This window comes from Lucilia cuprina, chromosome 3 (genome assembly GCF_022045245.1).
Source record: "Lucilia cuprina isolate Lc7/37 chromosome 3, ASM2204524v1, whole genome shotgun sequence".
Lineage (NCBI taxonomy): Eukaryota > Metazoa > Arthropoda > Insecta > Diptera > Calliphoridae > Lucilia > Lucilia cuprina.
In genome coordinates, this window is record NC_060951.1 from 50244006 (window position 1) to 50304438 (window position 60433).

Here is a 60433-nt window from a genome sequence, read left to right on the forward strand (position 1 = left end):
ATAGATAGATAGATAGATAGATAGATAGATAGATAGATAGATAGATAGATAGATAGATAGATAGATAGATAGATAGATAGATAGATAGATAGATAGATAGATACTTACCTGGTATTGTGTAAACAAATTTTTGCATTTAAACCGCTTACTTTTTAATGTAAGTTTTATTAAATTCGATAAAGTTCCAGGATTTAAAAATATTGGTATTCAAAATATATCCTTAATAAACATATAGTTACAAAATCCACTTAAAACCTTTCACCCACTGGTTTAATCATCATTTCATGAATCTGAACATGAGGTGGCGTGGAAATGGCATATAAAACACCGGAAGCAATATCCTCTGATTTCAAAATTGTACCTTGTAAAAACGATTTGAAATTATCATCTATAATCTCAGTATCCACAGCACCAGGACTAATGCTCTATACAAGAAATATAATGTTAATAAATTGAAACTTATTTTAACTTCTATTCCAACTTACAGTAATTTTAATCTTTGTACCCAATCCTCTAAACTCCTGTCTATAGATTTCCGTAATGGCGGTTATGGCAAATTTACTTGGTGGATAGATATTAAATTGTGGTGCTTGACCATCAATACTGCTAACAACATTATGACCAGCTATACTATTGATGAGCACTACATGACCATTAAAATTGCGTTCTTTCATCGATTTGAAAGCACGCTGAGTACAATAGACAACACCCATGACATTTGTTTGCAAAACTTGTTCCACATCAGCGACATTCATGGTTGATAATTGTCCCAGTTTCATGCAACCAGCATTATTTACTAGTATATCTACGCCACCAAAGTGAGAGACAATTTTATCGAATGCCTCATTTACCGATTTCAAACTGGAAACATCACATTTTAGCGCTGTCAGTCTGGTTTGTAAATTTTTGGGCAATTTTTTTTAATATCTTCAACACGTTCGACACGTCTAGCTAAACCCACTACTTGCAAGCCATTTTTAAGAAGATCCTTAACAATGGCTACACCAATACCCGAACTGGCACCTGTTACCACAGCGATTTTATTTTGCCAACGTTCCATTTTCTTTTCTTTTTTAATATTTATTAAATATTATGAATTTTTTAACTTTTCTGTTTAAAGGTTCTCGCAATACTATTAGAAAAACTTTGGCTGTGAAATTATTATAAAGTTTTCAGTTAGTTTTTGAAATTATAGTTAGATAATAATTTAAAATTAATAATTTAATTATAGGTTTGTTATATATATTTGCGTATGTATAACTGTGCTTTTAATGAAATTATTACTTACAAGTTGTTTAAACAATTTAGTTTTGTAAATACATACATATGTATGTATGTAGTGATAATTACTGCTACTAGTTTTGTTTTATTATTTTCATACTTATTAGATATTAGATTTAAAATCTAATTTTGCAAGTCATTATATTAACTTTTGATGATAGGTAATACAGAGTGTTCAATTTGTTTGTAAATTATATGATGAAATATGATTAGTAGGTAAACACATTATGAATTTTCAAAATTGGAAGATAAGGATGACTATTTTGTCCATTAAATTAGCAAACAATAGAATACTATTCGGACATGTCCATAGTAATTTTAATGGGCTAATAAGTATAAAGTTTTAACAAACGTTGTTAGCTCATTCTTAATAACGGATCTGTGTATATCGTTTAATAGAACATCCTCAAAAAAATGTCTAAGAATCTGATTATAAATCCCCAGAGAACAAACTCTTCTGTCAGTAGAAAAAGTCAGAAAGTAGTATTTCTTGAACCAATTCTTTTTTTTTTGAAATTACAAAACTCCTTGAAATACATTTAATAAGTTAAAGTTAAAAGGAAAACAAAACAAATACCAAACCTCCCAATACATGTTAATGGCAAAAACAAATCTCAAATTTAATTACATTCACTTACAACTTTTAGCAATCATTTACACTCATTCGCAATATAAACCTTTACACAAAAGTACATAAAATGATGGAACAATTGAAATTCTCATCATTTGAAAATCTGTTTAAAATTAGTTTTATTTCAAAGATTATTTAAAAACTAAATATGTAATTTTTCGTAGTAAAAGTTGAAGGTTTTGTTTTCTCACGTTTCTATAATATAGTAGTTGGTTAGTTGCTTCGGTCCGTATGTATGTATAAGTAGGTATCTTTGTTTAACAAATACTGCACTTTACTTCCTGTGAAAACAACTGAATATACAGAAACATTTTTTTTTAATTCTAACGATTATACCAACACTTTGACTATTATTTACACAAGTGTTGTCGTTTTTTCATCTTTACGAGATTTTCTTTTTTTTTCAATTTTTTTATTCACTTTTTTCGTTATTTTATGTTTGAAACTTTACAATGATTTCCGTTTTTTGTGTGAACACCTTAAAGTACAATCGTTTTTATGCAATGTTGAATATTTTGAATTTCTTTTGCATTATTTTTCTTACAAACACACACACCCAATCATAGCACTGATCTTGGAGAGGATAAGGAGAAAAATGTGCTTTACGAACTGCATGTCCTTGCCACTTTAAATACAGGATATTTATAATGTAAATGTTATTTTAATAATAATTTTTCTAAAAATCTAAACTTTATTTAGAAATTTTAAAAAAATCTAAATAAAAATTTAATAATATTTTTTTTTTCAAAATTGTCCATAAAATAAAATTTAATATAAATTTTGATTAAAAAAAAGTTCTATAAAAAGAAAACTTGTGTAAAATTTAAAAAATTTATTAAATATTTTATATAAAAAGAAAATTTATTAGAAGGTTATTCAAAAAGAAAATTTACCAAAAGCTTCAAAAAGAAAATTTTTTTCGAAAATTTTTAATAAAAGGAAAATAATGTAAAAATTAAAAGAAAATTATGTAAAATTTTTTACAAATAGAAAATTTTCTTTTTAAAAAGAAATTTTATAAACATTTTGCTATTAAAAGAAAATTTACCGAACATTTTTTCAAAAAGAAAATTTTCTTAAATTTATGGAAAATTATCTGTAAAAATAAAATTTTCTTAAATTTATGGAAAATTATCTGTAAAAAGAAAATTTTCTTATATTTATGGAAAATTATCTGTAAAAAGAAAATTTTCTTAAATTTATGGAAAATTATCTGTAAAAAGAAAATTTGTAGGAAATTCTCTTAAAAATAAAATTTGTGAACAATTTTCTATATTAAAAAAATTGGTGGAAAATTTGCGAAAAAAAAATAAAAAAAGAATAAAGAAAATTATCGATTAATTTTCTATAAAAATAAAAATTGATCTAAACTTACCGAACATTTTCTTCAAAAAGAAAATTTTTCTATAAAAAAAATTTGTGAAAAATTTTCTATGAAATGAAAATTTGTGGAAACTTCTCTCTAAACAAAATTGAACGAACATTTTTAATAAAGAAAAAATCTTAACACAAATTTTCAATATCAAGAAAATAACTAAAATTAACTTAAACATTTTTATTTCAAATTAGAAAATTCATGGAGTTTTTTTAAACAAGAAAATTTATAATTTTTTTTTTATAATTTTCCAAAAAGTTTTTTGAATTTTTTTTACAGTTCAATTAAAAGAACCCTTTCTCACAAATTAAAGTAGAATTGGCCTAGTATTTGCATTACACAGATACGTATGTATGGTTCTCGTTCAGGAATAGTCTTTTGTTCAGTTTGCCTTTAACATTAGTTTCCTTAAGTGTGTGACTATCTGACATTTGGGCGTTTGGTCCGCCTGTTCGCCCGTCCGTCCGTCTATCTATCTATCTGCTGCATTGTTTGCATTTGCTAACTAACACATTGGCTTACTTCCTTCCGATAATTCGGGTTACATTTTGGTAACTACTTGTAGTGTGTGTGTGACTTGGTGTGTGCAGGCATTAGTGCAAGTCTACTGCAACATCCAGTTCAAAATGTAAAGTGACTTTCTGTTTGCCTTTCCGATGTACCATGTTAAATGTGTAGAATTATTCGTGCATGTTTATGTGTATGCAAGATGTCTTGTAAATGTTCATGTTCGTTTAAGTCCCACAAAGTCAAAAAATAGAGACTTTAACTTAATAATCACTTTAAGTATTATTCTTTCGGTTAAGATTTCTATTTTGAGTTAAGATTTAAATCAAGATTAAATTGTTCAATTTTAAACAAAACAAATGTAAATTGTTTAAGACATTTGAAAGAAAAAAAGGAGTAAAAAAGGAGTTGAATTTAGAAATCTAAAAAAAGTTAATTTAATGTGCTGTTTCTAGATACCGAGCGAGTAGTTTGAGTACAAATTTTAACTCAAACTACTCACACGTTATCCAGAAACAACACATAAATGTGTACTATTAAAAAAATATATTAAATCTAACACTTAAAATACATCTTTATTCCTTCGTTTACTTTAGAAAAAAATATCCAAGGAAAATTTATAACAAACATTAAACGGAAATGGCAACCAACTGAAATGTTCTTCTAAAAACTCTATAAACTCATACACACTCTCGCATGCCATAAAACTCTCAAATAATTTTCCACATTTTGAACTTTGGCAGGCAACAGAAAAATGTATACATACAATCCCCAAACATATGCTACATTCATTTATTATAAACGGAAATTAAAGGTGTGAAAACAAGTTTAGAACACTCAAAACATTGCGACGAATATAATGGCAAGGCAAACAATGGTGAAGTAAAAATAGTGCACTTTTAATATACACAAAACCTGAGCAACCCAAAAATAAATTTAAAAAAAAATCATAAATAAAACAGCACATAATAGTTATTTCGTAAATACTTGCACAAAAGTGCAATAATAGAATCAACTGAAATAATCACAAGGAAATTAAATAAATGTTAAATAAACCATACAAGTATTTATTTAATTAAAGTTGTACGTTCATGGAGTGTGTACGTAAGGAGTGAGATCGAAAAATTCTTAACATACATATATGTTTATAAAAAAGAAACCACTAAACTTACAGCTTTATTGTTTTTTTATTTGATTCAAATTATTATTACAATTTACAAAAAAAAAAATATTTTTATAGTTTTAATCACTAGTGATGAAATTTTGAACCCTTTTCGGAAACCCTTCCATTAACGTTTTTATAGTGCTTTCTGTCACTTTGCTCGAACATGTAGTCCATCTCCGTTTAAAATCTACCACACTTTTGGACACCTTTTTTGTACTCTTCAATTCTCTTTTAACAAGAGCCCAATATCTCTCCACTGGCCTTAGCTCCGCGCAGTTTGTAGGATTTGCCTCTCTTGGTACAAATACCACATTATTGTTCTTGTACCACTCAAGGGCTTGTTCACCATAGTGACAGGATGCCAAGTCAGGCCAAAAATAAGTGGACACATTATGAAGTCTTATGAATGGAAGCAGACTTTTTTGTAATCATTCCTTGATGTAAATTTCGGTATTTATAGAGCCCGTTGTAACAAATGATTGGCTTCCTTTGCCGCAACTGCATATTGCTTGCCATACCAAGAATTTTCTGGGAAATTTTGTCTGCTTTTGGGTCCTAAACTTTTCTTCAACATTCCCTCGAGTATCAGCAACATAAAACTTTTGACCTGGAAGTTGCGAAAAATCTGCCAGAATATACGTTTCGTCATCCATTATGCAGCAAGAATATTTTTTTATAAAACTTGACTTCAATTTCCGTGCTCTGTTTTTGGCCTCTAAAATTTTAGCAGCGTTCCTGTCAGGAACTTTTTGAGCCTTGTATGTTTTTAAACCTGCATTAGCTTTAACTTTTCGTACCAAATAGTCCGAGCACTGAGCTAACCGAGCTGCTTTCCTACCGGATGTGTTGGGAGCTCTTTTGAAAATGCGTTCTATTTTTTGGCTTTAGAAACATCATGTGGACCATTCCTTCTACCTGAACTAGCTTTTCTATCAACTGACAAGTTCTCTCGGTACTGTTTAATAACATTGGAAACTGTTTGACGGCAGACCTTTGTATGCTTGGCCAACTTTTTGTAAGACCAAGTTGGGTTTAGTTGAAAATATTTAAAAATTCCAATACGCACTTTTTTCTGGTCACTCATTTTAATCAGATTAACAAAAAAATTAATATAATTGACATTACACATAATAACTGACATGTTTTTCAAAGGTAACTTGATCAAAAAAAAAATCAAATAATACTTTGGTTGAAAAATGTAATGAAAAACGTGTGTTAAGAATTTTTCGATCTCACTCCTTATTTCACTAATAATTAACAAGTATGAATGTATAGTCGGGCATGGGCGACCATGTACCAGCCAGTATGTTAAAAATGTGTTTTTTTTTATAACCTTATTATGAAATATTTATGATTTTTAAAAGAGGGTCATAGAGCAGTAGGGCCCGATCATTACAAATACCGGTAGTGTCGTTTAGAGTTCTATAAGACTAAGTTTTGCGATTTTTGTTGACATGACAGAACATTTAAAGTCATTATGAACCCAAAAGCTATATTCGGGGGTTCCGTTATTTGGGGACTTGGCGAAATAATGGATCGATTTCTACCATTTTCAATAGCGGTCATCCTTCCACCAATAGAAGTAGAATTGAAAATTGCGACCTGTAGCGCTCGCATAAGGTTTACATATACAGACAGACACACAGACATACAGACGGACATAGCTAAATCGACTTCAAAATAAATTTTATGTTTCAAAAATTTTTAAAAATTTTTTATAGAAAATTATTAAAATTTGTTTTACGAGTTTTCTTTTCGTAGAAAATGTTTACAAATTCTCTTTTTATAGAAAATTTTTACAAATTCTCTTTCTATAAAATACTTTTGGAAATGTTCTTTTTATAGAAAAAATTTTATAATTTTAAAATTTTAACAAATTCTTTTTTTAAACAAAATTTGGAAATGTTCTTTTATAGAAAATTTTTTCAAATATTCTTTTTATAGAAATTTTTTACAAATTTTATTTTTATAGAAAATTTTTACAAATTCTCTTTTTATAGAAAATTTTTACAAATTCTCTTTTACATTTTGATAAATTTAAATAAAATATTTTCCTTTTATAGAAAAGTTACAATATATTAGAAATTTTTCAATTGTTTAAAATTTTAAAACAAATTAATACATTTTTTAACAAAATATCTCAAAATTCTCTTTTTCTAGAGAATTTTCGCTAAATTTTGTTTATTACTTTTATTTGCAAATATGTAAGATTTTTTAAGTGATATTATTGATAATGAAAATCCATTAATCATAACCATTAAAAATAATGTATAATTATCTCTTTCAAAATTTTTTTCTAAATCGCAAAAATAAACATATTTCATAATTTTCAACTTAATAGCTTTTATTGCAATTTTACCATTTTTTTCATGATTTACACCCATTCAAGATATAGCTGATATCTAACAGTTAAAACTTTTGACACATTCACCTTAGGGTTCACAACCAAATTTTTTCGTACCCTATAAAATTTCATACAAAACACTCTCTGCATATTTAATAAGTAAGCGTATCCATTGACTTTATAGGCCATAAAATAATATCCAAGTGGATATGTATAGAGGTGAGTGTATATTATAAATGATTAGCCTTAAGCTAAGTAGATACAAAAAAAGCCTACCTCAACATTTATGCAGCTGAACGAACAATTTTACTTACACCTAGAATTTACATTGTATAAGTTTAAGTGAATGTGAGTATTTCAACTGTTCACTGAATGTGTTAGAAGGTTAATAACGCGTACTTTTACTTTTTCTTTTCTTTCCTTGATTTCAGTAGTTTTTATGTGGTAAAATAAACACCAAATTTTTAGTGAAAAGGTAAAACTGTATTGTATATTAAATTATCAAGATTAACCTAAATCATTTTCTATTACAATGAAAAACTTATTCACTACGTGAGTTACTTTTGTGTGCGAAATAATAGTAAAAGGTAGTAAAAAAATTATATTTTTAGGGTTTATTATTTAAATATGTAAATGAATTAGCATATGTAAGGATATTATTCCACATATATGTATATATCTTGGCGCGATGATAAATTACTTATATGATTAATTTTTATATAATTTTCTTATTCTTCTCCTTGTTATTTTAACTTTCAATAAAGTAGAACATTTATCATTTTGAAGAATACACTTACATATATTGGAAAAAATAGAAAAAGTTGATTTTACCAATCTGTGTCAATATTGACTTTTGGTTTTGCTACAGTGTGTAGAAGAAAAGTAAATAGCGTGAAAAAAACAAAAAGCAATCACACTCTTAAATTTTCTCATGTTTATTTATGTAGTATGCCCAAAAGATGTTGTTTGTATGTCAAGCTAACCAAAAAGTGAGGTCAAGTAAATAATATTCCTTGAGCTTTCAAACGCGTAAATGTATACTGACACACAAATGAAGCAGAAAACCAAAAAAGTTATCATTTTGCGTGTGTTTTTTGGTAAACTAGGATGAGACAACATCTGTGACCATTAAAGGAAAGTTTATGTTTAGAACACATTTGCCTTGAAATATATTTGATCATATGTAGTATGTTACAATAAAATTAAACGGAAAATATTTAATATACAAAACTTTATTGATGACAATAGTCAAAAATAGCTTTGAGAGTGGTATTAATTGATATTTTATTAAGATCCGAGTATAAGTATTCCTTAAATATTAGTTTTTAACTAAACATTTTATTTACAAATATTTTATTAAGAACAAAAATGGATAACTGGTTAGAAGTGTTTGTTTTTAGAGTAAAATATACTCATAAACATAATATTGGAGTCTTAAAAATCAAATTTTAGCCAAAATATTAAGCTAAAACTCTAAATTAGACGTCCGTAATACACATAAATATAAAATAAATATACACAGCATTAAATACATATTTCTTAAAAATGTTGTTTATTTTTAGCAAAATAATGGTTTAATTTATAAATTATAATGTTTAATAATAATATAAATTAAGCAAAATATAATAATTTTAAAGTGTGAATGTTAAAGAATTATTGGCTTTGCACAATAAACAATAATAATTAATAAGCATGCAAACAAGTGTATTAATCAAATTTGTACCTTTTACAACAAAATCGGAGACAACATTTAATCTAACAGTTTAACTGCTAGACAAAGTTGATTTTGACAAATTTACATCTAAAAGTCAATTATATTTTTATTTAAACAGAGCGTCTATTCGAAAAGAAATAAATTATTGCTTTAATTAATTTTGTAAATCATGCAGATAAAAATTTACAAATACTATTGCTTAAGATTTGATTATTTTAAATATATAAACTTTATAAACAAGCTAATTACTAAAATAAAATCTTTTTGGAGATATTATTTGGTATTTTATATTCGTATTTTTTTCATTTTTAATGTTCACATTATAATAATACTTTATTGTTTTCTTCTAAATAACTATTGTCAAGTTGGACGAGTACACCTTCTTCTACTTGCGGCGCTTGGTCTAAATTTAAATTCAGGCGTGGCGTACTTCCTCTGCTTGAACTGGGTTGATTATCGGCAAGTTTATGTTGTTGTTGTTGTTTACGTTCTTCTACAGCACGTTGTTTTTCTTTTTCAATAAGTATAAAATTCGGATCCTGTGACGGACATTCCAAGTGGACACAATGAAAGATTTCATTTGCGGTATTACGTGTGCCCACTATACGTATGAATACGACTGGTAAGGGATTAAATGAAAAATTTTGCCATGATCGAGCTTTTTCATTACGTTTGTCTACAACCATAACCCAATCTTTGCGATTTGTCGATGTTTCAATATAGAAACTGTAATTGCGATCATCACAATCCCATAACAATAAACGCATTGAACCAATTATATAGGGTTGTCCTTCAAAAAGACAAAAACTATTTAATATAAGAATTATTTATAAAATAAATGAATTAACATACCCAAACGAACTAAAATTTCGCCACTATCCAATTGATGACAAGTATAACCTGAATCCCAATCATAGTCAATATAATTACCATTAATTAAAGCATTTCTTGTGCGGCTAACACCATCCACCACTACTGCACTCATTTCAATGGTGGCCACATTAGCTGTGGGCGCAACAATGCCATTAATTACTTTTGGTAAATTGGTAGTGTACATGGCCTCTAAAGCCACCACATGAAATACTTTATTCACGGTATTATGAGTGCCCACCAATTTAATATAACGCACTGGTCGGGCATGAAAATACAAAAACTGCCATGATCGACAGTGATATTGGGAATAGTCAATAACACGATCCCATTGTATTTGATTGGCAGAAACTTCAATGAAATATGAATAAGCACGATTATCACGATCCCAAAGTAGTATCTTAATATGATTTATTATACAAGCTGTGCCAAGTTCTACAGTAATACCGCTATCGTTGGTATCTGTAATGCAGTGACGTGTATAACCTTTTTCCATGTCATAAGTGCTAACATCGCCATTTAGTAGCTCTGCACGACATTCTCCTTGTATGGTACGTGATACAAATTTTGCAGTGGCTACATTTTCTTCCGGCCACAAGGCAGCCCGATAAGGTAAATATTTTGATGTATTTTGTTCTTCTATGGCATCTAAAAGCTTATCGGGTTCTAAGATGCCTGATGGTCGTACAACTTGTAGTAGATGTTCGAGATTCATGAGTGGTAGGCGTACATAAGAAACGACAGACTAAGTTATAAAAAAAATATTTTTAAATAAATTTTAAATTAAAAACTTTGATTTTTATAATTATTATAACATTAATTAAAAAAAAACGTTGGTTAATGTTCTTTTTATAAAAATCTTTGAATATATTTTTAAATTTTTTAAAAAAGATTTTTTTAGAAAATTTTCCTTAAATTTTCATTTTATAGAAAAAATAATTATGGTAAAATTTCTTTTTTTAGAAAGTCACTTACCTGTATATCAACATTTTTATTGTGCTTGCACCACTCCCAAACAGCTACAAATATCTGCACCTCGGGAGCAAAAAAAGAATCGCGTCTCAATACCTCCTCTAGAGATTCCTAAATGTAAACAAAACATTGGTTAAAAATAAACAAAAGAAGTAAATATAAAATCTATACTTTTGATAAATTCTTAAAAGATTCATGTTGTAATATATCGGCAGCATTACGATCCATAAATGTCAAACAAACTCTGGTCAATTTCTCTAAATTATAAAGACGTGCCGCATCCAAAATAGCACAAACATTTGACAAGGCCAAATATTGGCGCAAATAATCAGATATGGCCAATTCCAATTCGGAAAGACCATACTGATTGGCCAAACCCAATGTATCCAATATGTTATCTTCATCCATTTGTGTTAGCGACAAGTGACCGGAGTAAATGTAACGCAGTAAAGCCTTAAAAGCATCTACTGGCACCTTAAGATGTATTTCCGATTGATTCGACTCAGAGAGGCCACCATACAAAAGCGCACGGAAGTATTCACTGCGAGCAGCTAGCATAACACGATGTGCGGGCAGCCTTTGATTTTCCACAATAAAGGCGACATCGGAGTAATCATCATTTAAGCAAAGTTGAGCCATTTGGGCGGAAAAAAGTTCTAGAAGAAAAACACCCAGACACACAGAGCGCAATGAAAAAATGTATACAAGAAAAATGTATTTGTTTTGCTGTGACATTACCTGTAAGTTCTATTTCATCAGTTCGTGGTTTATTTGGCAAACGTATGCCAGACATTTTACGGTGACTTTGGCTACTCATGTCCAAAAATATTTCGTAAACTTAATTTTACCAACATGCAATTGAAATTGATTTAGTTTCAAATACGTTTTGCGATAAAAAAAATTCTGTATTTTTTCTTATCTAATTTTCTTTTTTGTTTTGTCTTTGTAGCTTCTTTTTTTATATACACTTCCCTGTTATTGATGTTTGTTTTATTGTCTTTTGTTATTTATGTAGTTTTCATAATTTTAATGGCTATTATTTTAAAAGTTTTTAATGGATTTGGCCCGATTTAGTATCAAAATTATTCCGGTAAAACGTAGAAATGTTTGTTTTTTTTCTATTTCTACCAATTTTTGCGCTGGAATGGAATCAGAGCCCTGCGCCGACAAATATTAATGGCACGGCGAATGACACTAAATATGTCGGCGGCGGCTTAAAATCGAGTTTATGCCGGCTAAGTTTTCAACTATGTACGTTTAGTTTTTAAATTTTCAACGTTTTTAACCCTTTCCCTGGTTTTGTCGAATATATTCGACATTTTTATGCATATTTTTTTTCTTTTAGATTAAAATAAAGACCTTATTATATTTATAATTGAGATTTTGAAAGATCTTCCGTATTTTAAAAGTATTTCAAGTTTTTTTCTAGACATAAATTATTTTTGACCCTGTAAGGGCTAAACAAAAACGGAATCCGAGAGATCAGAAAGTGGGATTTTGGAAGCAAATATATTGTTTATAACAACAAAATAGAGCAAGCTCAAAAGTTGTGTGAGAAATCATGTAGGGATGAATAAAAAATTCTTAAAAATTAAAAACAAATCCTTTCTCCAAGTCTTTGACATTTTGTTCGACGGCTAAGTTTAGTCGACTAGAACACATTTATCTGCTTATCGTCGTTTAAGTGCACGGCATTATCAACTTCATTTATATTTGCGTCGACCAACATTGCCAACCTTCCTTTTTTTATTAAAGTCAAAATGGAATGACAACAGCTGGCTAGTGTTTTTGTAGATACATTTTTTCTCTCTTTCTCTCATACAAAATAAACAAAGGTACATATAGAAGCAAGGTAAATACAAACAGAATGAAAACGAATAAAAAGAAACAAAACAAAGAAAAATATGCAAAAAAAATAATAAATATTGAACACAAAATCAACTAGTTTTTTCATACTTTTTTTCAAACATCAACCATCCGTGGTCATTATGTGTTAAAGTGATTTGTTGTGTGTTTTCAAATTGAGAAAAAATAAGAACGAATGAGAAGAAAAAAATTGTAAAATTGTGCTTGACGTTGAGTTCTTGGCTTGTGTAATGTAAATTTTTATAAAATTAAAACAGGAAATTAAATGAAAATTTTTAAAAAAATAAACATGCCAACGAAAAATGAACAAAAATATTGCAAAAAGTGAAAAATTCTAGAAGGATACCAAGAAAGTCCAAGCTCAGCACAACAAAAAATATACATTTTTTTGTTTCAAACAAAGTAAACTGCGTAATTATTGCTAAAGTAAAATATTGTAAAAGAAAATTTACTTTTAAAGGGAAATTCCAAGTGGAAAATTCAAATTGATAAGGTATTTCAAAATCTAATAGGTTTTTTTTTCGTGGTATATCAACAATAAATTAATAGTTTTTTTCGTGCAATTGTTTTTGGTGAAAAATCGAAGTGTTTAGAGAGAATTGCAACAAAAACAACAACAATAATATCGTATATTGCAGCTGGCTGCAGTTTTGCCCTTCATTGAGAAAAAAAGTATCAAAAAAGAATGAAATAAATTAATATGTAGTTGTTGCTGTTTTTTTTCATTCTTCATTTTCTTCATTGATTCGTTTTTAACAAAAGCGAATCTTTTGTGTGTGTTTGAATGTTAAGTGTGGGTCAAAAAAAGAACGAAAAACAGGAAAAAGAAGAAACAACTTAAAACAGCAACAAAATAATAAACCGTTTAAGTTTTACCCTTGATTTGGCTTAAAAATTAAATAATTAAATATTTTATTTAAACATTTAAATAAATTCTAGTTTCATATTCTCAATTAAGAGGTAGATTTGATATTTAAAGTAAAACCTTTTTTCTACCTTGCACTGAAAATTGTTTCGCTTTAATTAAAAAATATATACAAGAAAGAGTGCAAATGTGTGGGTTTTTATTTCTAACGGTTTTGTCTCGTAGTTAATAATAAAAAAATCGGGTTTTTTTACTGAACTTAATAAATTTATTTAAAAGCTTAACCAATAACAATAAATAAAATTTATAACAACAAAAACAAGAGCAGTTGCATTAAAACAACAAAATCAGTTCAAGGTCTTTTGGTAAGTTAAAGTGTGGTACTATTTTTTAGAATTTATTTGTTTTTGCAAAAATTTACATTCTTTATTGCCAACAATTGAATCGATTTTATTTACTATATCCGTTTCTTGTTCCCTGGGTTTATTGAAAAGCTAAGGGCAAAAGATAACAATTTGTGGATATAAAATAAAAAAATTTTTCTGAAAAACTAATCTGATAATTAGTAACACCTTAAGATAAGGGAACGTGGTACGGCTTTTTAAAAAGAGATCGACATACATATGTATAAATTAATTCGAGATTGGTAGTTTAAAAGTTGGTTGTGTATTACAATTTCCTCTATAGAAGATTGATTGTACAAAATGTGTTTCTATAGGGAATTATGTGTATACATTTTTTTCTATAGAATTTTTTTTTATAGAAGATTAACATTTTCTCTACAGAATATAATTTTCTATACAAAAAAATGTGTATAACAGTTTTTTCAATTAAAACTTTTGCATATTGAAATTTTTCTAACAAAGATTGCTTCTCAACTGTTTTTCTACAAAACACATTATGAGTATAACAGTTTTTTTCTATAGTAAATTTTTATTATGACAATTTTTCTATAGAAAAGTTTTCTTATTATAATATCCTCTATGAAACTTATATTTAATTTATTTTACCTATAGGAAATTGCATTTTTTTATACAAGATTTTCTTAAAAAACAGTACATATAAGACTTTTCCCTATAAAAAATTACTTTTTTCTCTAACAAAAATTATATATTTGTATAGAAAATTGCTTGTATAACTCAATTTCTATAGAAAAAATGTTATTATGTATAATTATTACAATTATAATTATGTTTATAACATATTTTTCTACAGAAAAAACGATATTATTACAGATATTTCTATAGAAAAAAATTTAGTTAACCATTTTCTTTGAAAATTGTGTATTTAACACTTTTTCTATATAATTATGCCTTTTTTCTAAACACTGGTGCCGACTATTGGAAAATTTGGTGTTTTTAACAAAATTTTGCAAATTACTAAAAAATAGTTTTTTTGTTTTTAAAAAATGTTAAGTGGATCTAAAACTTAACTAACAACATAATGGTAATAACTAAAAATCATCGTAATAACATATTCCGACTCTTTAGGGAGATACTTTGAAAAAGAGCAACACGTTAAACTGCCGACTACTGGTACATTTACCATATGTAGAATTTTATTTTTAAAAATGTAATATTTTATCTTGATAACATAATTATGTACTGAGTTGTTTTCTATAAGATGATTTTCAATATATTGCACAGAAAGATTTATTGAAAAAAACCCTGTATGACAAAGTGTTCAAAATTGACGCCCTCTTCTCTCCTTCATTAGATTTGGCATATAGCCAATCCGGAAAAAAAGTTTTCTTAATAATTTCTATAACTGCTCAACATATTCCTCTTAAAATTTTCCCCTTATGATTAGTTGTTTATTAATAATGTTAGTTTAATTGTTTTTCGAAATTAGATGTTATAAGAGAGCTATAAACTTTTTCGTAATACATACATACAAAATTATCACCTTTTTCTCAAATTATTTATTCGTTTTGCAGATATTTTTTTACATTAATTTATTATTACTATTTTTGTTTTTATTTATTTTTATAAAAATCTTTTATATAGTATAAATTTTTCATATTTTTTCTATTATTGCTTCTGTTTTATGACAGAGATGGAAAATGAATGTTTCTTCATATACAAACATATGTATGTATGTATCTTAGTTTTATGACGATTCCCAAAATATTTTAAGTCTAGCGTTGACCGTTCGTGAGCTGGACCAAATTAAAATAGTTGTTCGGAATTATTTTTTTTAATTTTTTGTTTTTAAACAAAAGATCCAATCTTATATTTGGAAAGCTGTTTTAGAGCCGCGTCAAATGATGTATTAACTTTAAATAACGGTCTGCTCATAATTGTCATATTCCAAAATATTAAAAAATTTTACGTTTTTCACAAATATAAATTAAATGTATGCACAATTTTGCACACCACTAGACTTCGCTAACGAACGGACATTGATAGACTATTCATATCTTGGTAACCTTTTTAAAATATAACAAAGATTGTTTGAAGGTGGGTAAAATATTGAATTTAACATGAAAAATTGTGTCCCCCATACGATAATTTCTTGAAAACTGTCCAGCTCACGAATAAACTTAACTGAAAACATTTTGGGTAACATCATATTACATTATAGCGAATATATTAAGAGAAATAACTAAAGCACCATTTTGATTGAGTCGTTCTAATGTACATGCGTAATAGCTGTAATGCACGTTTGTCTGATCTAACAATCGTGTGTACTTACAATACTTCTTTTGAAACATTGTCCGAAGAAGAATTTCTGAATGTTGCAAGACAAAAATTCTAGTTGCTATGATTATTAGACATTTTCTGAATACTTTTCTGACAACATTGTAAGATCTAGCTTCCTTAATAAGATAATAACATTAAGAAAACATTTTATTTGAAAAATTATTTTAAAAGTTTTTCTATATTGAAAATCAAATTTACAATTTATATAACTTTAACAAAATTTTTTGTACGATTTTCCATTCCTGCTATGTGTTTGTCTAGCGTAGTTTAAATTCTTGTATGGTAATGTACTTATTTTGGCGTATGGCAAATGAATAATAATGAAGGCAAATTTGTGAGTAAAACAATGGTGGTCAATTTTTAATTCCACTAAATTAGATTTAAAAATTATGTATTCATAAAAAGAAATTGATCTATCTTTTAATATTATAAGGTTCTTGTGAAACATTTAAATTTTGTTGATGCATTTTTTTCAAATCGAAATAGAAAACAAAAATTTTTTTATAGAAAATTTAAAGAACTTTTTTCTATTAAAAAGAAAATTTAACAAATATTTTTTATGCATAAAAAATATGAAATTTTTCTATTAAAAAGAAAATTAATCAAAATTTTTTTTTAGAAATTTAACAAAAAATTTCTATTAAAAAGAAAATGTAACGCAAATTTTGTAAAATATTACAAAAAAAAAAATATTTAAAAACGAATTCTCATAATTTTTTTCGTTTACAAACCGTTTACACAAATCTAATCGAAAATTAATCCAATTTAATTTTATTATAATAAATAATTATTTTTTGGGTTTTTAAATATATCTGTAACTTAATATAAATGCTATGGACATTTAAAACCCTTTTAATTTAAAATATATTTATTTTTCTGAATTTTACGTTGAAATAAAAATTCGATTTACAAAACACCAAATTCGTTTTTAGAAGCTTCTCGATTTTGAAACCGAATCGATTTATAGAACAGACATGAATGTTCAATAACAATAAAATTTAGCATAAATCTTCTATAAGAAAAAAATTCATCGAAAACAAAAAATATCAAAAATATTCTATAAAAACAAAATTTATCAAAAATTTTCTAAAAAAAAAAACAACTTTGTACCTATTATTAAACAAAAGTTTATAGGTATTTACATAGTTTTTTACACTAAAGCGTAAAATAAAATTGCTCATCAAAACATTTGTTTATAATTTATATTGATAATTTTTTGCGCACTTTATAAATATCAATTAACACTTATAACAAAAATCAAAAAAAATATATATATATAAATAAAAAGAAAATTATAGAAATTAGCACAACATAAACAAATGATAAGAGCCAAACAAAACAAATGTTATTTTGTTATTTTTACATACATAAATGTATGGTGCATTCGATGATCGATCCCCCTATTAAGAAAAGTAAATACCAGTGTACACTTAATAAGGTAGCCTCGTCCGCACAGCTGATCATCAGCTTTTACAATCATATCTGTCAAAATTCCTGTTTGTTTACATAGAAAAAAAATCGCAAAAGGTGTAAAAATTTTAAAAAGTGAAGAAAATTATGGTTTTAAAGGAGTTTTCTAGGTCAACCGTGATTAAATGTCTTTGTTATCCTTCTCTCTTGATAAAAAAAGAAAATCTTTAGCTCCGGCATACGTTCCAAATCAGTTTCAACTATTTTTAACACGACCAATCACTTTTCACAAAAAACACGTTTAATTCGGAAAATTGGTCTTCCCAATAGATATAGTTATGATTTTCAGACATTCAACGTTTAATATATATAATATATTAATATTAATAGTTAAAAATTTAAATAATTGCTAAAAACTCATATTTTTATTGTGTTTATTTGTTGCTTTTTCATTCTACACACACAGCTTTTTTTGACAGATGGGATTATTCTACAATAACAAATCGCCTGTTGTTTTTGTATTGTTGTATTTGTTGTAGCGACGAGGCTACCTTATTAAGTGTACACTGGTAAATACGTTTTTCTTTTTTTTTTAAATTTTAATGTGTAGAATAATACTATCAAAACAAAACACACACTTAATATAAATGTACATATGTATGTTTAAATGTATGTATATACATTTTATATTATTTGATTAAAAAAGTATCTTTAAAAGAAAAATAAAAAACATATGATTAATATTTGTGCAAAAAATGTGAGAAAACAAAGAAAAAAAGTGAGAGAAAACGAGCAAAACTGTCAATACAAAAAGTGTTGTCAATATAATAGAGGTTTGCATATAGGGTGTTTTAGAAATATATGTAAATTAAAACAAGTATGAATGTATAGTCGGGTATAGCAGACAATATGACATCCTACACCAGTTAGTATGTTAAAAATATGTATTATTTTTTTCTTTAAATAATTAAGCATTTAGTTTGTTTTTATCTTAATTCCGGAATTTTTTAACCTTTTGTTGACAAAAAAAATAGATTTTCTATAAGATGGCTCATAATGGGGCAATGGCTAATATGGGTCTAACTCTTTCAGTTTCTGAGAAATGCGAATTTTAATACTTATTTTGAATGTGGGCGTGACACTTTTTAAAATAAAATGTTGCCTATAGTTCCTTCCATATACACAGAAAGACACTGAAAATTTCAGGAAAATCGGTCTTACCATTTAGAAATCTATAGGTTCAAACAGACATACATACAAACACTCATTCATTTTTATACACTACACCACCATAGCGAGGAGGGTATTATGTGTTTGTGCTAAAGTTTGTAACACCCAAAAATATTGGTTCTAAGTTAAAGTATACCAATCGATTCAGAATCACTTTTTGAGTCGATTTAGCTATGTCCGTCCGTCTGTCTGTCTGTGTGTCCATGTAAAACTTGTGCGCACGCTACAGGTCGCAATTTTCAAGATAATTTGATGAAATTTGGCACATACTCTTTTTTTGGTTAAAGGACGATCGCTATTGAAAATGCTTGAAATCGGTCCATTATTTCTCCTAGCCCCCATAGAACCGTACCCCCCGAATCGGGTCTTTAGGCTCATAAGTACGTTAAATGTTTTATAATGTCAACATAAATCAGCAAAAATTAGTTTTATAGAACAATAAATGACAATACTAATTGTTATTGAGATCGGGCCTCACTTGACCCTAGCCCCCATACAGACTCCCCTTCAGACAATGACTTGAAGGTTAAAATTAACTTATAATTACTTATAAAACGATTAAAATCTACATAAATGACTTTAAAGTAGACGTAAATTCATCTACCAAAATTTATAAGGATAGGCCCATATTTATCCCATATTTATTTAAATCTCTTTTTTTGTCAACAATAATTAAAAATATTCTACAATAAAACAAATTAAATGCTTTATTTAAAAAAAAAAATTAAAATTTTAACATACTGACTGGTGTAGGGTATCATATGGTCGGCGAAGTCCGACCATAAATTCATACTTGTTATATATATAGATCGTGACCTTCAAGATCATTAAAGGAATTGGCAGTGTCATTTAAATTTCTATATAATGAAGTTAAGCCGATTTTTTTGACATCCTAAATCGTATACATAAATGAACCCAAAATCCATGTTTGGGGGATAAGGTTGTATGAGATCTATCGATTTCAACAGCTTATAGTGGGGTAGGATACATATAATGTAAAATTTGTTGTTGTTTATTATTAATACATTTTCTTTACATATTAATAATTTTAAAGAGAACAATATTTATATTGGCATCACTATTATTTAATAATAAACTAAAAGTGTATTGCTCTTTTGTTACAAGTACTTGCTATTTATATTTATTAATAGTTTTTAATGTTAATGTAAAAATTACGAAATTATTGTGCTGGTCAGATTTAAAAAAATAAGCAACAAGCTAAGCTAATGGGCAAAGGACTTCTCACCAATTTTATAACCCCCATATTCATAAACAAATTTTTATTTTATAAACGATTTATAAATCAAATTTCGTATGGAAATTTGCCGTTTGTAGCTTAAGACCAATTTTTTATATTCTTAATTTTGAAAAAAATTTAAAATTTTTAACCAAAATCAGCTAAGTAAAAACAATTTTCAATTGAAATTCTATTTTTTTTTAATTTCCACTTTTTAAAAGTTTTTTAAAGTTAAAATACATTTTAATTTTAAATCTCTTTTTTTTTAAACATTTCACATACATTAGCTAAATTGTCATTTGTCATAAAGGAGGAAATGATGCCAAATTTAAACCAAATAAAAATAAACATTTGTTTATTTTTAAAATAAAAAATTCACATTGCATTTAATTTAAAAAAGAAATCATCATAAAAAACCAAACCGTAGCATACATACATTATACTTGTTTTTGTTTTGATTCAAATGTAGAGTGTATTGACATTTTAATCGCAAACTGTTTTAAAAATAAAATAAAAAAAACAATATTATATTCTGGTTTTGTTTACTTTTTTATACCCCTAACCTCATTTTGCAAAATTCAATTCATTGAAAAACGAATGCGCAAATGTCTCATATATTTACTCGATTTTAAAATTCGAATTTTTATTAAACAAGTAGAATTTTTGATTTTTATTTATTTTAAATAAATAAACTTTTAGTAAAAGGAAATATAGTTCCTTATCTTTCTATACTTTATATTATGTATTAAGACAAGGTCATTGCTCTGCGTTGCACCTAAACCACAAACCAAATAAATACCACAAATCGTTTATGTTAACAATAGATTGCAAAACAAGTTCAACAGTTTTTTTCCTCCATTTCTATAGCAATACTAAACCTGGTACCATAAAGTCTATTGTCTATAATCAGAAGCATTCTATGATGCAAGATTTTTACAAAACATGTAACCGGAGCTGAAAACTAGAAATAATAAGAGAAAAAAGCGTGGAAAAACCAAACAAATACTTTTTTGGTGTTGGTTGAATTGGTGTCTTTGTTAAAATATGTATTTGAAACCAAGCTCTCTCACAAAGAAAACCTCAAAAAAGACACATCTTTTTTTCTTTTCTCCATAATATCGTTTTTTCTTTTATCCGAATCGTCATCCATTGTTATACAAACAAACAGACATTCTTAAACAGATATTTTTTCTTAGATTTTGCGTGTTTCTGGTTTTAGTGAAAAGTATTTTGCGTGAGTTTATAAAAATATTTAGTTTCATATTGTATAAGTTTAACATAGAAATTTTATATTAAAAGAATCAGAGATGTCACGTGGGATTACACATAACAAATGGCAAAGTTTGGGGCCTAAAAGAAAGACCTGAAAGTATTGCACCAATTCGTCAAACAGGATTATGAAAATTATATTTTTCACAGTTTTGTGGACTTGAACTTCATTGCGGATTCGTCAGCTATATAATTTAAGTAGATTTCTTCATATTCTGGAATATATTATATAAGAAATTTGAAAATGAAAATTCGATATTTTTTTTTGTAGGAAAATTTTGATCAATGATTTTTTTTTTATAGGAAATTTTTAATAAATTCTATTCGATTAATTTTCTTTTAATTAAAAATTTTCTATAAATTCTACTTTTATAGAAATTTTCGATAAATTCTACTTTAATACAAAATTTTAGATAATTCTTTTTATATATAATATTTTGAAGAAGCTTTCTTTTTATAGAAAATTTTCGATAAACCTTTTTATATAGAATGTTTGATTATTTCGCTTTTTAGGAAAATTTATTTAAAATTATTAAAAAAAATATTCTTTTAAGAATTAAGAATTAATTAGATAAATTTTAAAAAATTTCCTTTTCAAGAAAAAAATTTCATAAATTTTTTTCAAATATTCGTTTTTACAGAAAAAATATATCTCGTAAAGATTTTGTTAAGTGTTAGTGGAAGTGTTAAAAGAGGAAAGTACTATTTGAATTGCACCAAAAAAAAAAAAAAAATGTACGAATATTTTGTTTATTTCTGATGCAGATTATATAGGAAATATTTTGTGTATATTTGTTTCGTTTCTTTATGAGGATGTATTTTCATTGTTGCACCGTTATGTGGTGGAAATTCCTCTGACATACAAATTTTTTAAACGAATATATACGGAAGATGCGCATACATATAGATATGAGTAAATATATGAGAACATACCTACAACATTTAGACGGCTAATAACCTTTTGGGGAAAAAGTTTTGTTCTTTTTCCTTGTAAAAGAAAAAACTGATAACTTTTACTGAAGACATTTCTGAACAAAGAAGAAAAAAGTATATATGTAAATGGAAAAAAGTATCTTCCGTTATTGTAAGTAGTCATGTATAAAATTTAAATGTTTGAAAAACTTCTACAGACAAAAGAAGTGATTACACAAAAGTTTTGAAAGAAATTTTGAAGGTTTAACAGATGTTGCTAAAGACAACAATGGCGGAAGTATTGTTTGTGTATTTCGGTAGATAATTAACCACTTCCAAAACTTTAAAAGTTTATTATGTAAAAAAATGGTTAAGAGAAATGAAAATAATAAAGGGAAAAGATGACATCGGGTTTAAATTAATTTTTTTCCTTTTAAATATTTAAATTTCTTTAAGGAATAGCAAAATTTCTAGAAAACATCAATATGTACCTATATGACTATTGTAATTGTAATAAAAGTGAAATTATTCTTATTATGTCTGGAGTCATCTACAATGACTCCACAAACAATATAGACATTTCTACAGACAAAAGAAGTGATTACACAAAAGTTTTGAAAGAAATTTTGAAGGTTTAACAGATGTTGCTAAAGACAACAATGGCGGAAGTATTGCTTGTGTATTTCGGTAGATAATTAACCACTTCCAAAACTTTAAAAGTTTATTATGTAAAAAAATGGTTAAGAGAAATGAAAATAATAAAGGGAAAAGATGACATCGGGTTTAAATTAATTTTTTTCCTTTTAAATATTTAAATTTCTTTAAGGAATAGCAAAATTTCTAGAAAACATCAATATGTACCTATATGACTATTGTAATTGTAATAAAAGTGAAATTATTCTTATTATGTCTGGAGTCATCTACAATGACTCCACAAACAATATAGACATTTCTCTTTTAGCGCATGTTCAAGTTCAAAATTATCTCTATGGAATACTTAGACTACAATTTAAATTTTATTTACTAAATAATAAATATGCATTTTATTTATACTTTAAACATACAGGACCCTTTTTTCTTTGTTCAATATGATCTTATAGTATTTATTGCACAAGTACTCGGGTTTGTTGTAGTAATATTTTCTATTTGTCTTTTATAAGCAATAAATAAATTCATAGATGTTGAATCCCAAATGAGTATGAATGCTGACAATAATTGCATGCTAAGTAAAACATTGTCTCCATAAATAATTCTTAATCAAACATATTGTATGTCTGCTATGCTGTTTGAGCTTTAGCAATACAAACTCTATCGTTTGTGTATTACGTTCGTGTTCAGGCAGATCATTAACATTTGTGTCACTTTACGACTCCCAGACAAGTAACTAAGCATGGAGCAAGTATGGAGAATGTAGATTTCATTTTATTGCATTTGCTATTGTTAGTAAAGTACCCTACATTTGGTGTGATTGAATATGCTGCCGTGAGATCAACATCGGATTTCTTTTTAACTATTCAAGTCAAGTTTACCAAAAATATAAAAATAAAGAAACCATCGGCATTTTGCTATAATTTTTTAATTAAACTTTTATTTTTTTACAAAAAAAATCGATAAAATATTTTTTTATAAATTTGTTTTTTAAACATTTTATTTCACTTCTCTTTTTTATCATTCCCTTCATCCCTATTGTAAAAAAAGTTCGGTTAAATAATATTTTATAGAGAATACTCTAGAAATTTTGTAATAGACAGACCGAAATTCGTCGTAATGGTATTATTTTTTCGAAAATTAAAATTACATTTTCTTCTAATCATAAAAGAACAAACACGAAGAACTAAGGCAACCAATGCAACATCAATCCATGCAACAAACGACCCATTACAGCAATGCGCTGGTGTTAATGACGACAATGATGATGATGATGTACAACAAACATATCAAGAAATCATCAACTCCTTCTATATCTGTTGATTTGAGTTTGTCGCTGCTGTTGTTGCTGGTTTGTTTTTATTTGCTGCTAATATTGTTGCTGTTATATTGCTAACGACTTTTTAAGGTTTTTTTTATACATTCCTTCTTGATACATTAATTTGTATGAAAAGAGTGTGTATGAATTCTAGTTGCTGTTGTGTTGTTGATTTCTTTATACCAGTTGCCTTGTTGTTTCTTGTTGATTTTATTTGGATTTTTATACCCTACACCACTTTAGTGGGGAGGGTATATTGAATATGTGCTCGAGTTTGTAACGCATAGAAATAATAATCCTATATCTGCCTTATAGTATATTTATCGGCTCTGAATCATTTTCTGAGACGATTAAGCAATGTCCGTCTGTCTGTCCATATAAACCTTTTAAGCCAATTACATTTCTCTTTTCTACCCCGTGTACCTATATCGCAAAATTTCTTAATGATCGGTCTTAGGGCGGTCTGGTTTAATATATGTTTCGTGTTTTTCAGTTATCAGTAAAGTTACTTATTATCTTAGTTTAACTGAAAGTAATTGGCCAATTAAACTCAAGTTATAAGTGAGAAAACACAATTAACAAAAATTATAAAACAATGACTTCGGAAGAACAAAAACATAATATTTTAGTAAATTGCAATTTTCTGATTTGTTTTGTTTCATTAAGTATTGTTTTAAATGTTTATTTAATAATTTTCCAAAATTTTACATTTTACAAAAGTATTGTTTGCAAAAAACTGCTGTTCATTGTTTATGTTTTTTAGTGAAATACTAACAAAGTTAACTGTGCTTAAATCTAAAACTGAAAAACACAATTATCGGTTAAAGTCCGCCTAAGTTTGTTCCGAGTTTAATCTAACAGCAAGTTATGTCTAGTTTAACTGATGAGTAAGAAACCCGCCCTTAATTTGTTTTTATAAGGTCTGTCCCAGAATTCCATTCCGATCGAAAGTGGAATTATCTTTCCTAATTTTCTTTATCAAAAAAGAAAAAAATATAACTTTTTTTCAAAATGAAATCACTTGAAATTTAAGTTATAATTCCACTTTTGAACGGAATAGAATTCTAAGACAGACCTGTTTCTCTTTCATAAACATTTGTATTTGGATGAAATTTAGAACAAATACATTTTACTTTAACAAAAATCCCTTGACCAAATTTTGTTAGGATCGGTTCATATTTGACTCTAGACTTCTTTAGAGAATCAGAATTTAATCAAAAATATATCGAAATTAATTCAAAATAAAAAATTAATGCTTTATTATTTTAAATAACACACTATTAAGATAACTGGAGTAGGGTATAATTTGGTAAGCTAGACTATACTTACACAATGTTGTTGATATTTTAGTTGACTTAAATCTACTACATACTACCGACTGTTGTCAGCCAGCATTCACTACAACATTATGATGTTGACTGTAAAAACCAACAACTTTTCCAAAACAATTCATACAGAAAAATACTGAACACAGCAGAAGAAGTAAATATATAAAAAAAGAATTGAAATGAAAAACCTGCCAAGCAACGAACCAACGTATCCACCATCCAAACAACCAACCAGCAATTGTAAACTAAACAGTACAAGTTGAGACGTTCTCGAGTGCAGTTGATTTTTTTATATGAATTTTAAAATACTCGTGTAACTTGCGGAAAAATACAAATGGTGTAAAAAATAATTTACATAAATTATTATTATAAAGAAAACGTTTCATATATGTTTTTAATTTTTTTTTGCAAATCTGTTGTGTGTTATTTTCCCTATAAAAAAAGGTAATTAAATTTTAATTACTTTTTATTTTGCCACTGTGTAAAGTAAAAATTTATGCCGGTTGACTGGTTTTCTTATAAAATTGTTTTTTCTGATTTATTAATTTAAATGGTTCTTTGTGTTGCTGTTGGTTTAATTAACTGTAAAAGATTTAAATTAATTAATATTTGCTGCTTTTGTCTGGAGTGTGTTTTTTTTTTTGGTTTGTTTTCTGAGTCAAGTGTATAAGCCTCTTTCTTGTCTTTTCATTTTACTTCCTTTTATAATTTTGTTTATTTACATTTATATTTGTATCTGTTTTATTTTTTCTGTTTTTGGCAAAATGTCAAAGAACTGTTTAGTTGTTGTTTTTGTTGTATTATTGGTGGGATGGTTGGTTGTCTTTGGTTTCCTTTTATATTATTTTCTACTTTTGATAATTTATATTATTAATTTTTCATATTTTTTCTTTTGACTTGTCATCACAATCAAAACAATGACATGACATCGCTGTCATGGCTAGCTATTGTTATATGCAGGGCAACCACAAAACAATTAAGTATTGTATTTTTTTCAATTTAAATACTTTTGGCAGCGATTTGTTAAAATTTATTTCTGCTTTGATAAATATTTAACTAATTTTGTTTGAACTCATATTTAGTCACTCAAAATTTTGTCGTCCTTCCTCTGATCCTTTATTACAAATTCTTAAAAAGTAACTTTAAAAGCAAATTTTTAATTTTTATAACCTTTTTCGGTTACCCTGTTCATTATCTTCGAGTTTAGCTGGTAAAGAAAAAACCAAACATTAATAGAAAACAAAATCATCATCTTGGTTGTCATTTGGTTTCAGGCTCTGTTCGTTCATTTCTTCATTAATCACACAAGTCAGTTATTAGTTCAACGAACCTATTTTTTATTAAATTGTAGACGTATTCTTTTCTTTTTGTAAAAGTAACATTTTCTTGTGGATTCTCGGTATTTATGGATTTTTTGTTTACCGATAAGGTAAACAATTTGATAATCAAAGACGACATATAGATTTTGTAAATTAAGAAAATCAATATTTTTTTAAATAATCTAAATGTAAATATTTTCACCAGCAGTTTGGTATTTAAAACTAGAACTAGTTCATAAGACTAGTTGTATATTTTATAGAAATTTAGAAATATAACTAAAATGTCAAACACGATATGGTTTCTGCAAGTTGTGGCAAAAGAATAGAACAGTCTAAAATCTGTCATAGATATTTGTACAAAATGCTTTATAAAAAGTCGAAAGATTTTTCTGAAAAGTCGCAAGTCAAAATTTAATTGTAAACCAACTTTTGGAAAAATGCATAAAAGAATAGTTTACTTTTTTAAGGTTTTCATATAAAGATCAATTTCATAAACTTTCGCTAAAAAATAAATTTATTACAGATTTCTGTTATTTTCTCCATTAAGAGTATATGTTATACCACTATTATTTTAATATTTTAAAAAATTATTCAATCATTCTTTTTACTAATTTAAGAAAATTTGTCATTATTTCTCGAAATTTGCTCCTTTAAAAATAGAATGGAAAATATAATTCTTTATTCAGAAACTTATTGAAACATTCGCGATTGTTTTGGCATTTTCTATTAATTTGAGATTTATTAATGCAAACTTATTTAAAATTTAAATTCTTCAATAATGTTTTAAATTAAAATATAAAACCCTTAATGGAATAAGGGCGGGTTTCTTACGACTCAGTTAAACTAGGCTTAACTTGCTGTTATATTAAACTCGGAACAAATTTAGGGGGACTTTAATCCCTGAACTTTTAAAGTTCAGTTAACTTTGTCAGTACTGCCAAATTTTCACTCAAAAATATAAACAACAAACATCTGATTTTTGCAAATAATACTTTTGTAAAATTAAAAATTTTAGAAAAATTTTAAATAAACATTTAAAACAATAATAAATAAAACAAAACAAATCAGAAAATTGCAATTAACTTAAAATATTGAGTTTTTGTTTTTCCGAAATCATTGTTTTATTGTTTTTGATAATTGTGATTTCTCACTTATAAGATAAGTTTAATTGGCCAATAACACTCAGTTAAACTAAGATAATAAGTAACGTTACTGTTTACTAAAAAACACAAAACATGTATTAAACTGGGTTTAAACAAAGAATGTAGATTATCTTTGTCTGAAAAACCCGCTCTAAGTCGTTTTTAATTCCTTGATTTATAGTCTATATTCAAGATATAAAATCGGTGCAATTTCTCTTGACAAAGTTTTATTTAAATAAGAGAAATAAATCGTCGAAAAATTACTACGAAGTTCATTAAAATTGAACAATATAATTAGGAAATTGTACATTGCCTATTTATTTCTTGAGGGAATAATATTTACTATTATTTTACATATGGCGTACTTCAACCCGGACCACTAACATCTTCTTTGTTGATGTCGTTGTTCTTTAGCCATTATAAAATAATAATTCCTTTTTCCTTGCACAGTAACTTCATACTAATTTATTACAACATACATATGTATCTACTACTACTTACTATTTATACATGTATGTTCTACTAAATAGGTATGTACAACATTGTGACTTTAAGACCTTTTGTATTTTTTTTGTTTACATAAATATTCTTTTAAAGTTGTCGTTGTTTTATGTAAACAAACATGTACGTACATATGTATATTTGCTAAAAACTAACTCTCGCACTAAAGTTCATTAAACGTTTGTTATTGTCACTGTAAAAGGCAACCAACCAAACAAACAACAACCCACCAAACAACCCATTTCGAAATCATAACAAAGAGCAACAGCTGTTGTGCAAAAAAAAAAATAAAAACAGAGAAGGAAAACAGAAACAAATAAAAACAAACTTTTTTGTTTGTATAGTTGTTGTTCTCTTACAATATATATACATAATTATTTCAGTGGGGTTTGTTTTTGCTATTTATTTTGATTTTATTTCATTTCGCAAATACACTGTCTTTTTTTATGAATCAAAAAAAAAAAAAAACAAACTCATGGGCTCTTTTCTTCAAATTTTTTTTGTAAATCAACGTCATTTTCTTTTATTTTTAATTTATCTGTTTATTGTTAAATGTTATAAATTAAAATAAATAAAATTCCTTTCAAATTGTGTTTTCCGCTTGTTAGAAAATATTTTGTTTATTTATGTTGTGCAAAACTGTTTATTTTAAAAAAAGATTACACTGTGTGACAGCAAAATATATTTGAAATGAGACCAAGTGGGATTTGTAGATCTATGATGTCTGTGCCGTCATACCATATTTAGAATTTATAATATTACCGCAAAATCCAGGGTTATTAAATTTATTTTATTTGATTTAATTTAGATTTTTTTCAATTTTTGGGATTTTTTATTGAATTTTTCATTTTGAATTTTTCGAAAAGTTTTAATAATCTTTTTCTCGCAGTTCATTTTACAAGAGTTGAATAATAATTATTTAAAAAAGATAATACCTAGCTAATATAAGTTTTATTAATAACGTTTTCTGACTCACTCCTCATGTACCTTCTCTACACAATCATTGTTGTACATAAAATGTTTTTTTCTTTTCTAGGTACCTTTTATATCGGCTCTTCTCTACTCTTTTTTATACCCTACACCACTATAGTGGGGAGGGTATTATACGTTTGTGCTGTTGTTTGTAACACACAAAAATATTGGTCCTACACCCACCTTTAAGTATACCGATCGACTCAGAATCACATTTTGAGCCGATTAAGACATGTCCGTCCGTTTGTCCATGTAAATCTTGTGCGCAAGGTACAGGCCGCAATTTTCAAGATAATTCGATGAAATTTGAACCAAGCAAGAACGAACTGTTATTTAAAAATATATCCTTTTCCCAAATTTACCGATGATCGGCCCATATTTGACTCATATAAAGGCTCATTTAGAAATTTTAGTTTTTTTTTTTTATCAATAAATTGCTTAAATATTTTGGAATTATGCTAACATTCAACATAAAAGTTTTTTATAAAAAAAAAAATTAAAAATATACTCATGGTGTAGGGTATTATATAGTCGGTCATGACCGACTATACTTTCCTATTTGTTTTTGGTTTATATTTTTATATTCACAGTTTATTTTATGTATATTTTTCTTATATTTCGTTTATTTTAAATTTTTTTCTATATATTTTCCGCCATTATGTCTGCTTACAATCTGTTAATGCAATTCCGTTTCTTTTACTTATTTTTTTCTTGCATTTAGACGCCACCGCAGTCTGTTTTATTGCAAATTGAAAAATTTTGTATATGTTGCATTTTGGTTAGACAAATAAAAAACCAACAAAATCTTGTTCTGATATCTGTATCTGTTGTCTATAAAGTTTTTCCCTTTCCAAAAAATTAAGATGTTTATAAGATACATATTTGTTGTATTTCAAGTTAAACATGAAATATTAGAAGATTGAATATGTTTATTTAAGACTTGCGTATGGGTATATTTACATATGTATGTATATATTTTGTTTGGTTTAATATGGCATAAGAATTGTAAAATTATTTGTTAAACGAGTTAAAGAAAAATCAGACCTACAGCGGCCTAAACTGTGGTTTAGATGAGAATAGAGTCTGGTCTCTAGACTGAGATTGCAATCTCATCTATAAAGCAGATTGCCAGGTCTAAAGGAACAAGATAGTCTATAGATCAGACTATAGTTTAGCCTATACACGAACCTGTGGTTTCGTCAGTAAACAAGACTAAAGTATCGTGTGTAAACCAGATTATAGTCTCGTCTATCAACCAAATATAAAATTTCAATCGGCAAAATAACTTTTGATTAAACTATAATCGGAGATGGAGTTAATTTGGCTTATTCTTTATTTCAAAATTTTCGTTGTGAAAATGTGTACTAAAACAGTAAGGATTTTCATATAAACGCTTAAGTTTCCCATTTGTGTAAGTGGGCAAGTTTATTCGACTTGTTTCATGAAATCCCTGTTCAAAATCTGTTCAATTACAATATTTATAAACACTTAAAAACAATGTCAAACAAAATCAAAAAACAATAAATTATTTTAACAAAAAAATTTACAAAATATGTTTAAAATGTGAATATTCAAGTCCATAAATTCAAAAGTGAACAATAGCGAACGGATTTATTAAATGCACAATGTGTTTGCGCAAGTTTGCAGGTCTAAATAGTCGCTCAAACTTATAAGGGTTGCGCAAATCAATTTCCATAAAAGTCAACTGCTAGAATGGAAACATGCACAGGTTGCACAGTTTACGAGGGTTTTGAACGTTTAAATGAAAACCCTTAATATATATTTTATATTACTTTACATTTTCCATTCCTGGTACAGACAATGGTGTACACCATACATAAATTCCATAAAAATGCAACTTTACTTTAACATTTTCTTTAGTTTTACTTTAAAATAAATCTTGTGGTTTTTAGTTGATAAACTGTTTCTGGCAGTTTCGTCTCTTAACGATTTCTTTGGCAGTCTCAATACCAAATGATGTGGTTAAAACGTTTACACCAACCACATCACATGAAACATCCACAACAGACCGCATCCGACACCAACTCTCAATAACGTCTTAAAAAATAATATACTTCATCAATTTTATGGTTTTTTATATAAGTATGAACGTACAAAAGAAAAGTTTGTCTGTTGCAACTGATACTTTAAAGAAAAAGTTTATTTAAACATTGGGTTTTCTTTAAACCACATTCTATGATGATGTACTGTTGTATAGGAACTTGGTCATTCCTTTCTTTCAAGAAAATATAATTTGTCTTTCAATATCTCATTGCCACAGTTTGTCTTTGGGTGACATTATTTTAAGGATTTGAAGTAATTTTTTAATTCCTTTCCTTCTTAATGGTAATGTAGAATAAATGCAATTTTGTGTTAAATTTCATTTTCGTTTTTTTATATCTGCGGAGTTTTTTTTTCAAATAACATAAAGCTTTTAAAGAATTCGGAATGTTTAATGTTATAAGTGTCTGGTATTGGCAAAGGATTCAACCATAATCACTTTGTAATTGAGAGCATTAAGCATATTTGTATAATTTGATATAATAGGTCATTAGCATTGCATTCTGTAGCGATTCAAAATGTTTAAGATCATTTATTTAATAACTTTTAATTTAATAAAATTTTAAAATAGATTTTTTCACATTTTGTTCTATTTCTGATTGAGTTTAACGTTCAATGTACGACTTTTAATTTTATTGTGTATTCATAAATTTTCTTAAGCCATATTTTTTTTTCCATTGTTGTTTCATATTTGGGCTTGTATTGTGTGTTGCTGCTGCTGCAGTTTGTTCTCCATTTATGTTCATTGGACATGTTTAAAATGCAAACATGGTTCTTGATTTTTTCAATGTTCAATAGGTTTTTTTCTCTACAACTATTATAATAATTCATTGTATTGAATGTATAAAAAAACCGACTAACCATTGACAGCATATAAATTCTAGATTGGGCTAATCAATTATGCATATTTTATTTGTAAGAGAATTTTGAATAAAATCCGATTAAACAAATTTGCACTTTAGACTGCATAAGCACTCAGTTTTTTTCAAAATTTTCTAAAGCAATTTATTTACCATGTTTTTTAATAAAATTATTGAACATTTTTTATAAAAAGAAAATTTAACGAAAATTTTATATAGAAAAAAATTTATGAAAATTTTTCGTAAAAAGAAAACGAAAATTTTTTATAATTTTGTAATGTTTTTTCTTAAAAATGGGAAAATTTATAAAAAGTTTTTTATAAAAGAGAAAACATTATAAAAATAAATTTTTGAGAAAATTTTTAAAAAACCTAAAAGAATTTCCCCTTATTCATAAACATTTAATTTTAAAACAGGTTTATAAAACAAAATTTCCATACGAAATTTAATTTGTTTCTAAAATAAAATTTTGTTTATGAATAAGGTTAATTTGCTGTAAATTTTCTAAAAAAAAATGGAAAATATTCGAGACCGAGATAATTAATTTATATCGGTTTAGTCGGGTTTAGCAGATTATAAGTTCTTTCTTGATTTTCATTAAATATTTGTAGAGTACATTCAGTTCGTTGTAAATGATAGCAACACAAAAAGGTAAAAACAAAAAAGTACAAAACATTATCCACATAATAATTGATAATGAAAATACGTTAAAGGAAAACACATTGAAATCATTAATAGCGACAACATTTCTTTTCCCACAATATAAAATCAAATAATAATCGATTCAAACTGCCAGCAAATGAAATCATTCCATCCTTTACAACGTTAACACTGTAGTCTCGAAAACAAAGAAAAGCAGATGCAACAATAGCATTTTTTTAAATCATCAACTGATTATCGTTGTTGTAGCTTTTGGTTGAACGTGAGTATACACCATATGCAGTGTAAAAACAATTAAAAAAATATACAACAAAATTAACATAACAGATACGTGAGACCGACAGACGGACGGACGGAGTGACTGACAGTCAGACAGATTTGCATACATGTGTACGACTTAAAACAGGCCTTAAAATTGCAAACACTGTCTTGTAAAACTTTATTGTTGTTGTTGTCTTTGGCATATATTGATTATAACATTATTATATTCACATTGTAATCTCTTTGTCTTGAGTTTCTATATATACATTCATTCTTTCGTATTTTTTATATAAATTTTTTGCTACGTTTCAGGAAATTCAATATTTAAACAGTGCAGGAGAGTGAAAATGAGATACTGAGAAAAACAAAATACACCAAGCATTTTTTATATTAAACAGCAAAAAAAAAAAAAAAACACAAATAATCAGTTTATTGTGGTTTATTGTTGTACTTTGGAAGTGGAACGACGACTGTAAAATCTAATATACAAATATACAAAGACATATTTTTGTTGATGGTATTTTAAGTTTATTTAAGGAGTTGATTTCAACAAACACTTCCATAGCTCATACCATCATATAGATAGATACTAAGCAACCAACCATTCAACCAAGTTACCATCACTATCAACACCACCACCAACCACGAACACTACCAACCAACCAATATCAATATCACAGCGCACTAGAGCGAAATCATCATTTTGTTTTATTACAAAAACTAGCGGCAGACGGTTATTTACCCTTTTATGAAAAAAAAAAAACTAAAAATATAAAAAAATTGTACAAGCTGTAAAACGAAACGATCTTTAGTAAAAAAATACAACATAAAGAAATACGCTGACAGCAAAAAAAATCTGAGTAAGTTTTATTTTTTCAGTTTTCGTAAAGACAACTCTATTGTCTAGGGTCTAGGTTGCACCATTTCCAGGGATCTTTGAAATAAAAAGTGTCTCCCATAAGGAATTGAAAGCAAAATTTATCCAAAATGATACTTTAGGACACAATTCCGAAATATTTAGCTTTTAGGTTTCTCTAATAGATTCATCCTCCACTTTTAAATGCAGCTCTGAATTTGTAAAGGTGTATAAAACATTTTTTGAGTCGATTAAGACATGTCCGTCCGGCTGGACGCAATTTTCAAGATAATTTTATGAAATTTGGACCAAGCATATTTTTTGGCACAGGAACGAAGCCTATTGAAAATGGTTGAAATCGGTCCATTATTTCACCTAGCCCCATACAACCGTACCTCCCGATTTGAACTTTTTATGCCATAATTACGTCAAATATTCTGCTATCTGTCTTAAAATTGGCACAAATAAGTTTTATATAAGTATAAATGACACTGCAGATTTTCGTAAGGATCGGCCTATATTTGACCCTAGCCCCCATACAAACCCTCTTCAAAAAATGACTTAAATGTCTAAAATTGACTTGTAACCATTTGTATCGCATATAGTTTCCTAGACGTAATTTCTAAAAAAAAAATTCAAATCAGTGATATTGAGGAATGTTATTTCCATAATAACATTGCATACTCTAAGATACTTCGGTTTAACTTCGGCGAATGCCTGACAGTATTAAAAAAGTGCACCAGAGTTTCACTGTCCTCTTCACATGCCCTACATTCGTCAGAATCCGCATGTCCAATTTTGTATAGAAGTTCTCATCATAATAACCTCAGACTTCATTTCGAGGAGATTTCTCGTCTTATATAAAAAGGAAAATATATCGGAAATTTTTAATAAAAACAAATGTAACGTAAATTTTCTATAGAAACATAATCTGAAGAATGTCTGTAAATAAAAAAAATATCAAAAATTGTAAAGTAGAAATTTGTAACCGCTTATGGTCTATTGAATATTTTTAAATAAATAAATAAAAAAATCTCTTAAATATAAATTGTATTAGAAATTTTCTTTAGCAAAAGCGATTATCTAAAATGTAATTTTACATGTGTTTTTTTTTAATATTTTAAAAACACTAATTTTAAGGAAATGGTGTAAAATTGCAATCTCTCGAAGAAAAATATTTTAAAAATACTATAAAACACAATATACTCTATGTTTAATATGTACATGGCAGGAGGTAAATAAAAAGTTTCTGTTTTTTTCTTCCATATACTTTTAGTTCTCAGACTTGATGGTAAATGGCTTAACACTATAGTAAACATTTGCAAACATTCTTGTTAAAATTTATGGAACAATTTTTGTCAGACGGTAAAAAAAGCTGCTGCTGTTGGACAAAGAAAATAAACTAGAGTTAAAACAGCTGCAACTACAGCAACAATAATAAGTACAACACACGACAGTCTACAGCAACAAGAGTGGGTGCAGTTATAGACCAGACTATAGAAACAATCCCATCAACAATTATCAGCAATTTGTATAATGTTTGCATTGTATTTTAACTAGAAAAAAGATATTAAACGACTACATCAACAATAATAACAATAATAGTATCTCCAACTGATTGTGAGTAATACTATAGACAACAACAACACATTGCTGCCATTTAATATAAAAAAAATAAAGAAGCAACAACAATAGCAGCAATTGCAACAACACAAGTATTATTAAAAAAATAAACATTTAAACGTAATAAAGCAAAAAATAAATTAAAAAAAGAAACGTGCTAAAAACAGCTGTTACGGTTTTCAACGCCACCGCCGGACCGACTCTGCTGCTGTCATTACATTTTGCAGGAGTGTGTATGAACCTAAAGTAAACATATGTACGTAAATATGTAGTATAAAAAACCAATAAACTTTCATTAAAGATCTCTTCTATAAAACCATACCTAGACATCGAATCACATACATATTTTTATAAACAAATATATAAAGTATTCATTATTTTTTACAAACATACACTAGTGTGAATGTGTGTAATTACACATTGTATCTACAACTCGAATAATGCCTGTCCATTCTATCTACAATCTGTCTAAGTAACTGACTGAACTGCTGCTGCTGTTGTTGTCTCTGGTATCTATGTATTTTTCGAATTGCTGCTTGCAATTCACTCACCTAAAACCAAAACAACAAAAAAAGTTCAGTCTACCATCTGAGTTTGCGTTATTTAGTTTGTTACGAGTCGTTGCGAAGTCTGCAAAATGAACTGAAATGAATATTGAAGAAAACAAAATATAAAGTGATCGTTATATTACAAAAAGAAAAAAAAAACGCAAAATTTAAAATATAAACAACCATATTTTTTCTATTTATCATCAGTTTGTTTAATTCTCGTGCGGATTTTTACAATTTTATTATTTTGTTGTTGTTGTTTCGTTTTAATTTGTTTAAAATTTCCAGTGCTTGATTGGTTTTTGCTCTAATTATTTTTGTGCGGAAGACTTCAGTTTAGTTTTTGTTTCTTTTTCAAATTGTCAAGAAAAAAGAAAAAAAAGTTTAAAAAAACTCTTAAAGTTGTTTCAATAGCAAAATGTATTTTGAGTGCTAAATACATAAATTTCATTTACATTAAATTTTTTCTTTTAAAATTTCAAGTTGCAAACAAAAAAGTGAGTGTTGTGCAATTAACGCTTTTAAATCTAAATTATTTCAATATTATTTATTCAGACATACATGTTTTTAACACTTTTTCTTAAATGTTTCTTTTTTTTATTTTTACCATTTTAGATATTCAAAGTTTTTTAACGTGCTAAAAATTAATTTGCAAGTGAAAGAAACATTTTCTTAAATAAACAAAGAGTGAGTATTCAAAAAAAAAAAATCTGTTGACTGTTGTAAACATTTAAAATGTGTGTTTACATTTGTAAATTATTTATTAGCAAAATGTTTATTATTTCTTTGGGTGATTAAATGTTTTAGTTTAAATTATTTCAATTTTTATTAATGTGAAAATTTGATTTAAAAAAAATGTAATAAATTTTTTCTAAATTGGTAAATTTAAACGTTTTTCGATAAATTTGCAGTTTAACAGAACATTTTCTATACGAAGCTAATTTATAAAAAATCTCTAAATAAAAATTTGAATAAGAAGAAAATTTATCTTAAATTTTTATAAAAAGGAAATTCATCGTAAATTTTCTATAGAAAGAAAAAAATCGTAAATTTTCTATAGAAGGAAAAAATCGCAAATTTTCTATAAAAAGAACATTTATGTAAATTTTCTACAAAAATCAAATTTATCGTAAATTTTCTATAAAAAGAAAATTTATCGTAAATTTTATATAAAAAAATTGAACACTTTTTAAAAAAGTAAAAAAAAAAATAAATTTTCTTTTAATAGAACATTTTTATTAAAAACTAAATTTATTAAAATTTTTATTTAATAAAAAATATTTTTTTTTTATATAAAAAAAGAAATTTTCTATAAAAAAAGAAAATTTATTGAAAAATTTCTCTAAAACTTAATTTAGCGTAAATTATCACTAAAATTTTATTAATCATAGTTTTTTTTACAAAAATTAAAAAAAATTATATTTTTAACCACTGATGACGAAATAATTAATATCTTTTCAATTTTACTTAATTTCAGCTTTTACAAAAGAAAACAATAACAGCAACTAAAAAGCAAACAACAACATGGTTAAAACATTTCAATCTTATTTACCGTCCACCAATCGGACCTACTCATGTGTTCACTGTCGAGCTCATTTAGCCTCACACGATGAGCTTATCTCAAAATCATTTCAGGGTAGTCAAGGACCAGCCTATCTCTTTAATTCTGTAGTTAATGTGGCCTGTGGTCAGACAGAAGAAAGAGTACTGCTTACCGGACTGCATGCAGTCGCTGACATCTATTGTGAGTGCTGTAAAACACCGTTGGGTTGGAAATATGAACATGCCTATGAATCGAGTCAAAAATATAAAGAGGGTAAATACATCATAGAATTAGCACATATGATTAAGGAAAATGGCTGGGATTGAACGTAGTGAATTGTAAATAGAAAAAAAGTTTGATACTTTTAAGAAAAAAAGGCAAAGAACTACTACTGAGCTACGGTGAGACGTGATAAAATTTTTATATATGACAGCAAGAAAAAAATACTACTTTCTTTTTTGTTGAGCTGCTGGTCCTAAGGGAGAAATAGTGGCTGGGAGTTTAGTTTACGCGTAATCTATAAGAACATCATCATCAGCAACAACAATATAAATATTTTAAACAAATACGTATTATTACAAAAAAAAAAAAAAAAAAAAACACAAATCATGCATGGGACTTATAAGTCTGATCACAACTGAAGAAGAGTAAAAGCACAAATGCATTCTGTGTATTGGGCCAAAAATGAAGATTTGTTTTGCAAATATGTATCTTGGTTTAAAAACGAGGTTTGATTTAAGTGTGGCTATTTGTGTGTTTTACTACTTTATATACATATATGTACGAGTATTTTATAAGTAGCTATAATTTTAATGAAAAAAACAAAATATGAAAATATATAAAATTCTAGTTAATTTTTAATTAATACTAAAGATGTAAAGAGCATTAACTTAGAAACACAACATTTAGTTAAAAATTTTCAATAACAACAACATCACCCACCTAAAAAAGAAAAAAAAAAAAAACAACACAAATCAAACAAAAGTTAAATAACTTCATACACACTAATTTTCAAAACTTCTTTTTAAACAAATTTGATTTTTTTTGTATTTTAAACTTCTTCTAAACACTCTGCCTCTAAATCTCCCTTTTGAAAACAATATGTTTTTTGGACCAAATTTGTAAAAAAAAACACAAACAAAAAACGAAAAAAAACCTACTTAAACAGAAAGCATACTTTTATAAAAAATTGGAATATTTTTTATAATAAAAAGTTAAAAAATGCTTGCTTTAAAAAGCTTTTCTTTTCCAATAATGAAATGTGAAATTAAGAAAAAGCTTTGATTTTTAAATGTATTACAAGAAAAAACATACGAAAATTATGATTGTTGTACAATAAAAACAATTTTATTTTTAAATACACAATTTTTCATTTTACATTTTCTTCAAATACTCATAGTATTTCCTTACATTTTAAACAATTTTGTTATAATTTGTTTTTGGTTTTATTTAAGGGCCTTTTGTTAATGTTTTTCATTAAAAAAATCTGCTTTATTTGAAAAAATATTGATTTTTTCCGGTTTGTACCTATTGCCTAAAGTGAGATACACCTTCAAAAGGTTATTGTAAAAATTTGCTCAATGTTTTTTTTTTAATTAATTTTTAATTTGTTTTTCTTTTAACTATTTTATTCGAACACTTTTATAAATGTTTTAAATTTTTGAAAATTTGGTAATTCAATTTGTAATAGATTTATTTATTTAAAAAAAATAATGGACAAATTCTAAAACCCCATAATTTTGCAGTTAGTAGCAAAAAACCTTTAAACTATACTAAGGTTGTGATTAGGGTCTCTCAAATTCAGTAATATAATAGTTTTTTCAGCTTTATTGAAAAAGAAATATATAGCAGTAGGTACTACAGCAATATTTTAAATATTTTTTACTGTAATCATATGTTTACTTTCTACAAAGGCTGGTCAGTAGTTAACTAAATGAACTAATGAACAGACTATCACATGGACTAATCAATAGACAAGTGCAAGGACTAATCAGTATACTAGTACAAGGTCTAATCAGCACTCTATAGCTTGTTCACTAGATTAGGCGACAGTCCAAAAAATAGTTCATAAACCAGTCAATGTACTTCTCTACAGACTAGTAGATACATAAAAGCATAGACTAGCCCATAGACTGGTTAATTATGGATACATCGTTTTACCAGTCTACTAATCCAATCATTAAATTTGCACTAATCCTAGCCAATAGAACAGTTAATGGACTAGTCTACAGACTAGCCACTAATGGATATATAAAAAGGTATAGATTAGTTCATAGACTCGTCCAATAGATTATTGAATAATGAATGGATAAGGCTAGTGTACAAGCCAGTTCATAGACTATACATAATTATTCAATAGACTATATTAGTCCATAAATTGGTATATGAACTAGTCCATAACTAGTCAGTAGATTAGTTCATAGAAAAGTCCATATACATGTTGATAGTCAACTGCATAGACTATTACATATACTAATTCAATAACTATTTCATAGGTGAGTTCATAGACTAGTCAACAAACTACTTAGCCGATAGATTGGTTAATAAACTAAATACATTGACTATTACATAGTTCATTTAATAGCAAAGACTGGTCCATTTTAAGATTAAAATTTCGAACAGTTATTTAGTTCTTCATATCCTAAAAAAATACTTTTAAAATTGTCAATGCCCGTGTCATTATAAATAAAGTTCTTAATGTAGTTTAAATGGCATGCAAGTCAGAGTTTAAAAAAAAATGTGTTTAAATAATTTTTCAAAATTATCTATTACACATGAATTACCAATTCTTCTCTTATTCTTTTTCTTTAAATGTCTTTCTTCAAAAAAATTAAATAACAGAACACATACACATACAATCAATACATTTCATATACTCAAATACACTAAATGCCCATTAGTTATTTAAAGTATAAAAAACTTTAATTTATTTATAAATTTAAGAAATCTATAAATTTAATAAATAGTTAAAACAAATTTTAAAGTTTAACAATTTTTTTAAATAATGTATTATAAATTAGTAATTACACAATTAGCAAGCAGTTTTTTTTCTTTTTGTGTAAACCCACCCTCACTCCCAAATAAAAAAAAAACACAAAATTGTTTCAAATGAAAAGAAATAAATCAGAAGAAAATTGAAAATAAAAAATTGTACTTATTTAAAAGAAAATGAAATTTCTTAAAAGGAAAAAAGACAAAGAATTCAAATTTCATAAAAACTGCTTGCGAGGCGGTTCAAAAAAATGTAATTGGTATTAAATAAATGAATAATATAAGAAAAATTATTGAAATTAAAGTTTAAGGTTAAAAATATAAAATAAAACCTAAAAATCTTAAACTTGTTATAAACGTCAGCAAAATTACAAATTGTTTCCTTTGTAATTTGCCTACGAAATTTTCTTTAAGTATACAAAATTAAGAAAAACTATTACAAAATTACATATAAAATCAAACTGTGATGCAATTTTGCTAACGTTATGTTATAAATTACTTACGTTCTGGAATTTGAAATATCTAAAAATTCTGGTTTTGTGAAAATATATTAGAAAAGAAATTTTACGAAATGTTTTAAAAATTTCATATTGTTTTTTTATATATAAAACTTAGCCTTAGTAATTTTCACAAATTTTTGTAAATCAATTCCAATTTATAATAAAAAACAAAGTCGAAGTTGAAAGGATTTACAGAATAAATCTTAGATATTTCACTTTCCACTTTCTTATAAAATTATATAACAAATTGGAATGATAAACTTCACTAAATGACTACTTTTTCGTATACTATTTTAATATTTTTTGATCTCATTATTTTATAATTTATATATTTTTGTTTAACAAAATTTCATGTTTAACCTTAAACTTTGATTTTAAAGTAAAAAACTAAAAAGGCTGCTGCTAGCTTGACTTGACAAAAAAAGGCTGAAACAGTTTAAAAAGCAGTATCAAAAAATATAAAAATACATAAAAAACAATAAAATGTATTAATACAAAAATAATTAAAATGTAAAATTATGTAAATCGAAACATATTAATGTTTAAGTAAATATGTATGAAAAGGAATAAACGGGGCATAAAATTGATAAATTTTAAAAAGAAAATGTTGGAGCAAAATGCTAAATAAAACAAACTTTCACTACAGACTTTCTTAATGTTATCAACTTCAATCGGAGTAAAATCAAATCTATGTGATCCCAATGCCAATTTTATATTGAACTCACAACACTTCCTTTCTAGGCGAAAGCATTTTTATTAAACTCAGAATAACTGTTTAGAAATCAGATCAGAAACATAAAGTTGCGATGTTTTTTTATACCCTACACCACTTTAGTGAGGAGGGTATATTGGGTTTGTGCTGATGTTTGTAACATACAAAAATATTCGTCCTATACCCACCTTAAAGTACCAATCGGCTTAGAATAATTTTCTTAGTCGATTAAGCTATGTCCGTCCGTCCTTCTGGCTGGCTGTCCATGTAAACCTTGTGCGCAAGGTACAGGCCGCAATTTTCAATATAATTGGATTTTCAAGAAAAGGACGAAGCCTATTGAAAATGGTTAAAATCGGTCCATTATTTCGATTAGCCCCCATACAACCGTACCCCCCAAATAGGGCCTTTTGGCTTATAATTAACTTAAATGATCTATTATATTAACAAAACTTAGTTTAAATGACACTACCGATTTTTGTAATGATCGGGCTTCATTTGACCCTATCCCCCATACAAACTCCCCTTCAGAAAATGACTTAAAGGTCAAAATTCACTTACAAACACTAATAACACTTTTAAAGGCTAGGACCATATTTTGCTCTACTTCTCTTTGAGCCCTCTTGTAAAAATCTCTTTTTTGTCAAAGAAAAATTAAAAATATTCCGAAATAAAGTTAAAAAAACAAACCAAATGCTTTAATTTTTTAAATAATCCCAATTTTTAACATACATACTGACTGGAGTAGGGTATCATATGGACGGCTACGCCCGACTATACATTCATACTTGTTTTTCACATGCAGCAGATGCTTTACTTTGTGATACAAATCTAAGCGACACTTCCTTTTTTTCTTACTCAGACTGACCGTTTAGAAACTGTATTAAAAATATAAAGTTCGTTTTAATTTGTTCATTTATCGCAGGTGTTTCGAGTTGTGAATTTCTTATCTAAATCTAAATGATTTTCCAGGCATACGTAATTTCATTAATCATTTTTAATTAATTATTTTTGTATTATTCTTATTTTTAGAAACTGATTCTTGTTTGTTTCTCATAAACAACAGCAACACATTTTATTTCTAAACCAATTGGTATTAAAACATTTATTATAATACGTTAATAACTATAACCACTACTGCTTATTAAAGTTTTAGCCTTGATAACAAATGAAAATATTAATTTAATTATTAAATAAAACAAAAATCATATAAAAAAGCATTATAACTGCCAAGAACTTTAAATTGTTTAATGTTCTCTAAATGTTAGTTAAATATTAAAAACAAATTAAAACAAATTCGATAAAAACAACAAAAAAATTTTAGAATATTAAAAAAATCATATAAAAACGTGCAATTATAGCAACAACAATAAAATACACATAAATTAAATGTTGCAAAAGTGTTTAAATATATGATAATAATTATTGCTATTTTTTAAAGTTTTTTTTTATTTTTAAATAACATATTTTTGTTCAATTTTGTTTGTTTTTGCTCTTTTGCTATATATAACGTAAAATTACACATGAGCTTAAATAAAATATAAAAATTTTTATAAAACTAAAGAAACATTTAACTTACAAACAAAAATAATTATTAACAAAATCAAAATATGTTTTTATTTTTGCAAATTTGTAATAAATTAAAATTTTTATTAAGCAAAAGTAAATATTTGCAAAAAATTGATAACTGAAATGCAACAGGCGTTTTGATATAGAAAATTAAAAAAAAAATAAAAATTAAATAGTTTCTACATAAAGTAATAATATTAACAGTTCATACTGCCCAAGGTGTATAAAACTGAACAAAAAAAACTTAATTGATTATGCATAGAAATAGGTTTTAATTAAACTGCAGGTTAAGCGAAAATAAACAGATAAAAATGTGAGGGAAATTAAACAAAAAAATTAAAAATAGTTAATTAGTTTGTTTAAAGAGAAAATTTGTAAAATTTAAGTTTCAATTTTGTCTTATTTTTGTTCGAGTAGCTTTTTTAGAAGCCTATATTTTGACAAGTAAAAATGAAATATGAAAAGCTTTCATATGATAAATTCTTTGTCAAATATTAAAAAAAACAGAATACGTATTATGTGGAGTTGTAGAGAAAATTATCAAATGCAAATATCTCGAAAACTTTAAGTTATCGATGCTGTAAGAAAGCTTTTTATAGACTACAATTCGTCAAATTTAAATCAATTACAGTATTCGAAATTATTTTGCCAATTCGTTAAAATTTATTCATTACCCTACGTGCTTTACTTTAGTCGTATGCAGTTTTATTAAACTTATACTTATAGTTCACTTTAAGAACTTCTGATCTCGTGCGCTGTAGATCCGCGAGGTCAATTCAAAACTATAACTCAGCAATAGTTCTAAAAAACAGGACGACTATAAACTTTGTGAACAATCTCATTTTCTGTAGATCTATGAATTTGAAATTACAAATTTTTACTCAATACTTTTACTATAAACGTCTATAGTTTTAATCAGGCTAACACAACTTGAATAAATTTAATGGAATTGTGTTAAATTTTAAATTTAAAGTAGACTTCTAAACGTGCCTTGCAAATACCCATGAGACCCAAATACAAAACTTAAGCTTATGAACACTTTCTCTTTAAACATCGAACTAACCATTTAGAATTTGTATGTTTGTTTTCCTTTTATCAAGAAGAAAAAAAATAAACTAAAAATGAATAGTATTTTCTAATCTTTATAAGTTTTTCATAAATTGAATAAAAATTTCATCAAGTTTCGAATTCTATAATAACAATTTATCACAGATTTATAAGATAATTTTTCATACAAAATTTGTTCAATAAACCTTTCATAAATTGTTATGAATAATGCAGTTAATTTGTAAAACAAATCGAAAATAAATTCTTTTAAATTTCATTAAATTTTCATAAACGGTTAATAAAGTTATTTATGATTAATTATAGGAAAAAGTGAATAAAAAATTATAAATAAACGATTAATAGCTTTATGAATATGAGATTTTACCTATTTTAAACTTGATTTCAAAATAACTGTTTATTTTACGCTGCAGTTTAAAATTAATTTAAAATGCACTTGAAAATGAATTGCACGTTTTATCTATTTTTATCGAAAAGATTAAAAAAATACCAACAACAACTAAAGAAAAAAAAATGAAAAATAAAACTAGAGAAATAAAAATTTACAAAAGCAAAATGCAAGATATAAAAAAAAACAATTTCAACTAAAACCTTTTCAACTTTAAACTATAAATTAAAGAAATTATATTTATTTTAAAATAATTCAAATATAATTATTTTAAAAATCCCTGATTTCAAAACATTCCTCATATTTCTAAAATAATTTCCATGCAAAAAACAATTGTCATTTTACAATATTGAAATAATATTATTTGAATTATTTTAAAATTAAAAAAGAAATCAATAATTCTCTTAAAAGAAATATAAAAAGCAAGTTTTTAAAAACATAAAGTAATATGATGAAAAAATACTTTAACAAACAAACGATTTCAAAAATCTGTAACCTATATCCTGTTTTAATTTATTATTTAAGCAAATAATAACTCTATGTATATGTTTATATTTAAAACAAAACAAAAAACTGTATTTAACAACAAAATATATTTATATATTTAAATTAACAAACAAAAATATTTAAAATCAAATGTCTATTTTCTCTACGCTGAAACAAACAAACAAACAAATAAAAGTACCCCTTAAAAAACTATAAAACTATTTAATAATTAAAAAAACCCACAAAATATATAGATAAAATATATTTTAGTATTAAATTAAAAAAAAGAAAGAAAATTCAAACAATAAATTAAAAACAAGTGCAACCAACCAATCAACACAACCCACTTCATATTCATACTTTAAAGCAAAAAAAAAAAAAAAAATACAAATCTCAAGCAACAATTCGTCTGATAAAACTGATAAAACGTCTTTAAAGAAATCTAAAAAATACATAACATTTTATACATTCATTATTGTAATTATTTTTAAATTTAAATTTTACACTTGATTATACATACATATTTATATTTTTTAATTTGTTTAGATTTTATTTATTTTTAAAAATACATTAGTTTTAAAACAAAATCATATACATTATACATCAATTTATCTAAAGATCTTTATATGTAAACTTAGATAACGAATTGCATATTTTTTATGTCGTACATCATATTATAATTCAAATTTAAACATTATAAAACATCATATTTAAAACCATACATACATGAAAAAAACATACCCATGAACTACATTTATGGCTAATATATAAGAGCAAAGTGATATAAATTATAAATTAATTAAATTTAATAAAAATAAATAAATAAATATTTAAAAATAATTTGAAATTAGTTTATTGTTTTATTTGTGTAAGAAAAAACTCTTTATACTTTAGTTTTTGTCAGAAAAAAAGAGAAATTAATTTGTAAATCGTTAGCTTAGTACGCAAGCGTAACTTTTTATAGAAATTTTACTTAAAACATGTAGGTACTTTTGCTGTGGTATGCAAACGTGATAATTACTCAAAACAATAAATAGAAATAAATAAAAAAAAGCGAATTGCTATTATAAACACATTAATTAGTCCTGTAAATGGACTTATCCACTTGTACATCAACGTCTGGGCAATAGTGTGTAGTAAGAGTAAGAAATCATGGAATACTTCTTTTAATAAAGTATAAGAACAACAAACTGGTTTTAGATTTATACAGTATGTTCGAAAGACACAGCAAAACATTTGTATCAAATTATATAATAATATTTTCAAAATATAACCTATACGCAGGGAAAAATAAAAATTCAGAAAATAAGTTAAGTGTGTTTAAAAATGCTTTAGACTTTTAGAGCTGTAGAAAGCCCAAAGTTAAACCACAAATTGACAAAAACTAAATTTTGAACTACTTCGACTTTATTTACATGTTAAACTTGTATACAACTTTTACATCAGTCCTAATTTAGGTCAAAGTCAGGGAACAACTCTCGCGTTGGTTGTTTTTGAATTTTACACCTTCATAAAGCCCAGGGTTAAACAAAAAGTGGACAAAAATTTAAAAAAAAACTTCGACTTTATTTATAGTTTATAGTAAACTTGTTATACAACTTTTACATCAATCTTAATTAAGTTCTAAGTCATTTATTTCTTAAGGACGATCGCCTTGTATTTGTTGGTAAACTTTTGACAGAATTAGGTCTCCTAGCACCAATCAAGTGTATTACTTCGTACAACTGTTTTCAAGTTATGCCTTGTTTGCATTAATTTACTTAATAATTTCGATTTTTTTACATTTTAAATTTTCTAAAACAAAAAAATGTTTAAGTATTTCCATAAAAGTTTTTAAAAATAATGCAGATTTTAATTAGTTAGTTAAGGATGTGTCCTCTGGTAGGTTAGCTGTAAAGTCTAGTTGACGAAGTTGATTGCTTCGATTCCCAAATGAAGCAGTTATTAATGAGCGCTTTACTTGTACTTTTACAACCACTGGTTGATATGTTCGACTGTTCACCACCGCCCCATTGTGTTTCTTATATTGCAACTTTTGTTCATAGTTTTGCCGGTCTATGTACAAGAACTGTACGCAAATGCACGAGCTATCTAATCTCTTCCCAGCAGTTCGTCAATGCATACAAAAAAGACAGTAATTTCCACTAATAGTTAACCACCTGGATGATCGTAATTCGTATGTTTTGGGTCATTCGTCACGAATGTACCCTTTGTAATCGAGAATGAAGACAGTCGTCACTTTAGTGTCCTCTTTGTAAGCGGGAGCGGAGACTGTCGTCTCTTTACTGTCCTCAAGTAATATAGAGATTATACATACTCTTAAAAGTAGTTTTTTTTTTGTTGTACTTTTGAAAGTAGTTATTTTACCCGTCTTTTGGAGAAATAATTATTACTTTCTACTAATATGCCACCATCTGGTTGACTCAAATTTATATCTTTCACATTATTGACCCATAGTATTCTAGAGAGTAGCCACTTGAAATTTTTAAATTTTATTTACATTAATATCTTACCAACTGACTGACTCCAATTCGTATGTTTTTGGTCTTTCGTCACAAATAAACTCTTTGTAAACGAGAATGAAGACAGTCGTCACTTTAGTGTCCCCATTGTAAGCGAGAGCGGAGGCAATCGTCTCTTTGTAGGGTGTAGAGTGACGATTGACTTCCTCGTAGGACAAGCCCATGTTAAAATGGTTGGTCACCTGGGTAGTCAGGTGGCTAGGTCCCACCACAAGTGGTAGGTTAAATGGTCAGATCGGGACTGTCTTGTCGTATTGCTGGGATGTATAATGCTGCTTTTTTGCCTAACATCTGATGTACAAAAATATAACACATTTATACACAAAAAGTTTCCAACAAATTCACTTTAGGCATACAGTCAATCCTCTGAGGGGAATCTATTGCCTTAGCAACAACAAAAAACCTATCCAGAAATATAGACATCATCACCGTGCATGTGTTTCCAAACAAATATTTTCTTTCCGCGAGTTCAGTTTTAATCACAACCACCTTATGTACTCCGGGACAAGAAAAAGTCAATCTCTGACCTGTTGTCTACTGGTTTCCTTGACACATTCAGTTTAAAGATGCGGCATACCAAGATTGGAAAAGATTATCATGACGTATACATCTCTTTCTGTTCCAGCAGTTGACCTGTTGTCTACGGATTTCCTTGACACATTCAGTTTAAAGATCCGGCATACCAAGATTGTAGAAGATTATCATGACGTATACATCTCTTTCTGTTCCAGCAGCTTGGAGATATGTAAATAATGTTAAATTGAGTTCGTACAATAGCATACATTTTTTGAAAAGGGGTGTGCCAACATAATCTAATTGCAGTCGCTTCTATAAGGAAGAAAAATTATTAAATTGTGTAACTAAGGAGTGAGATCGAAAAATTCTTAACATACATATATGTTTATAAAAAAGAAACCACTAAACTTACAGCTTTATTTTTTTTTTATTTGATTCAAATTATTATTACAATTTACAAAAAAAAAAATATTTTTATAGTTTTAATCACTAGTGATGAAATTTTGAACCCTTTTCGGAAACCCTTCCATTAACGTTTTTATAGTGCTTTCCGTCACTTTGCTCGAACATGTAGGCCATCTCCGTTTAAAATCTACCACACTTTTCGACACCTTTTTTGTACTCTTCAATTCTCTTTTAACAAAAGCCCAATATCTCTCCACTGGCCTTAGCTCCGGGCAGTTTGGAGGATTTGCCTCTCTTGGCACAAATACCACATTATTGTTCTTGTACCACTCAAGGGCTTGTTTACCATAGTGACAGGATGCCAAGTCAGGCCAAAAATAAGTGGACACATTATGAAGTCTTATGAATGGAAGCAGCCTTTTTTGTAAACATTCCTTGATGTAAATTTCGGTATTTATAGAGCCCGTTGTAACAAATGATTGGCTTCTTTTGCCGCAACTGCATATTGCTTGCCATACCAAGAACTTTCTGGGAAATTTTGTCTGCTTTTGGGTCCTAAACTTTTCTTCAACATTCCCTCGAGCATCAGCAACATAAAACTTTTGACCTGGAAGTTGCGAAAAATCTGCCAGAACATACGTTTCGTTATCCATTATGCAGCAAGAATATTTTTTATAAAACTTGACTTCAATTTCCGTGCACTGTTTTTGGCCTCTAAATTTTTAGCAGCGTTCCTGTCAGGAACTTTTTGAGCCTTGTATGTTTTTAAACCTGCATTAGCTTTAACTTTTCGTACCAAATAGTCCGAGCACTGAGCTAACCGAGCTGCTTTCCTACCGGATGTGTTGGGAGCTCTTTTGAAAATACGTTCTATTTTTTTGGCTTTAGAAACATCATGTGGACCATTCCTTCTACTTGAACCAGGTTTTCTATCAACTGACAAGTTCTCCCGGTACTGTTTAATAACATTGGAAACAGTTTGACGGCAGACCTTTGTATGCTTGGCCAACTTTTTGTAAGACCAAGTTGGGTTTAGTTGAAAATATTTAATAATTTCAGTACGCACTTTTTTCTGGTCACTCATTTTAATCAGATTAACAAAAAAATTAATATAATTGACATTACACATAATAACTGACATGTTTTTCAAAGGTAACTTGATCAAAAAAAATATCAAATAATACTTTGGTTGAAAAATGTAATGAAAAACGCGTGTTAAGAATTTTTCGATCTCACTCCTTAAATCAGATTATTTTAAGCTACGTATTTATTGTTAATCCTCATTATTGGAATCCTCAACAACTCATAATTTTGGATATATAGAATGACTTCAACCCATCCCAACCCAGGCTGTACCCGTGTGCATTAGCAGACTAAAATAAATAAAAAAATAAAACTTTTAAACTCTAATTTATGTAATTTAATTTTATTAATTTTTTTAATAATACCATTTTCTTAAAAAATAACAAATTTTGTTTTATTTACTTAAATTTATTCTCCCCCTTTCACTTCATTCTTTCTATTTACTTTAAATTTTCTATTTTCCTTGTTGGTCATTTGCAGCTTGACATTAACTAGTTCTCCATTAACCTTTGACTAAAGTAGAAGCGTCTTTAAGTGTCGGTCTAATTTAAATCGTTTGTTAATAGTAAAAATGCTTTTATATAAATAAATAATTAAAAAAAACTTAAATAAAGTGTTAATTGTTGTGTTTATTAAATATTTTTGTTAAAAAATCCAATAATATTTGTTTAAAAAGTGTTTAAAATTGTAAATTATGAAGAGAAAAAAATGCAATGAAAAAATTTAGTGTTGTTTTGTTGTTGTTTTTCTTTTTTTCTTTTTAAGTAAAGCTTTTTTGTTAGTGTTTTGTTGTTGTTTGATGAGAGTGCATAGAAATAAAAGAAGGAGAAGCAATGAGATTAACCGTTACTTGTTTACACACTTTTGGAAGTGGGGTGAGTGTTTTTTTACTTTTTCATTGATAAATGTAATAATCATCTTAATAATAATGATAAAAATTTTGGAATTTACGAATTATAGTGTGAAAATAAAAAATAAATAGGTACTAAAAGCAGAAGTTTTAAATATCAGAATGTTGTTAGTTTTTAGGTTAATTTGTTAAATTGCTACATACATAGGTAATTGTTGTTATTGTTTTTTGCTTTTTTGATTTGAATAACATTGTGTGTTACCAAAAAATTATTCAATATGTGAAAAGGTGCAGTTTTTTTTATCAAGTTGAAGATCATTTAGAATTTCTAATATTCTCCGACAATCTGGAGTTATCTTCAATGTATTTTTAATTCTTGATTTTCGGAGTACATACATATGTACACACATACATACTTACATATACTTACGTATATTAAAAATAAATAATATGATACTGTGGACGATTCTTACTGTCTTAATTGCATTTTTGTTTGTTTATTTTTCTTCATATCGAATTGTTTTTGCTTAATAATGACAAAGAAAAAAAAAAAGAAGAGCAAGGAGTGAAGGCGAAAAAAGATTGATAACAATATTGTACCTATTTATTTTGTGTGAAATTATCATGTTTTCCTCTTTTTTCTTGCAAAATCAAAACAAAATTAAGATAAACAATTGATAAGAACTGTAAAAAAACAAAAGAAAAATTCTAAATTTTAACTAAATGCATACGCAGTAATTACATATATACACTAAAATAAGCCACCAGAGATCTCTAGGAATTTATGAAGCTTCATATTATCTCTTATCTGGAAAGGAACTTTTTTACTAGTTTTGGAATTTAGTAGAGTACCTATTAGATAAAAACTAATGCTGAGAGGTACATATAAGTATGTATGTATATGTTTGTATGTATGAATAAAATAACGGTTTCTATCGAAAATAATAAATAATAATAATGAAAAAATAATCACTAACATGATAAGTATAAGTAATAATTATGACTATTCTATCGAAATTCTATTTTTATATGATTCAAAGAAATACACCTACATACTAGGCATATCACTACTATAGTTGATCCTTTACAAGAAAAATGTTATATAGATCTCTACAAAAATATTATGATCCAATGTCCAGAATTTAATTTCCTAGATGAAGTTTGTTTTCCAATCAGTATTACAGAAGGCAGGACAGTCGAGGTCTCTAGGTACAAACATATTTGGAGGCCCCAAAAAATTAAAAAGAGAAAAACGTATTTTTATGATATTATCATACTACATTACTTGATTTGTGGCATTGTTAAAATAATAAAAAGATATATGAGGTCGATCGTATGAAATTATTAAGTAAAATATAGCTTTTATAGAGAAAGTATTGTTGAGTTAAAGTATTATAAAACGCTCTTAATAGAATTACAATGGACAGAGTCAAAAATCCCCAATTTCTAACTAAATCCTTTTAACAAATTCCAACAAATTGGCTGCTTTTTCATATTAACATGTTGTACATGTTTTAAATTTCTAATATCATTCAGTATTAACACTGTAGTAATATTTAATAACTATTGACAAACTGTTATAAATCATTGTCTCTAAAAGATACTGATAATAAACAATATTCTAAATATTGTTATACTAGCAGCTTAAGGCAGTTATTTGTTTATTGATAACAAAAATGTGATTCCTAAAAAAATTTTACTACCACTACTAGTAGGTACATAGATTTTATTCTCTTTTTTCATATGTAAATTTTGTTTTTGACCCAGTAAAATAGTTTTTTTGTTGTGCATATTTGCAAATTGAAACTAACATTCATAAACAGATAGTCCGCACATGAGTAGACAGACATTTAGTCAGTTGTCATTCTATCCTATAATATTTAATTGTTATTGTTGTTGTTACACTCAGTTGTATTTAAGTATGTAAATTTAACGCAAACATCATAAAATGTCAACAACAATAATAAAGTCATAAAACCTTTAAATGTATATTTAAAAAACAAAAAAAAAAAATGGAAAAAAGAGTGAACTTATCATTGATAATAATTGTAGCAAAAAAAAAAAAATAATAAAATAAATAAATAAACAACAAAAAAGTAATAACAAAGGCAATTTTGTAAATATAAACAAAAACACTCAATGTTTACTTAAGTTTTGTTTTTTGTAGTTATTAGTATATTTTATTTATTGTTGTTGTTCAAAAAAAAAAAAAAACAGCAACAGAAATACATGGTGTCGCACATTTCTTAGCTCGATTCAGAATATCCGACCATTAGATACTCTAAATCAGCAAATTAAAATGTTGAAAGCAAATAACATATAGTGTTACACAGAAAGTGTATCAATATATTCTATGCAAATTTGCATTCCTCTGAATCGCCGGAAACATGAATATCCACTTAATATACATACATACTACGGACTAATGCTCTAGTTGCAGTCACCCATGTTTATAACCTACACCACTTTAGTGGGGAGGCTATATTGGGTTTGTGCTGGAATATTGGTCCTAAAATGATTTAGCCCCCATACAACTAAAAAAACAGCCCCTATGAAAATTTAACTTAAATGTCCACAAGAATTGACTTAAATATTTTTGAGACAAGTAATTAGGGTCGGCCTCGCCCGACTACAAATTCTTACTTGTTTTAATTTCAATCTTGTTGTGTCGAACGCTTTTTCTTCCATTAGGTTAACTTACACAGGTTCTCTTTAATTTATAATAATTACATTCGCACTTTCTTTACAATTAATTGAAGTAAGCATTTTAATTCCTCGATAAAGGGCACTTCACACGATCAGACTTTACGTACGTAAAGTCTAATGAAAAACTAAAATGAAATTCCATCCGTATTACAAAAAAGAGAATAAAAGTAGTTTAATTTATATATTTTGTGTTTTCACGATTCGTATAAAACAATAACAATGTAAGATGTGTTTACATGAAAATACATCCCTGATCAAATGCGACCTGCTTGTTTTTTGAATCATTTCAAAAAATGAAGAGAGCCATACGACTGTCAAATTTTCCATCTGTATCCTCTCTCAATGTGGGATGGTTGTTTCATTACATATTGTGTTTAGACGATCCCATTCGTACTCTTCTACACAAAATTTTGACAGATCATATTACTTGTGTTATCGTGTAAAGCCGGCTTAATATCTAGTGAACAGTTTCCTAGTTTTTCAAACAGTCAGACTTGTCAGCATTCCTAAATCGTTCTAATGTCTAAGATACATATGTCAATGTTAAACAGTTGTCAATAGAATATTACAAACCTTAGCACAAACACATAATACCCTCTCAATAGTCGGTGAAGTTGGGTGTAATAAACTCATTTAAAATGCGTTTAAATTTAATAAAAACAAACTCAACAGGTTACGGGATGGGTAGCCGAAGTGTATGTTTGTATAGATGACATACTTATGCTTGTTTTTGTATTTATGATACTAATTATAATTATGTTGTATAAGGTCAGTAACTGATAAGTAAAGTTTTTGTTTATTTTTTTTATTTAACATTTTATTTTGTTTATCATTACAGTATAATTGATTCAAAAGAACTTTTGATTTAAAATAATTTTTTCTGCGTATTTTGTTGTTAAAGAAAAGTAAATTTTGCAAAATACTTCGAAATAAAGTAAGACGCATTTCAAATCACGTAGCTTGTTTTTTGCTTTCTTTAAATGAGTAACATTGTTTTCTATTTAATTTTTGTTTTAAATAACAATTTCTTTTTGTGTGGGTATGTGTGTTTAATAATAAGTTAAAACCCATTTCTGTTATTGCTAATTTAGATTAGATAAACTAAGTATAAATAGGTTTTAGGAGGCACAAAAAAAAAAATAAAAATAAAAAAATATTCAACTGCAATAAATTATATTTATTAGGAATAACTTTTTTTAAGGTAATTAGATTTTAATTTATAAACCAATTTTTTATTAATATCTGGCTCAGGTTTTATAATTTACAAGGCTTTTAATTTTTATAGGGTTTCACAAAAAATAAAGGAAGCTATATTAAGGAAATGTGTTTCAATGAAGTTATAAGCAAAAAAAACAAAATTCCAATTAATCGAATAATTATTATTTCCCGATTACTAACTAATTAAGTTCCCCGGTTCAGGTTTATCCATCAGTCATTCCGTTAAAACGAGAAAAATCATTTTCATTGAACAGATTTCAAAGAAGTGGGGATTAAAAATCTGTAGAAGGCCGATTATACTTCGGCTTATCTATTCATAAAGGTTTTATCTGTTCTGTTCCGCTTCTCTAATGTGTAGATCACTATGTTGCTTTGCACCTCAATAAGATCGAAAACGTTTGTAATGCTTGTTCTAAAATCATTTTATTGAAATAAAAAACAATGTGCTTGTAAAATTTTTAAACCCTGCATCACTATAGTGGGGAGTTTGATTCACTTCTCTTGGTCCAAGGACGAACGCTATTAAAAATGGTTGAAATCGGTCTATATTTCGCCTAGCTCCCACGCAACCGTAAGTCCCTAATAGAACCTTTGGGCTCATAATAACGTTAAATGTTCTATTATAGCAACAAAACCCGCAAAACTTAGTTTTATAAACTTTAAATGACACTTTCTATTTTTGTAATGATCGGGCCTCATTTGACCCTATGAGTGGGGAATGGGAGGTAGTTTGATTCACTTCTCTTGGTCCAAGGACGAACGCTATTAAAAATGGTTGAAATCGGTCTATTATTTCGCCTAGCTCCCATACAACCGTAACCCCCTAATAGAGCCTTTAGGCACATAATTACGTTAAATGTTCTATTATAGCAACAAAACCTGGCAAAACTTAGTTATATAAACTTTAAATGACACTACCTATTTTTGTAATGATCGGGCCTCGTTTGACCCTAGGCCCCATATGAACTCCTCCAAACTGAATTATACATTTTTTTTAAATTGCAATCCTAACCTGGCCGGTGCTTGTTTTAGACTTATCTAACTTTGCATTTTACATCAACTTTTTTTTTAAATCTAACTCTTGTTCTTACTAAAAATAATTTCACTTAAAAAAATGTTTTTCCCTTAAACCGCAGCACAGAAATTAATATGAATGAAATAGTTTTACTATCGGCCTGTCTGCCAGTTGTTACGAACAGATAAAAGCTACACGGGAATTACTACTATTTTAATACATTTAACCACATGAATGTCAGGTTAAACTGTTAACAACATGTGTATAATGGGAACTACATACAACTAAGTGCGGTTAACAAAACCTCTTAAACCAAATACTGGCGGCAGGTATAGTTAAGTACCTTGAAAACTTTTTTCACTCTAACCAACTGACTTTTGGACAACTGATAATAATGTTGTAATAATTAATTTGAAATGTTGTAATATACATATATATCCATAATAAATTTGAATTAAAATTAACGTGTAAGGATACGATTATCACTTTAATAGTTTGATTTAATTTATTAAATTTTCTTTCGCTTTATATTCTTTTTCACTGGCATACTGCTTTTATTGTTTGTTAATTAACATATTTAAAAAAAAAAATATTAATTGATTTAACTAGTGATTATAAATTATACTACATATAAAGTGGTATTTTGAATAAAATGGAAAAGTTTACATTCACAGTTTGTTAAATAAAATAATAAAGTAACCATAAATTATATTATTAAATATATTAAAATTTTCAAAAAACTCAACAAATTAAAAATAATATTGAAATGTTATATTTAATAAAATATAAAATTTCTCCATTGTAAATATTAACAATGATTTTTGTTCGAAATTGTCACCTTCGGAAGCGTTGTGGAGTCGACACTCGTTCTTTGGAACGCTTCTGGAACTAGTTCTTTAATCAATGATTTTTGTTTGAATTTTTCAACATCGGAACTAGTTTCAGGGAAGCTTTAGAGAACGTAAAAATAAATATTTCTTTTTTGAAATTATTAAGATTAGGAGCAATTTTGAGAAACTGTTGAGGAATTTTTACTATTGTACCAAAGTTTTTTTACAAAACTTACATACATACACATTTCTAACGTAAAATTTTCTATAATTCTTCTGCACCTCTAATTTTTTAAAATATTTTTTGTAAGGATATACTATTTAATTAGGGAGCTCTTTAATATCTTGTAATTCAGTGGAATGCAAAAATATACATTTGAACGCGTTTTCTATTTATAAATTTATAAATTTTTATTTTTTTTTAAATTTTTTTCAATTGATTCCAAAAAGTTGTTTCGGAACTAGTATGCGTTCCATTGAACCAGTGCAGTAGCAATGTATAATTAGTTTCAGAGAAAGTTCCTTGAAAACTATTTAGAAGTATTTAAGAACCACAACAATATTCTAAGGAACTTGTTACAAAAGTAATGGCGGCACTACTAGTTCCAAGGCAGAATCTGAATTGGTTCTGTTTTCACTCGTTCTAGAACTAGTAGTTTTTAGAACAAGTTCTAAAATTTGTCTGAGATATTAATTATTTATATTGTAGAAAGAATATATTCTATAAAAATTAACGTTCATTAAATCAAAAAAGTTATATGATTTATTTTAATTATGATCAATTATAAGAGTTATAAAAAATGGGTGTCTCAAAATTTACCCTCGAAATTAATGCTCCGAAACAAAAGTTTCGAACTTTTTCTAAAAAAAGTATCTAAAAATGATATAAATAAACGACAACTCATGGACTGAGTTTAGCTTTAGTTTAATTAATATAATACCGAACTTCTAAGTGAAAATGTTGAGAAACTTGAAAAAAGTGAACATATAATTTTCATTGTTATAGAATAAAGTGATGTAACCTATTATTATTATTTTTTTTTAATATTTTATTTGATTATAAAAAATGACTGAGTAAACTACGTTGATTTAAGGGAAATCCTCAAATTCGACCTATATAACTTCATATAGGAAGCTGATTTAAAGGAAATCCTCAAATTCGACCTATATATAAATTCATATAGGAAGCTGGAAACTTTTAAACACATAAGAAAACATTTGTGTTTTTTAATGGTACTCTACCAGTAAAGTAAAGAGATTTAATGGACTCCTCCAGGGTATACACATTTGAGGTTTAATGGTCTTTACAAGCTTTAAAACAGTTGAGGTTTAATGGTCTCCATAAGGATATAAACGTTTAAGTATTCTATGGTCTCCACCAATAAAACATAACCTCAATTCGAGGTAAAACGACAGCATGAGGTTAATATGCATAACTGCACAGTTTTACAATTTTAATATTAATTTCTTTTAGATGGAAATTAGGACTTTATTGTATTTATAAATAAGACTTTAAAGAACATAAAACACTTATCTTAGAGCTTTGTTTTAATATTCTTTTTAATTAATAACTTAAACTAACAACTATATTTTGTAAGCGAATACTGTTGAAATTTTAAAATTTTTATTTTTACTATCAAATGAAATTTAAAATACCCTCATACACACAAAATAAACTGCCAGGACACGACATCGTACATCCTTAAAATGTAAATAAATTTTAAGTGTGTCTTGAACAATTTACCAGAGCAGAGCAAATTTTCCAAAAACAGATTCATATTATGACAAGCATAAGATACCACATGCTTTTTTTTAAATACATATGCACAATGTACCATAAAAGTCCATTATTTTGAGTGTTAACATAAAAGTCCAATTTTCTCGAAAACTAAAAGAGATATAGCAGAAACAAGTGAAGTCTGTGATCTCTTATATTTTCTACCAAAAACCGATATTTTTAGTGAAAACAATAAAGTAAATTTTTCTCGAAAACTATAAGGGATGCAGGAAAAACAAGGGAAATCTGTGATCCTACCAAAAACGAATATTTTGAGTGAAAACATAAAAGTCCTTTTTTTCGAAAACCATAGGAGATACAGCAAAAACAAGCGAAATCTGTGACCACTTGTATTTCCCACCAAAAAATTATATTTTGAGTGAAAACATAAAAGTCAATTTTTCTCGAAAACTATAAGAGATACAGCAAAAACAAGCGAAACCTGTGATCACTTATATTTCCTACCAAAAACCGATATTGCGAGTGAAAACATAAAAGTCCTTTTTTCTCAAAAACTATAAGATATACAGCCAAAACAAGCAAAATCTGTGATCACTTATATTTCCTACCAAAAATCGATATTTTGAGTGAAAACAGAAAAGTCCATTTTTCTCTAAAACTATAAGAGATACAACAAAAACAAGTAAAATCTGTGATCACTTATATTTCCTACCAAAATCCGATATTTTGAGTGAAAACATAAAAGTCCATTTTTCTCGAAAACTATAAGAGATACAGCAAAAACAAGCGAAATCTGTGATCACTTATATTTCCTACCAAAAACCGATATTTTGAGTGAAAACATAAAAGCCCATTTTTCTCGAAAACTATAAGAGATACAGCAAAAACATGCTAATCCTGTGATCACTTATATTTCCTACCAAAAACCGATATTTTGAGTGAAAACATAAAAGTCCATTTTTCTCGAAAACTATAAGAGATACAGAAAAACAAGTTAATCCTGTGATCACTTATATTTCCTACCAAAAACCGATGTTTTGAGTGAAAACATAAAAGTACATTTTTCTCGAAAACAATAAGAGATACAGCAAAAACAAGCGAATCCTGTGATCACTTATACTTCCCACCAAAATATTTTTAGTTAAAACATATAAGTAAATTTTTCTCGAAAACTATAAGAGATACAGCAAAAACCAGCGAATCCTGTGATCACTTATATTTCCTACCAAAAACCGATATTTTGAGTGAAAACATAAAAGTACATTTTTCTCGAAAACAATAAGAGATACAGCAAAAACAAGCGAAATCTGTGATCACTTATACTTCCCACCAAAATATTTTTAGTTAAAACATATAAGTAAATTTTTCTCGAAAACTATAAGAGATACAGCAAAAACCAGCGAATCTTGTGATCACTTATATTTCCTACCAAAAACCAATATTTTGTGTGAAAACATAAAAGTCCATTTTTCTCGAAAACTATAAGTGATACAGCAAAAACAAGCGAATTTTGTGATTTTTTATTTTTCTACCAAAAACCGATATTTTTAATGAAAACATAAAAGTCCAATTTCTTCTGAAACAATAAGAGATACAGCAAAAACAAGCGAAATCTGTGATCACTTATATTTCCTACCAAAAACCGATATTTTGAGTGAAAACATAAAAGTCCATTTTTCTCGAAAACTATAAGAGATACAGCAAAAACAAGCGAAATCTGTAATCACTTATATTTCCTACCAAAACCAATATTTTGAGTGAAAACATAAAAGTCCATTTTTCTCGAAAACTATAAGAGATACAGCAAAAACAAGCGAAATCTGTGATCACTTATATTTCCTACCAAAAA

At 27.0% G+C, this 60433-nt stretch overlaps 2 protein-coding genes, 1 long non-coding RNA gene and 1 pseudogene across 8 annotated transcripts in view; 2 read left to right on the forward strand and 2 right to left on the reverse strand.

Annotated features, from left to right (window-relative positions):
• Positions 1 to 148: 148 nt before the first annotated feature.
• LOC111686942 lies at positions 149 to 1097 on the reverse strand (annotated as a pseudogene).
• A 7735-nt stretch (positions 1098 to 8832) lies between these two features.
• On the reverse strand, positions 8833 to 12027 carry LOC111686936 (BTB/POZ domain-containing protein 9). The gene is made up of 5 exons (XM_023449329.2): positions 11598 to 12027; positions 11031 to 11515; positions 10863 to 10970; positions 9870 to 10632; positions 8833 to 9807 (listed from the first exon to the last, which is right to left on the reverse strand). Exons 1-5 carry the CDS (start codon positions 11674 to 11676, stop codon positions 9338 to 9340), a joined length of 1905 nt encoding a protein of 634 aa, XP_023305097.2. The 5' UTR covers positions 11677 to 12027; the 3' UTR covers positions 8833 to 9337.
• A 792-nt stretch (positions 12028 to 12819) lies between these two features.
• Positions 12820 to 38964, forward strand: LOC111686933 (protein yippee-like). 6 transcript variants are annotated; one of them, XM_046945328.1, is made up of 5 exons: positions 12820 to 13218; positions 33733 to 34280; positions 35553 to 36155; positions 37063 to 37134; positions 37925 to 38964. In XM_046945328.1, exon 5 carries the CDS (start codon positions 37972 to 37974, stop codon positions 38314 to 38316), a length of 345 nt encoding a protein of 114 aa, XP_046801284.1. In that variant the 5' UTR covers positions 12820 to 13218; positions 33733 to 34280; positions 35553 to 36155; positions 37063 to 37134; positions 37925 to 37971; the 3' UTR covers positions 38317 to 38964. The 6 variants fall into 6 exon arrangements, with proteins under 6 accessions (XP_046801284.1, XP_046801286.1, XP_046801283.1 ...); XM_046945327.1 differs by lacking the exon at positions 12820 to 13218 and adding an exon at positions 25905 to 26088; XM_046945329.1 differs by lacking the exon at positions 12820 to 13218 and adding an exon at positions 33290 to 33421.
• An 11946-nt stretch (positions 38965 to 50910) lies between these two features.
• The window catches only part of LOC124418683, a 220554-nt gene continuing 211031 nt past the window's right edge, over positions 50911 to 60433 (forward strand). The window contains exon 1 of the long non-coding RNA XR_006940140.1: positions 50911 to 51102. This is a non-coding gene — a long non-coding RNA (uncharacterized LOC124418683). The remainder of the gene's footprint in view (positions 51103 to 60433) is intronic.

Coding starts and splice junctions, on each gene's coding strand:
- LOC111686936 (XM_023449329.2), bottom strand. CDS start 11,676: ATGAGTAGCCAAAGTCACCGTAAAATGTCTGGCATACGTTTGCCAAAT. Junction 10,971..11,030: donor CTTTTAAGAATTTATCAAAA/GTATAGATTTTA, acceptor GTTTACATTTAG/GAATCTCTAGAGGAGGTATT. Junction 10,633..10,862: donor ATAAAAATGTTGATATACAG/GTAAGTGACTTT, acceptor TTTATAACTTAG/TCTGTCGTTTCTTATGTACG.
- LOC111686933 (XM_046945328.1), top strand. CDS start 37,972: ATGGTTAAAACATTTCAATCTTATTTACCGTCCACCAATCGGACCTAC.